Below are 72,089 nucleotides of genomic sequence, written 5' to 3'. Positions count from 1 at the left end.
TGTGTGGAGGTTAACGTTACACTACCATCCTTGCAGTGAGAAGGATCCCTCATTTTTACTTGGCTCCACACTTTGGAATATGCTTTATCATGCTCATATTTTCCTTTAAGAGAATCCAAAAATTCACTACGAAGTTCCGTGAACAAGAGAGAATTGACCTCCGGCATACGACTTAGAGCGTCAGCCACCACATTGTATCAACCTTTACGATACCGGAGCTTGGCGTCATATTCCTGAAGAATCTCGGTCCACCGGGCTTTCCGACCCTTCAAATCCGTTTGTTGTGTAAACCATTTGATGCTTTCATGGTCAAGCACAATCTCAAACTGAACACCATACAAATAATGCCACAATGTTTTTAAGGTAGACACTATTGCATAGAGTTCGCGCTCATAAGCAGAGTAGTTATGCTAAGTTGCATCAAGCTTCTTGCTTTCAAAATGCAATTGACCGTCCGTCTTGTAACAGGACTGCTCCAATAGCACGGTCACTAGCATCCGTTTCCAAAACGAATGGTTTCAAAGGATCTACAATAGCTAGTATGGGAGCTGTAGCTAATGCATCCTTGAGCGTATCGAAATTGTGCTATTGAGCGGGTCCCCACTGAAAAGCTTTGCCTTTGCCTTTCAGTTGATCCGTCATGTGAACATCAATATTAGCGTAGTTCTTAACAAACCTTCGGTAAAAACCTGCAAATCCTAAAAAAATCTATAACTCTTCCAGATTTTTAGGAGAAGGCCATTGCCGGATTGTATCCACTTTGGATTGATCCATATATAGCCCATTAGCTGAAATAACATGCCCCAGATAGTGAATTTCTTCTTTCAGAAAATCACACTTAGATTCCTTGGCAAATAATTTATTTGTTCGTAACAATTCGAACACCTGCCTTAGATGCTGTAAGTGTTCTTCTTCAGAAGCACTGTAGAGTAGAATGTCATCGAGAAAAACAATGATAAATTTACCCAAGTATGACTTCAAGACACTATCCATAAGTGTCATGAATGTTGCGAGCGCATTGATTAACTCAAAGGGCATCACCAAGAGCTCGTAGTGTCCAAACCTTGTTTGGAATGCAGTTTTGGGTATATCAGCAAGTCGAATACGGACTTGGTGATAACCTGACCGCAAGTCTAATTTTGTAAAAATGCAAGCATGAGTGAGTTTGTTGAACAACTCATCCACTCGTGGCAATGGGTACTTGTTCTTAACCGTAACCGCATTTAAGCCACGGTAGTTTATGCACATACGCATACTGCCGTCTTTTTTCTTCACTAATAGGATAGAAGAAGCCCATGGTGAAGAATTGGGTTGTATAAACCCTCTGCTAAGGTAGTCAGCAATCTTACGTTCCACCTCAGCAACTTTAGAGTAACTCATACGATAGGGCGGTTTACTAACAGGTTTACTGCCTGCAACCACATCGATGCTATGTTGCATCGATCGTGTCGGTGGTAATCCTGGTAGCAAATCATTAGGAAAAACATCTTGAAATTTCTTTAATAATTTTTATAACTCACTAGCAACGTTTGCTCGTTTGGAAGTAGCCATTGGTGGAAGAGATGAGAGAGAAGCATGCGGCGTTGAGGAATGTTCAACAAATTCAATGTTAGAGAGAAAATGAGACAATGAGTAACACAAGAAAACTTGATCTATTTCATTATTAGAAACGAGTTGCATAAGCTCAGTTGTACATATCAATGGTGAAGAAGGTACATCCTTCTCTCCTAACAACAACACATGTGTGCCATGGGACTCGAACATCAAGCTGTTGTGCTCATAGCTACACTTCAGTGATGGTCCTAGACTATGCAACCATTCCCTACCAAGGACCACGGCTGCCCTCTCCATGTTCATAACCTGAAAATCCAAGGATGTGGAGTAACCTTGTACTTCCAATGGAACAGCTCAGACTTGAGTATCCCAGATTTCGGTATCATGTCCATTCATCATTGCTACCTTGTAGCGGTGGGTACTCGGAGTTTGAGGCAATTTGAGTTTTTTCACCAATCCGTAATTGATGAAATTGTGAGTAGCACCGTCATCTACCAAGATGCGCACCTTGTGCCCTTGCAGAGATCCGTGCATACGTACTGACTCATGTGGCCTGAAGGTCTGTTGCCACATACAAGGTGTGAGACAGCATTCATGCACCACCTCGGTGTGTGTTACTTCCACTCTAGAGAATCGTGAGGAAGACTCAAGAGGCAGCAATTGCACCGTGTGCACTGTTTTGTCCTTGCCATTGTTGGCGTATAAAGCCCAATGTGGTCGCCCAAGTAAGTGGGAGGGCCGCCAGGTATGTACACATATTCTTTTGTAAAAATCTAATAAGAACTCACTATGCTCTACACATTACAGTAGAGCGAGTTCACCATATCGTCGTGCTCTTCTTCTCGCACTCTCTCCCGTGTCACACTTCCACTCGTACTCCTTCAATTGGTATCAGAGCTCAGATCGAGGCTCGGGGTAGCATTTGCAGGTAGCCAGAGTCACCTACTCATATTGGAGTGAGATTCGACAAGCGAAGACACGGCCCCAAATCTTGTGGGTTAGCCTGAAGGGCTAGGTGTTCTCAGAATTTCATTCTGAGGTCATCTCGGCCACCGTTCGGCTTCGACAAAGTTCTACGCAGGCCATTTTTGACTACGTGGTCTCAGCGGGTGCATATCTGACTCTACAAATTTGGGGTTTCGGCCTACGACTGCAGGTGCTGAGGATATCGGCACTCCCAGAGTGTTGATTTGTGGCTGTCTACACATCGAAGGACTGCTCACAGTTCTTGGAGGCATGTCACATACGACACGGGCGCATCTACACATAGACTGTTGGCGACATTCACTAGTTCATCAGGTAGCTTGTGTTTGCTACTTGATATTCCAGATTTCATCCTGACATTTCAGGTACTTCCACATGGGATGTATTGTCAGAGATGATGTATGTCTGTTGAGGGTTTGCTGGCTGTGAGTCACGCAGCAAACAACCGCCGCAGCGGTTACAGCATATAGTGGGAAATTTGTGGATGTATGACTTTGTGGAAATTCTATGTACTGTCAGATTTACTGCAGCCTTTGTTGAGGGTCGAGTGAGGTTTTATTGAGCTAGGGGATTCTTGAATGTTGAGATCCTTTCGATGATACAGGTCTTGGAGCGATCCCTCGAGCACCCTTAGATAGGCAGCTAGGATGTATTGACTGTGAGTTAGAGAGTTGGGATTGTATCTTTGCCTTACTGACGTTGAGGCATTGTCGCAGTCTATGCTTACAGGACAGTGACACGACAGTTAGAGACAGTACAGGTACAGGACAGGTTTACCCACAACTTACAGTGTTAGAGAGACAGTGGTTTTTTGAGCTGTTTTTTGGTCTGTTTTTTAATACACCAGAGCCATTTTACAAAGGAGACTCTGCCAAAATTTATGCAGAATTTGAAGCTTTCTTGGTTCATTTGAAAGGTTGATATTGGTTCAGAGGTCAGTTTACAAGGGAAACTCTGCCGAATTTTTCCCAGGAAAGTAAACTACTGTGAAGCGTAGCTATGGCTGGATCACAGGACACTGCTCTTTACAATATCAAGAAGCTGGATGGAACCAATTTCCCATTGTGGAAGAAGCAGATTTTTCACGTGTTCGTACAAAAGAAGCAGATAAAACCTATAAATCTCAAGGGGATAAAACCAGAAGATATGGACAAAGATGAATGGAGCGAAATGGATGAATTGGCACTTTCTACCATTATGCTAACTTTGGCAAAAAGCGTTTACTTCAATATAGCAGACGAGATGTCGGCTTATCAAGCATGGTTAAAGCTGAGTGATCTTTATGAGAAGCAGAGTGCAGCTTCACAGGTATACTGTCTTAAGAAGCTTGTTGACTTGAAGATGAAAAAGGGACACCTATGTCCAATCATCTGAATGAATTCAACACAATCTACAGTCAATTAGCAGCTCAAGGTGTCAAGTTTGATGAACCTGTTAGAGCTATGTTCCTGTTGATCACATTGCCGGAAAGTTGGGACACTTTTCGCAAAGCTTTGAGTAATTCTGCACCTCCAGATGGTTTGAACATAGCAGGTGTAGAAGGAAGTCTACTTACTGAAGAAACCAATAGAAAGACAATGGACAAAGGCAAAGGAACAGCCTTAGTTGTCAGGAGAAGGACCAAAGAAAAGTACAAAGGTGGAAAGAGGAATCAGTCTCGTAGCAAGTCCCGCAGTGCTAAAGGCAAGAGTGACATAGAATGCTACCATTGTGGCAAGAAGGGTCACATGAAAAGAGACTGCAGAGAATGGAAAGCAGAAAAAGGCAAAGAGAAAGCTAAAGACCATGGTGAGAAGAACAAGTCCTCAGTGAAGATTCAAGAAATAAATGTGACAAACATTGTTGCAGAGGATGACAGTCTAGTGTCAGGAGACATCTACTTCTTGAAGAATACAATGGACTCAGCTCTTCTTACAGCATCTGATGGAAATGCACTGAGTGACTGGATTATAGACTCAGGAGCATCACTTCATGTGTCTCCAAACAAGGAGTGGTTTACCTCTTATGTGACCACTAAAGATCATGTTCGGCTAGGCAATGGGCAGACATGTGAGATCTTAGGTGTTGGAGATGTTCAATTGAAGTTTCAGAATGGCTCTTCTTTCACGATGAAGAATGTGAGACATGTTCCCGCAATTACAAAGAGCTTGATCAGCACAGGTTTACTTGATGATGCTGGCTACGTCACCACTTTTGTACAGAACATGTGGAAGATATCCAAGGGTTCTATGACAGTAGCACATGGAGTAAAGTCTGGAAGACTTTATATGATTTATGTATCAAATGTCTCTAAAAATGTAATCAATGTAACCGAGCAACCGAACGTTTCTTTGGGGCATAGCCAGTTAGGACATATGTCCAAGAAGGGAATGGAAATCTTGTCTCGTTCTGGTTATTTTCCTGGCTTTTCATTTAATGATTTTGAATTCTGTGAACATTGTCTGTATGGTAAGCAAACACAGCATCCACATAAGCATAGAAGCAATAGAAGAGATACACAGTTGGCACTTGTTCATAGTGATTTGTGTGGACCTATGCCTAACCTATCTCTAGGGGGAGCTTCTTACTTTATGACATTTATAGATGATTACTCGAGGAAAGTATGGGTTTACTTTCTCAAGCACAAGGATGAAGAGTTTAGTGTTTTCAAAACGTTTGTGACACTTGTGGAGAATCAGAGTGGCAAGAAGCTTAAATGCTTACACACTGACAATGGTGGAGAGTATGTTTCAAAGGCCTTTTAGGACTTTTGTGAGTCAAAAGGTATAAAACGTGAACTTACTACTCCTTACAATCCTCCTCAAAATGGTGTTGCTGAGAGGATGAATAGGACCATACAAGAGAAGGTCAGAAATATGTTGTCTAATACACAGCTGCGAAATGGGTTTTGGGCTGAAGCTGTATCAACAATTGTTCATCTTGTAAATAGATCTCCTAGCAAGGTTTTGCAGAAGGATTCAGTGCCAGAGATGGTATGGTCAGGCAAAATGCCCTCATACAAGCATCTCAGAGTCTTTGGCTGTGAGGCATATACTCATGTTCCAAAGGAATTTAGGAACAAACTTGAGCCAAAGAGTAGAAAGTGCATCTTTCTAGGCTATGGTAATTCTGGTGAGATGGGGTACAGACTTTGGGATCCCAAATCCAGAAAGGTTATCCGCAGCAATGATGTTCACTTTAATGAAGCCAAATATCATTCTAAACCAGAGAGGGTTGAGGAGATTAGAAGAGTTGTCTTCCAAGAAGATGGACCTGCACGTGCAAGACAAAATGTCAGGGCTCAAGAGGAGCAAGGACAGGATAGATTGGAACTACAGGTTGTGGCTGAGCCTGAGCCACCTATTGTGCGTATATATGGACGTATCACGCGACCTCCTGATAGGTTTGTTCCATCTATGAACTATGTTATGTTGACTGATTGCAATGAGACTTCATGTTACAAGGAAGCAGTGCAAATGAAGGACTCCGGGAATTGGCAATTGGCCATGCAGTCAGAGATGACAGCTATGCATAAAAACCAGACATGGAAGCTAGTTAAATTACCATAGGGCAAAAAGGCTCTACCTTGTAAATGGGTTTACAGGCATAAGATCACCGCTCATGATAGTCAGCCAAAGTACAAAGCAAGGCTTGTTGCCAAGGGCTTTAAGCAAGAACAAGGCATTGACTTTGATGAAGTCTTCTCTCCGGTGGTCAAGATGACTACATTGAGATGCTTTCTTGCATTGGTTGCCATATTAGATTTGGTGTTGCACCAAATGGATGTCAAGACAGCGTTCTTGCATAGTGATTTAGATGTGGAAATTTACATGCAGCAGCCAGAAGGGTTTGTTGAGAAAGGCAAGGAAGATTGGGTATGCCAGTTGTTAAAGAGTCTTTATGGCTTAAAACAATCACCGAGGGCATGGTACCATAAGTTCCACAAGTTTATGCTTTCTCAAGGCTACAAACGTAGTGAGTTCGATCAATGTCTATATACAAAGAAGGCTAAGGATGGCAGTTGGCTGATCCTTATTTTGTATGTGGATGACATGTTGATTGTTGGCAAGCACTTGGAAGAAATTTCAGCTTTGAAGTCAAAGATGGCAAAATCGTTTGACATGAAAGACATGGGTGAGGCAAGTCATATACTTGGTATGCGCATTGAGAGAGACAGATCAAAGAAGTTGATTTGGTTATCTCAAACAGAGTATATTGACAAGGTTTTGCAACGTTTCAATATGGAGAAGGGAAAGGCATTGAGTGTTCCATTGCCACCATATGTGAAACTTAGCAAACAAGATTGTCCTGTGTATGAGGAAGAACGGGCTGAAATGGATAAGATTCCATATGCGTCTGCAGTGGGTAGTTTAATGTATGCAATGATTGCTACTCGCCCAGACATTGCATTTGGAGTGGGAGTAGTAAGTCGATACATGTCAAACCCAGGCAAGAAACATTGGGAGGCAGTGAAAGGAATATTGAGATACCTGAAAGCTACAAAGAGTATGCGTATATGCTATGGGAGTCAGGAGCTAAGTGTAAAGGGTTTTACAGACTCAGATTATGCAGGTGACTTAGACAACCGAAGGTCTACGTCAGGGTATGTCTTTACATTGGCTAGTGGAGCAGTATCATGGCGTTCTAGATTACAAGATTGTGTTACTCAGTCTACTACAGAGGCTGAATATGTTGCAGCATCAAAGGCATGCAAAGAATCAATTTGGCTTAATCGACTAGTAACAGATTTGGGAATCAAAGAAGAGATGCGTGTGTTATATTGTGATAGTCAAAGTGCTACACAATTGGCTCGCAATCCAGTTTATCACTCAAAGACAAAGCATGTGGATGTGAAGTATCATTTCATCAGGGAAATGCTCGAGGATAAGCAACTTCAACTTGTCAAAGTTCACACCACAGAAAATCTTGCTGATCTACTTACAAAAGGACTTCCCTCAGAGAGCTTTGCGCATTTTCGCAAGCAGTTAGGTGTAGGGTAGTACATCACTTCTCTACATCTCTTGTATATTAGCTTGTATAGTAGCTTCTCTCACACTTAAAGTACCACATTGGACTTTAAGTGGGAGGTTGTTGGGGTATAAAGCCCAATGTGGTTGCCCAGGTAAGTGGGCGGGCCGCCAGGTATGTACACATATTCTTTTGTAAAAACCTAATAAGAACTCGCTATGCTCTACACATTACAGTAGAGCAAGTTCACCATATCGTCGTGCTCTTCTTCTCGCACTCTCTCCCGCGTCACACTTCCGCTCGTACTCCTTCAGCCATGAGCAGCAGATTTCCCCTTGGGACAATCCTTTTTGCCATGACCGCTTCCTAAACATTGAAAACATAGTTTCTGTTTCTTAGCTTTATCAAAGTCCTCAGGAGAGAGAGGACCTCTAGACCCCTTGGGTTTTTTAGATACTTCTGAATTGGCTACTATAAATCTCCTTCTATTGTGCCCATACTGTGTGCGTGTATTACCATGTGTATTAGTAGACACGTGAGTATTATGTGTTTTCTTTTCATCTGGATCATCGTGAATATGTGCTTTCACTATGGCTTCCTCAAGTATTTTAGGGTCTTGGGTGTTGACGTGCTTCTTAAGTTCTAGTGTCAGACCACGTATAAATCCCCGTACTTGCTGCAAGTTATCTAAGCCTTCCAACTTGAGGATAACATACCGATAGTGAGATATATATTCAAGTAATGATGGGTATTGGTGCATGGAACACGTGTCCCAAGCCGTACAATTCCGATCTGCCTCATTTGTAGGCAAAAATTCTTTGCGAAACATAGCTTCAAAAGCTGCCCAACTCTGTGGTATGATATTCTTCTCCTTGAGAGACATCCATCATTTGTAGGCCTTGCCTTCCAGAGTTAAGCTCGTTTGCAGTGCTCTGACTGCGTCCGGAGTACGCCGTAAGGCGTAAATTCCATCCCACTTGCTGAGAAAGATATTCACTACATCCTTATTGCGATTGCGGTCTTCTCCCTTAAAAGTCGGTGGTTTGGTGTTTTTCAACAACTCATCCACCTCTTCTGCAATGAGAGCGTGCAAAGTATCAGCAGTTGGACCTTGTCCTTGATTAGAAGGGCCTTGTCCCTTTGTAGCAACGTGCTCATGCACGTGTCAGCAGGACCCTTGGACTGTTGTTGCATTAATTAGATCACTAACGTGGATAATTTAGTGACATTTTCATGTAAAGATTTAAAATTTCCTTCCATGACTGATATGCGTGTCTGAAGTGCACGAAATTCTTGAATGTCAAGCAATTCATAGGTGTCGTCACCTGCCGCAGCATCGCGGGCACTCTCCATGAGAGGATCCAGCCGCGAGCCATCATGGGCAGGATCAAGTATATTTTGCTCGAAATTAAAAGTCATATTGATATCTGAATCCATGGCGACACAGTGCAGTGCAAGGAATAGCAAGAAAAATACCTGATGTACCGCTCTTGTAAATATCGATAAAGAATCCCGTTGATACCGGTAATTAGCCTTGCTAATTTCGTTCGTTCTCCAATTGCCGCTGAGGATGGAATCTTGTTCCGGCTTTCAAGAAAACAATGCAATAGTGTAGGTGTGTTTGCCTTGAGCACCCGTACTGCACTTGGTTGGTGTATGTTGGATACCTTGTCGATGACTTGAATGAAGTTACGAATCAAGAATATGTAGGATACGAAGCAAAAAATAGCAGCTTGCCTTTATTTTTCTCAGCCTTGCCCTTGCTTGGCTCTGGCGGATTTCGTAGCTTCGCCCGAAGCTTCACAAAGAGGGAGGGGGGGTACCCCACTGTGGGTACCGTCCCTTAGTTTGGAAAAAAAATTCGTGGCCACTAACCCCAATTAGGTTGGGCGCCCATCGAGTGTGAAAAAGAACACTGCTCACCGGCTATGGCGACCTATAGACAGCGCGAGGGGGGAGCGTTTGCTCACCCCGCCTCGTATGGTGGTCAAGGGTGCCTGCTACTACACGCACGGGCGATGCCGTCAAGCCCGAGAGGGTGAAATTCGGTGCATGCCGCCTGTCAGCCGCTTCCCCTTGCAAGAGGTGTTGCCCACGCCTTCGTCTTCCTCATCCTCCTCACAGGGGGTGAGCTCCACGGCCTCAGTGACCCCGACATGCAAAAGCATGCAAGGATTGTGTGGCTCCCCTCCTCCATGGCTGTGACTTCCCAAAATTAGAAACCTTGCTCTTGATACCAATGTTAGACAAGGGGAACTAGAACCTAGGAGTCCACCTCCCAACCACCCACTATATAGCATGGCTCCTAGCCCTTTGCCCTAGTTGGACTCCCTTGCCCTTGTCTAGTCCGGCCTTGCCGTTGTCCTAATAGTTCAGCCCATTAAGACTTCCAAAATGCTAAGGTTCCAAAATTCAAAGGTTGTGTCCAATGGTCAAGCTTAGTGAAATTGGATGCTTTGTGAGTGTACAAAAAAGTCTTCAAGACTCCTACATAGGAGGGGGCGAGCCCTTTAAGTAGGGGATGAGAGAGAAACACACACACTCACAGGCTCCCTTTTACACACAGGGAATAGGGACACATGTCAGCTCCCTAGCCCAATTGCCCACAAGGTGCACTCAAATCCTATTGGATGGCCATAGAGGTGGACCAATGAGAATTAGGCTAGAGTAATTCTATTTTAATTCATTTAAAAACACTTGATAAAAGAACCAATAAGAATTAAGCTCTCTAGAAGACTATTGGACAGTCTCGCAAGGGGTCCAATGAGCATTCAATAGCCCAATGACTTGCCTGCTTCCTATTGCCCAGAAGACAAAGGAATCCAATGAGAGTTTAGCTGCATTATTTAATTACCTAAAGCTCTCACAAACGGGGAAAGGGGGACACATGTCACAAGGCTATCACTTATGCTTCTCAATTATGATTGGCTAAGCTTGGCGAGGTCCAATGGGAAGCCAGCAAGAGGGGTCGACCAAGATGAGAGAGGGGGCTGATTTGTGAAGGCATTATCACACACACACACACTCACACAATCTCATGTGTGGAGCAAGAAGACTCTCTCTCTCTCTCCTTCTCAAGCTTTAATGGAAAGCTCATCTACTCCAAGCTTGTGAGAAGGGAGGCCTACACCATCAACTCTTGGCTTTGTGATGCAAATCCAACCAAGAGCCAAGCTTCAATGCATGCTCATCTCTCTACCATGCTAATTACTAAGCTATACTAAGCTTTTATGAGTGATTATGTGAGTGTTGGATGGGAGAGACTCACACACCCATGAAGTGCATGCAAACACTACCTAGATCAACATAATGTCAATCGAGGACGCAGATGACACGATAGGCACACGGAGGAAATCTCTTTAGCTTGTCAGGCTGAGACCATCCTACACATACAGCACTTAGGGAGGCCAACTAAACCACAATCAAGAACCTCACTGCTCTCAACTACACCACCTAGCCACATACACACATACTAAAGGTAACTCGCCTAATCATGCCAGATTCGTACAAAACTTAAGGAACACCATCCCCTCACTAGGATACACCTGTCCCTAAGCTTCTACACTCAAAACCCTCACTCTAAACCCATCTGCGGAAAACGCGTAGGATGACAGAGCCGAATTTTGAAAGTGCCCGAAACTGAAATTTATGAGTACATATGCGTAGCTTATGTCGCCACGATTCTATAGACTACTAGCACGCAGAAAACAGACATCGTTTGATACACTTACGACCACAAATAGCTTGTAGATGTGTCGGCGTGTGCGCTTCGTCTCGCGTGGAATGCTTGGCGTTGTCGCGTAGCTCTCCTCGAGCCTAGTGCAGTCGGATCTCCAATGTGTTGAGCGAGCCGGGCGTAACGAGAGGATGAAGCTCACGCTCACTCTCTTTCTCTCTCACACACAGTAGACGGCAGCGCTAAGTTTTGATTATAATAAAAGTCTTTTTCTTTACAAAATGACCTAGGTACCTTATATACTAAGGCTACCTTAGGTTTAACCAAAAATGGGGTTGAATGGGTCAAATGGCTTTGTATTTACAATCTGGAAGTGCCATTGCACCTCGGCTTCTGAAACTAGAATAACTACTCATTACAAATGACGTTTATAGCCATAATGCGCAGCATTTCATAACTCGCAAAAGATAAGACTTTGGTACGAAACTTGAGTTATGTTGTGTTGTTGACCCGACGGTCAACACACCCCCTTTCCGCGTTCATGTCGTCCCCGACATGACCTGATTGTCGATGGCGATGTGGTATTTGCTGTCGTTTTGGCTTCATCTGTTGCACTTCTTGTAACTTTGTCGAACCACAACAAGAACTATGATCCATTAGAGCGTACATCGATCATCATAACCATTCATCTTTTGAGATCCTCTGATTACTTTTATGTCTGCCCGTCTTCATTGGGGACTTCTTTGTTCCTGTGCAATCATGTTGTTAGTGTTGTCTGCAGCTTTGTTATTGTAGTCCATTCTTCGACTCACCATTGAGGAGAAGTATGCTATGATCTGAAATTGGTGCTCCAATTCATTTGTCAATTGATTTGAGTAGCATTTCCTTATTGTTGATGTAGAAGGAATATGTACAAGAGGATGGTGATAGGTGTCTTTAGATTAGGGTCTAAAACCTGGATGACCAAAGGGAAAAACCCGGTGGGAAAAAAATGCCTTTGGTATACGCTCTTATTGGAGTTGAGCAGTTGAACGTGAAGTACATGTTCATGAAAGGTGAGTGCTTGGGCGAAACACGAAAAGAGTGCCTGATGCAAGTACCAATTATGGGACACTCTATATGCATGTGAGAATTTTGTCACCAAAAGCATGCAATGTGAAAGAAGGAGATGATGGGTGTTTCGAGGAATAAATGTAGCACATGTGACATCAAAAGATGTCTCAATAGCTTCCACCTTTCCAAGAAGGGTTTTCGATGTAGAAGTTTCTCCACTCGTATCTCACTGTGCTCAGTACGTGAGTGTCTTTTGGACCTTCTCCTTCACTTCACCAGACTTAAGTACTTAGACTTCGACTCTTTTGCTCACCTATACCAGCATGAGCGACACAACGTAAATATGCTCAACTCTTCCATCTTGAGCAGTACCTAGAATAGCTAAGACGCTTAGACCACAAAGAATATTACTTGAAGCTTTGGGACTAACACCTCACTCATTTTGTGGTGTAGCTACTCGACTCTGACTTATATGACTTGTCGGTTGCATGATGACACTGCTTTGTGACAAGTTCTTCCACTGTTATAGTGGCTGTTGAGACATACTTCGTGAAGTTTCATCGTTTTTCTGTACCTTCATTTCTTTGTAGTGCTCATGCCTCTCATCAGTATTTTCTTCATGTGGATTATGGATTTTTTTATTTTTTTCTTAATAATAAACAAAGAAAATCTTAGAACAACTCAACAAAAGAAAAATCATTCAAATAGAAATCTAAATGCTATGTACACTATACACATGTCCCTAGGGGCTCATATATGGATTTCGTCCCCATACTCCTCTGTAACATTACTATGAGGGCATATACTCTAAATTTCGTCAAAAAATTATCACAATAAAACGCAAAAATTCAATGCATCTCACAAAACATTGCCCTCTATTAGTCATAATGTTAGGTCCGCATTCAGAATGCCTCCCCCCTTCCTATTTGGAGTCATCCTTTACGACAGGGTATCGCAAAAGGGTATATGTTGTGCTTGGGCAATTAAAAGTTGTGCCTATGCAGGCCTTGTAATGTAGCCCTATTATGCATACACATCAATGCATGGAAAAGATTTATGTTGTGTAAGATGTGGGTATAAGCAATTTGCTTATTGGCATTTGTTGGCGAGGCTTCCTATTCTAAGCAATGTAATGGTCTTTGAAGCTCCTGTATCGTTGCTTGATTGAAGCGACTTGCTCTCTTCTAATTGTACTGTAATCGTAGGAAGAATTGTAAGAATTCAAGCGGCGATGCATTGACAGCAATTTTGTTGTTCTTCTTTGGGACCCATTTCTTTGCAATTATTGGTTGTTTTGTTGTTGACTCTCGTTTAGGAACCCATACTTATCCGTGCTTTGTTTGTGTTTGAAGAGACTTCTTTGGGATCCACCTTTTTGTTGTGTGAGTCGACAGTGGTCTTTGCTTGAGCCCTTGTATGCTTGGTTGGGGACGGGATTTAGGCTTTGAAAGTTGATATTGTGGTTGTTTTGGAATCCAAATGAATTCCTGACTTTTTTGTGCTTGAATCAACTTCTTTGGAGCCCAAACCTGAGTTGTGAAAGCTTGCGACTTTGTGATATTCTTACCCGTTCGTGCACGCTTTCCTTGTTTTTGTTTTGGTGTTGGATCTTGTGATTTGTCATTAGAGATCTTTGTCTTCTTGATCCATATCTGTTTTTGGCCGATCTGGCTTTTTGGTATCCATATTTGTCGAGCTTTTTGGCTTTGACTTGTTGTCCTGTTCTTTTGACCTATCATGGTTGTTGTTGAAGGGGTTGGTGATAGTGATGGCTTGAGTTGATGATAGGGGATGTCGTAAGATTCATCACTATTGCTACTATCCTCATCAAGGTTGACTTCTTGTACTTTCCCTTGATTTTTTGGCTGGTAGTGGAAAGTTACTGTCTGTTTGCTCGTGGGTGGTAGTTTCTTGGAGGACTTTTCTAGCCCATTGATTAGAGCATTGTTAGCTCTTTGCTCTGGTCGTATTCCTCCTAGCTGAGTCTTTGCATCCTTATTAGGAGCCATGTATGAGGATGCTTCTGGTGGCTGTGTCTTCACCAAGGACTTTGGAATACACTTTTGATGCACTTTATTCGTGTAGCGATGACATTGATTCTCGGGTCGTTGATCTTCTTGAAGGTCGAAGTGTTCTACAGAGTCATAGAACTCATCGTCTTCTTCATCTTTTGATTCTCCACATTTCTTTGTTTGCTCCTTATGTCGAGAGCTTGTTGACGTCTGGTTCTCTTCGTTTTCTTGGATTACACTTACTGCAAAATAAGGAACAACGTCATAGCCATTTTCATCACAAAACTTTGTTGTGGGAGCATCCTCCACGGCGCACACGTCCAGAGTAGCCAAGATGTGTTCCCATCCAAAAGACTCTAACTCTTCTTCAGGAAATGGTTCTGGGATATAGTCCCTGTCCTCTATAACCCGCTCTAGGATACATTCCTCACGTTTCAAGCTACCACATTGTGAAGCTCCACACATCCACAGTTCTTTAGGCTTACCTAACCAAGTTGTAAGTTCTGATCCTGCTACTGTGGTGGAATCAAATTCCTCAACCGGTGTTCTCGTCACATCCCTATAGCTATGGTCCCTCAAGTTTATCTTTGTTATGGTTTCCATATGTCTCAGGTATATATGGTCATAACCCCAATCTTGGACCATTTTCAATTGTCGCATGAATGGTCTTCCCAGAATGATGTCATAGTTGTTCTTCTTGCCAAAGTCAACAACAGCAAAAGTGTGTTCATATTCAATGCCACAAGAAGTAACAAGTACTTTTTCTAGCAGTCCTAGGGGCTTTTCTTTGTGTCCGTCTGCAAGCTGCAGGGTCATTCGTGTGGATCTCAAGGCAAGTTTTCCCCACTTTTTCCAAACCCCTTTGGTTGCAATGGCCACACCAGCTCCACTGTCAAGGATTGCCATGGTTTTTACACCATTGAATTCCATAGGAAGGGTGGTGTTTCCATCTTCTCCCTCGTAATACTCGCCTACCTTGTTTAATGGAACTGGCCTAGTATTTAGTTGAGGCATTTCAAGCTCTTTGATGCCTTCCTCGATTTGAGTCATTGGGGTTTTTACACCAAATTTCTCTAGACATTTACCCACATTAGCCCACATGTTTGGTCTTATTCTGAGCAACTCGGCTAACATTATTGTACAGGTGACTGGGGTAGATAGAATATCTACTAGCCCCTTTGAATCGATGGCCTTGTTGGGAGACAGTCTCTGTGATGGGACTGCAACCACATCTGACTTGGTCTCGTACTCTCCCATGTAGGACGGTAGTGTTCTTAGCGAATGGGGTTGACTATCCATAGATTGTACAGATCCTTTTTCGCCCCAATACGATCGCACGTCTAGATTCATTTGAGATCCAGTCTCAAATTCCTCTATTGGTGGTAGAAACACTCATCGTTCATCACTAGTCTTGTATACTCGTCTTCTTAGGTCATCGGCTTCATTGGCCTCTCTGACTTGTTTCCACAATTCGTCAAGACCATCTATCTCTTTACAATCCTCAGGTATAGCTTGGTGAAATCCCTCGAAAGAGTTATCCATGGTATTCAGTACTATCCTTGGTTCTAATGCTGGGTCTTTGAGGTTTGGTATGTGCTCATGACTAGAATCTGGCTCTTTTAGTTCCTGGTTTGGTGGGATTACTTGTGTAGGCATGACACGGATCACATCCTCAGGTTTTGCAACTGGTGGTTCTAGTAAAGCTTGGGCTGTTTGAATCATTTTCTGGCACATTTCAAAATTTTGCTTTTCTAGTTCCGCATAGGGATATGTCATCCACTTGTGTTCTTGGGTTTGGTTGTTTTTGAGCCTTCCATCATAGGCTTTCAAGAGGGCATCTAATGTCTCATTAACCTTCTCCGCCAACACAGATCCTCCTGAACCAGCACTTCTCAGTTTCTCATCCGTGGATGGTTCTTCTAAAGGTTTAACCATCTGTGTAAGAGAAGGTGCCTCCTTTTCCTCGTGTTGTTTTATCTTCTCCTCAGCTTTGGTAAGCTTCTCAGCTAGGGAGTTTTGCTCTCGTTCCCTGCGTGCTTTCATCCTAGTCTTTTTAGCTTTCCAACTATTTCGTTTGCTCTTGGTTTTCTGACTAGGTGCGTCTGTCTTTGGACTCGTGTTACTTTTCGTGTTCTTTGTCTCTAGATTCTCATCTGCTTTCTTTTGAGCTTGTGCTCTCGTAACCACTTGAACTGGTACGACATTTTCATTTTCTGAGCTACTAGGGAGCCGAACAATCCCTAATACATTTGTCGTGATTTTCCTGATTTGGTTTGGTTTTTTCGGGCAATCGGGGATCAAGTGAGTGATGCCATACTCAAGACAATAGGCATTTACTTCAGTGATCTCCATATGAGGACATTGTTTGACCAAGTGGTTGTCATGACTTTTGTGACAATCTGTCTCTGGTTGAGGAGATTCTTTTAGCATTTCCTCTTGGCTATAAGCAAGCTTGACCTAGATAAGCCGTTATTTGCAATGAATCGCAATGTCCTTTCGTCCATTTCATACCTTCTTTCTTTCGACTGAAACCCAAGAGGTGGAGGTTATACCGGCCTCACCACTCCATGTGTTTCTCTCACATTTTGTTGCTCCGAAGGGTAGTACTCACTTTGGTTGCTATACCACATTGAGCTGGTACTGGCGTTGGTTTATTTGATGCTTCCATCATTGGCATGTATCTCATGTCTACCTGCATTCTAGCACCTCGCAGCGGAGGTTGTTGTCCTAAGACAAGCTGTGGCCTTAAAACTCCTACTGGTCCTGGCGCATTCCCCGTAATGTATCTAGGTGGAGTAGGTGCTTCTGGAACAGGTTGTACATACCTCTCCCTAGCATTTTCCATGCTATAATAGCACTCTTCCTCCATACGGTTCGTCCATTTTCTCTCAATTTCACACCACTTCGGCTCTCCCAAATCAGACCTTACAAGAGGAATCAACCTCTCGACCAAGTCGTCGATAAGCTTTTCTTGATCAATAGGTGTCGTTGGCTTGGCAATGGACTCACTTATCTGTGAAACACTGTGCTGAGAGGATGTGTCATCTCCTTGACTCTTTAAGTCCTTTTCTTTGTATACCTCACAGTTATCCACTAGATAAAGAGCTTCTTCGATCAACTCGTTTAGCGTCATCCTCCTTATCATATGCAGATCCTTCTGAAGACCCGTATTTCTCATTCCCTAGATAAAGATTAGCATCAGTCGTGCTTGCGTAGGTAATTCCGCTCTTGGACAGAGCTTAACATATCTCTTGAGCCGTAATGATGCTTTGCGTACTGATTCATTCTCTTTCTGTTTGAAACTATGGATTTGCGAGACCGTGTTGTGAGCAATGCCTTTTGGCGAGAATTCTTCAATAAACTCCTCAAACAGCTCATCTAGGGTCTCAAAATCCCATTTTTCCACCGAGTCGAACCATGTAGCTACATCATCTTCCTGAGTCAATCCAAATCCCGCAAACTGTGTCGCAAAATCTCAAACTTCCTCTCCTCTAATCACTCTTCTAAAAGCCGTTACGTGATCTCTCGGATCTTTATCTCCGGAGTATTTTCTGTTTACCCATTTTTGGACTTGGGATGGTCTAACTGGTCGATTGTCTACAAGGCTAACCATAGACTCTCCCAATCCTTCTATCGTTATCGCTCTTGAAGGGAATCCTGGTGGCTCTCTTCTTGGAACTCCTATCGGAATTCTCGTGTTTGGTGGAAGCATTTGTGGTCCTTCATTGACCAAATATCCACCTCTTTCTAGTACAGTCTATGGATTTGTGCTTTCTACAACTCTGTATTCTCGTCCATACTTGTCGACAACTATAGATCTCCATTGATAGTCGACTCCGTATGTGTAGACATATAAGAGCTTGTAATCCGTTATCTCTTCAAGGTATGGATCTGAGCACCTATAAAGATTGACCTCATTGTCGTCAATGTATCTATAAAGTCCTTCACTCTCATGACCAATCATCCAAACTCTCTCAACAAGATGGGTCTTTATCAATTGCAAGTTTGGAAGATCCATTGTGGGAGGATATTCCTCTATCGTCGGGATCTCCAAGCTTGTGTAAGCTGCGTTTGAATCTAGGGTAGACATGATTTCTGGGTTTAAGAGCTTTTGCTTGGTTCAAGTAGACTTAGTCCATTGTGTTCAAGTGCTTTGGTTAGGGAAAAGTCGAAACTATGTCCAAAACCACAACCGTTTCGTCACAATTGTCGCAAATTGTCACTTTTAGACACCCCTAACTTGCAGATGAATTTTGAGGCCTCAAACGACCTTTTTTTTCAAAGTTGAAGTAAATGGTTGCTCTCAGGCTACGTTTTGATATAAAAACTTTTTCGATCCGATACTGTTTGTGAAAGTTATGGCCAAAACAGTGAAATGCAGTTTAGACTGGTCAAAATGAGTCCAAATTCAAATTTAAAAGAAGATTTGGGATCTCTGTGAGACTGTGAACACTTCTGTATGGTCAAAAGTACAGTTGGACCCTAAAACTGGCCTAGAGACATCCTACGCGTAGTATGTCTATATGCTCAGAATTTAACAAAATTTGGTCTAGAGACTCCCCTTAAGTTTAGCAACACAATGGTATGCTCAGAATTTCATTTGGATTTAAAATTGGCCTTGAGACATCCTATGTGTAGGATGTCTTTTTGCTCAGAATGACTTGAAATTTTCACCCCAGCTTCTCCTTGATGTGTTGATCACAGTGGTGTGCTCATAGGTTGGTTTGGAGTCCTAAATCAAGCTAGAGACATCCTACGCGTAGGATGTCTAACCGCTCAGATTTTGTCCAAACTTGATCCCAAGATTCTCCTAGTTCTCACAACCCAATGGTATGCTCAAAATTGAATTTGGATGCCAATAGGTCAAGATTTGGGCTACATAAGCTTCTAGTGCACTCCAAGAGTAGGATGTCTGACAATTCTTGTCTTTGCTCGGTAAATAGTCCAAACAAGGTCCAAATTCACTTTTGAAAAAAGATATGGAATCCTTGAGACACTTAGAACCTCCCTATATGGCCAAAGTAGAATTTTGACCACTTTATGCCCCTGGATGTCTTTTTGCTCTGTTTCAGCTCAAACTTGCATTGTAGCTTCCCCTTGATGTGCTTAACTCACAGCTATTTTTACTTTTTGATTCTGACACCTATAGGTTGGTCAAATGATCCAGAATCTGCTCCATAAGCCTGATGTCTGTTCTGATGAATTCCTAAGTCAAATCAACTCCAAATTGGACCAAATTTGACTAGGAGGCTTGCCTAAGGCTATACAACACCCTGCTATGTCCACAGTTTGAATTTGGCCTCTAAATCATGCCTTAGACATCCTACGTGTAGGATGTCTAACTGCTCAGAATTGCCCTAAATTTGAACCACAGACTCTCCTTAAGGTGCTGATCACTGTGGTATGCTCAGAATTGTGTTTAGAGTCCAAAATCACACAGAAGACATCCTACGCGTAGGATGTCTTTTTGGCCTATTTGACCCCAGACTTGTCCCACAGCTTCCCCTTGATGTCAATAACCCAGTGGTATGCTTAAATTTTGGTTTGGATTTCAAAAGTCCCAAATTTTAGCTGTTCTCGTCTTTTTCTATCAAAAGTGCTAAAGTCCGCTTTGAACCCAATTTTCTCACCCAAATGAGATGAAATTTATCACATGCACTCAATACAACATTTAGAACATGCCTATGGAATCATCCTATGGTTTGGTCTCAAAATTAGGCCTTGGACACAATTTGGGTAGGATGTCTGGCAATTCTCGTCTTTTGGCTTTGATCTGTCAAAATTTGGTCAAATTTCCACTTTCCAGGTGAAAATAGGGTAAAACCTACCTTCTAAACACACTGGTAACCTCAGATTTTCAAAATTTCCACCAGATCATCACCCTGTAGACATCCTATGCGTAGGACGTCTCCTGCTGATTTTTTTCATACTAAAGTGTCCCTTATGCTTCCTTATGCTCTCAGCAAGTGCAAGTATGCTTCACAATTGCAAAAACATGCAAAAATCACTCAATTTAAGCCTTTTCTGAAATTTTATGTTTTCTGACTTCGCCTTTTGGCTTTTGGTCAACAAAAATAGGAAAAAACACCCAAGTCAATATGTTACTAGGGTAAAACCTACCCTCTGAACCCACTGGTGCAGTCAGAATTTTCAAATTTGGTCTCTAGAGCCCCCTTAAGACATCCTACGCGTAGGATGTCTATGTTTACATAATTGCAGGTTTTCTTCACAGAACCTTTGCAAATGCTCTTTTATATGCACAACATCAGTCAGTCATACAAAAATATCCACAAAAGCTTGTTTAATGCATTTTTACCCTCAAAAGCACACTTTTCCGTGATTTCAAATGCAAACAAGCACTTTAGCAAATAATATGCTAAATAGCTCTAGATCAGAATCGGATCACTTACCTAAAGCTACTCCTACAAATCATATGGGGTTTTGCCTCTATGAGTAGAAAAACGCTTCACTGCCACACACGGACTAGTAAACGCTTTTATCACCTCACAAATCACTCGACCACCAACAACTACTCTAATCCACAGATCCTAACTAAACCTATCTAGTCGGAGACCCTCGGCAAGACACACGCTTCCTGGCTATCCACTTGATCGCGGAAGATCCTCTTCCGGATCCACTTGAGAAAAACGCTTTCTTTAGCCGAAACTAAATCAAGCAACCATCACACGAGTGTTAGTAGGAAACCTACTTAGGTCCTTGTGTCCCCGACAGCGGCGCCAATGTTGGACGGGAGAGACTCACACACCCATGAAGTGCATGCAAACACTACCTAGATCAACATAATGTCAATCGAGGACACAGATGACACGATAGGCACACGGAGGAAATCTCTTTAGCTTGTCAGGCTGAGACCATCCTACACATACAACACTCAGGGAGGCCAACTAAACCACAATCAAGAATCTCATTGCTCTCAACTACACCACCTAGCCACATACACACATACTAAAGGTAACTCGCCTAATCATGCCAGATTCGTACGAAACTTAAGGAACACCATCCCCTCACTAGGATACACCTGTCCCTAAGCTTCTACACTCAAAACCCTCACTCTAAACCCATCTGCGGAAAACGCGTAGGATGACAAAGCCAAATTTTGAATGTGCCCGAAACTGAAATTTATGAGTACCTATGCGTAGCTTATGTCGCCACGATTCTATAGACTACTAGCACGTAGAAAACAGACATCGTTTGATACACTTACGGCCACATATAGCTCGTAGATGCGTCGGCGTGTGCGCTTCGTCTCGCGTGGAATGTTTGGCGTTGTCGCGTAGCTCTCCTCGAGCCTACAACAATGGTGCATTCGGATCTCCAATGTGTTAAGCGAGCCGGGCGTAGCGAGAGGATGAAGCTCATGCTCACTCTCTTTCTCTCTCACACACAGTAGACGGCAACGCTAAGTTTTGATTATGATAAAAGTCTTTTTCTTTACAAAATGACATAGGTACCTTATATATTAAGGCTACCTTAGGTTTAACCAAAAATGGGGTTGAATGGGTCAAATGGCTTTGTATTTACAATCTGGAAGTGCCATTGCACCCCGGCTTCTGAAACTAGAATAACTACTCATTACAAATGACGTTTATAGCCATAATGCGCAGCATTTCATAACTCGCAAAAGATAAGACTTGGTACGAAACTTGAGTTATGTTGTGTTGTTGACCCGGCGGTCAACAGTGAGGAGATATACTTCTTTCTCGTAAGACTACTCCTTCTTCCTCTCAATCTACTCTCATACCCTGCTAGCTCTCACCATCTTCAAAGGTGTGTGAGGTCTTGGGTCCGAGACTGTGAGGGAATTGATGTTGTGTTTTATAAATGTTTGCTTACTGCTTGAAGCTTCCATCTTCATTGCACTAGCTAGTTATTGAAGGAACACAGAGAATTGTACTGTAAGAACAAAGTTTTTGTCTTATAAGACTCTCTTTTTCTTTATTGTGCACAAATGTTAAGTAGTATGCATGCTTAGAATCAAGTTTGTGAAGATGACGTTTCCCTAACACCAAGTAGAGCTTGTCACTCTGCTATTATGGAAGATTGATAGGACTAATGTGCGACATGCTTGCGGCAGCTTAGGCTCTCAAGCGTCAAATGGATTAGTCATCCATTCTGGAACAATGTCGTAGCATAAGATAGGGATCCTCTACCGGCTAGAAAAAGGACTAATGAATAGGCTTTATCTTCTCTACCCCATAGTCGAGGACAACTGTGATTTCAAGAGAGAGGTAATGTGATAATAACTAATATCTAGTTCTCCTAAATGATTTTCTCATGTTAAACTGATCATTTAATACGGGAAGTACCAGGTGAGAAAAAGCTAGAATATTGGTTAAGCTGGCAGATCGGCCACAGTAGGGATCCAAAGGAGAGAAAATAGGGTTCCGAAGGGGGGGCCATCTGCAAAAGAGCAATGTGCAACAATGGGCTTGAAAGACCCTAAGGTTCAGCCCATTAAGACTTCCAAAATGCTAAGGTTCCAAAATTCAAAGGTTGTGTCCAATGGTCAAGCTTAGTGAAATTGGATGCTTTGTGAGTGTACACAAAAGTCTTCAAAACTCCTAGATTGGAGGGGGCGAGCCCTGTAAGTAGGGGATGAGAGAGAAACACACACACACACACACACTCACAGGCTCCCTTTACACAAAGGGAACAGGGGACACATGTCAGCTCCCTAGCCCAATTGCTCACAAGGTGCACTCAAATCCTATTGGATGGCCATAGAGGTGGACCAATAAGAATTAGGCTAGAGTAATTCTAGTTTAATTCATTTAAAAACACTTGAGAAAAGAACCAATAAGAATTAAGCTCTCTAGAAGACTATTGGAGAGTCTCGCAAGGGGTCCGATGAGCATTCAACAGCCCAATGGCTTGCCTGCTTCCTATTGGCTAGAAGAAAAAGGGATCCAATGAGAGTGTAGTTTTAATTACCTAAAGCTCTCACAAAAGGGGAAAGGGGGACACATGTCACAAGTCTATCTCTTATGCTGCTCAATTATGATTGGCTGAGCTTGGAGAGGTCTAATGGGAAGCCAGTAAGAGGATTTAGCAAGAGGGGTCGACCAAGATGAGAGAGGGTGCTGATTTGTGAAGGCATTATCACACACACACTCACACAATCTCATGTGTGGAGCAAGAAGACTCTCTCTCGCCTTCTCAAGCTTTAATGGAAAGCTCATCATCTACTCCAAGCTTGTGAGAAGGGAGCCCTACACCAACAACTCTTGGCTCTGTGATGCAAATCCAACCAAGAGCCAAGCTTCAATGCATGCTCATCTCCTCTACCATGCTAATTACTAAGCTATGCTAATCTTTTATGAGTGATTATGTGAGGAGATATACGTCTTTCTCGTAAGACTACTCCTTCTTCTTCTCTATCTACTCTCATATCCCGCTAGCTCTCACCATCTTCGAAGGTGTGTGAGGTATATGGTCCGAGATCGTGAGGGAATTGATGCTGTGTTTTATACGTGTTTGCTTAGTGCTTGAAGCTTCCATCTTCATTGCACTAGCTAGTTATTGAAGGAACACAAAGAATTGTATTGTAAGGACAAAGGTTTTGTCTTATAAGACTCTCTTTTTCTTTATTGTGCACAAATGTTAAGTAGTATGCATGCTTAGAATCAAGTTTGTGGAGACGACATCTCCCAAACACCAAGTAGAGCTTGTCACTCTGCTATTATGGAAGATTGATAGGACTAATGTGCAGACATGCTTGCGGCAGCTTAGGCTCTCAAGCGCCAAATGGATTAGTCATCCATTTTGGAACGATGTCGTAGCATAAGATAGGGATCCTCTACCGGCTAGAAAAAGGACTAATGAATAGGCTTTATCTTCTCTACCCCATAGTCGAGGACGACTATGATTTCAAGAGAGAGGTAATGTGACTAATATCTAATTCTCCTAAATGACATTCTCATGTTAAACTGATCATTTAATATGGGGAAGTATTAGGGGAGAAAAAGCTAGAATATTGGTTAAGCTGTCAGACCGGCCATAGTAGGGATCCAAAGGGGGGGCCATCTGCAAAAGAGCAATGTGCAACAATGGGCTTAAAAGACCCTAAGGTTCAGCCCATGAAGACTTCCAAAATTCAAAGGTTGTGTCCAATGGTCAAGCTTAGTGAAATTGGATGCTTTGTGAGTGTACACAAAAGTCTTCATGTCAGGACAAGGGTCATGTACCCTAAGAACTAGGATGTCATGGACTACGGCCAAGGGTCGGGCTAGATAGTGTGGACAAGGGATCCGTCTAGGGCAAGGGGCTAGGAGCCCGCCTATATAAAGGGAGGTTGGGAGGAGGATCTTCGGTCTAGTTTCCCTAGTTCTTACACTGGTATCAGAGCTTAGGAGTCTCTCTCCCACTCTCTCTCGCTCTAGGCGTGGTCACTTTTTGCTCCTAAAAATAGGAACTTTAGGTGAGAACCGTGGCCTTTGTAAGGTTTTTTTCATTTTTAGCAAGGCATTGCCTAAATCGGGTAGTATTTCTTGTTTTGGACGAGGTGCTATGGTGCATGAATTTTCGCATGCTTGGGCTTGACAGTAGCGCCCTGGGAAGAAGGGAGGAAATCCAACATCTCGTGGCCGCTACTTGCCTGAGCAAGCCACACACATCATCTCCGTCCTCGTCGTTGAGTCTACGCACTGCCTGTGTTTTGCTTCTTAAAAAAAATGCGTTAATTTCACATTGCAAGGCCAATTGGCAATTGGTTTTGAGCCTTGGCCATAGTTGGTGGCCCTTCCCACAAGCAAGCCAACACAAGGACGAGCCTTCGTGTGCGGGCAAGCTACAAGCCGTCTCGGCTTTTCCCTCGAGCTTCACGGCTTAAAAGTTCAATTCAGTTATTGTTGCAGGAAATTCCAGAACCTGCATATTTTTATGATTGCGACGACTTCAAGTGGCGTTCAAGCAACATAATAGCCGAAGCTTTCAATAATTAAGCTTCTTCACAACGGTGACGCTTCAACCATCTACACTGCACGATTTCAGTCATCTTTTGAACCACGGGCGATTGTGCGGAGTTCGATTTGTACGCCGCTAGTGCAAATTCTTCTTTATTCGACGGTTAGGTGCTACGACGCACAAGGGGAGTTAGCTATACTTGGTAAGTGCTACCAAAATTAGGTTTTTTTTTTAGTACTTCTTTCACTGCACTGTGTAGCCTTGGATTCGGATATCGACATGACATTCGATTTTGAGCAAAGTACTCCTGATCCTGCCAATGACGGCTTGCGGCCGGATCCTCTCAAGGAGAGTACCCGCGATGCTACGCCAGGAGAAGATACTTATGAATTGCTTGATATTCAAGAATTTTGTGCACTTCAGAGACGCATGACAGTCATGGATGAAAATTTTAAGGCTTTAAATGAAAATGTTACTAAACTTTCCACATTAGTCATTCAATCAATGCAACAGCAGACTACGAGTACTGCTGACATCCACATGCATGAGCACATTGGAACACAGGGGCAAGGCCCAATTAATGAAACACTTCATACTCACTGCCAAAGAGGTGGATGACTTGTTAAAAAACTTTAAACACCAGTTCTCAAGGGCAAAGACCGGGACCGCAATAAGGATGCAGTGAACATCTTCCTCAATAAATTGGATGGAATTCGCGCCTTACGGCGTACTTAGAGCTCTGCAAACGAGCTTAACTCTGGAAGGCAAGGCCTACAAATGGTGGATGTCTCTCAAGGAGAAGAACATCATACCACAGAGTTGGGCAGCCTTTGAATCAATGTTTAGCAAGGAATTTTTGCCTACAAACGAGGCCAATCAGAATTGGACCGCTTGGGACACGTGTTCCATGCGCCAATATCCATCACTCCTTGAATATCTCTCACTATCAGGACGTCATCCTCAAGTTGGAATGATTGGATACCTTTCAACAAGTACGAGGGTTCATACGAGGTCTGGCTCCAGAACTTAAGAAGTATGTCAAGTCTCAGGACCCTAAAACACTTGAGGAAGCCATAGTGAAAGCACATATTCATGATGACCTTGATGATAAGAAAACACATAATAGTAACGTGCCTGCTAGTATACATGGTAATACACGCACTCAGTACGGGCACAATAAAAGAAAATTTATAGTTGCTAATTCAGATGCGTCTAAAAAACCCAAGGGGTCCAGGGGTCCTCTCTCTTGAGGATTTTGATAAAGCCATGAAAGAGAAGCTATTTTTCAATGCTTAGGAAGAGGCCATGGCAAAAAGGATTGTCCCAAGGGGAAATTTGCTGCTCAGGGGAAGGAGAAAGCAATGCACACGGTGCAACTACTGCCCTCGAGTCTTCCTCAAAATTCTCCACAGTGGAAGTAACACACATTGAGGTGGTGCATGAATGCTGTTTCACAACTTCCATGTGGCAACAAACCTTTGGACCACACGAGTTAGTACGTATGCACGGATATCTGCAAGGGCACAAGGTGCGCATCTTGGTAGATGACGGTGCTACTCATAATTTCATCAATTATGGATTGGTGAAAAAGCTCAAACTGCCTCAAATTTCGAGTACCCACCGCTACAAGGTAGCAATGATGAATGGACATGATACTGAAATATGGGATACTCAATGCCAAGTTGTTCCATTGGAAGTACAAGGGTACTCTACTTGTTTGGATTTTCAAGTTATGAACATGGAAAGGGCTGATGTGGTTCTTGGTAGGGAGTGGTTGCATAGCCTAGGATCATCACTGAAGCGTAGCTATGAGCACAACATTTTGATGTTTGGTTCCCATGGCACACATGTGTTGTTGTTAAGAGAAAAGGATATACCTTCATCACCATTGATTTGTAGTGCCGAGCTTATGCAGCTCGTTTCTGATAATGAAATAGAACAGGTTTTCTTGTGTTACTCACTGTCTCATTTTCTTTCTAACATTGAGTCTGTTGAACATTCCTCAATGCCGCATGCTTCTCTCTCCTCTATTACACCAATGGCTAATTCTACACAAGCAAACGTTGCTAATCAATTACAAAAATTATTAAAGGAATTTCAAGATGTCTTTCCTAATGATTTTCCATCAGGTTTACCGTCGACACGCTCAGTACAACATGGTATTGACGTGACTGCAGGCTGTAAACCTGTTAGTAAACCACCTTACTGTATGAGTTACTCAGAGGCTGCTGAGGTGGAACGTTAGCTTGCTGACTACCTTAGCAGAGGGTTTATACAACCCAGTTCTTCACCATAGGCTTCACCTATCCTTTTGGTGAAGAAAAAGAACGGCAATTTAAATGCGGTTATAGTTAAGAACAAATACCCATTGCCAAGGGTAGATGAGTTATTTGATAAGCTAACACATGCTCGAATTTTTACGAAAATCGACTTGCGGTCAGCATGATATCACCAAGTCCGTATTCGGCTTGCCGATATACCTAAGACTGCATTCCGAACACGGTTTGGACATTACGAGTTTTTGGTGATGCTCTTTGGGTTAACCAATGCGCCCACGACATTCATGACACTTATGGATAGTGTCTTGAAGCCGTTTTTGGGCAAATTTATCATTGTGTTCCTCGATGACATTCTAGTTTATAGTGCTTCTGAAGAAGAGCACTTACAACATCTCAGGCAGGTGTTTGAGTTGTTACACACAAACAAGTTATATGCCAAGGAATCTAAATGTGATTTTCTCAAGGAGGAAATTCATTATTTAGGGCATGTTATTCAGCTAATGGCCTATACATGGATCAATCCAAAGTGGATACTATCCGGAAATGGCCACCTCCTAAAAATCTGAAAGAATTACAGATCTTTTTAGGCTTTGCAGGTTTTTACCGAAGGTTTGTTAAAAACTATGCTCACATTGTTGGTCCTATGACGGATCAACTCAAAGGCAAAGGTAAAGCTTTTCAGTGGGATTCCACTCAGCAGCACAATTTCGAAACACTCAAAGATGCATTAGCTACAGCTCCTATACTGGCTATTGTAGATCCTTTGAAACCATTCATTTTGGAAACGGATGCCAGTGATCGTGCTATTGGAGCAGTCCTGTTATAAGACGGACGATCAATTGCATTTGAAAGTAAGAAGCTGGATGCAGCTCAACATAATTATTCTACTTACGAATGCGAACTCTATGCAATAGTGTATGCCTTAAAGACATGGTGGCACTATCTGTATGGTGCTCAGTTCGAGATTGTGTTTTACCATGAAAGCATCAAATGGTTTACACAACAAACGGATTTAAAGGGTCGGAAAGCCAGGTGGGCCGAGATCCTTCAGGAATATGACGCCAAGTTAAGGTATGGCAAAGGCCGATACAATGTAGTGGTAGACGCTCTCAAGCAGAATGCCAGAGATCAATTCGCTCTTGTTCACGGAACTTTGTAGTGAATATTTAGACTCTCTCAAGGGCAAATATGAGCAAGATGAAACATATTCCAAAGTGTGGAGCCATGTTCAAAAGAGGGATCCTTCTCACTCCAATGCAGGTAGTGTACAATTAAACCTCCACACCTAGTTCTCCTTTATCAAGTGATGAACTATAGCGATGGAAGCATTTTACCATCGACAATGGGTACCTACTCCACAAGGGGAGAGTTTGTGTACCGACGGACACAGACGGTCGGTGCCAAATTCTTTATGAATGTCATGATAGTCCAAGTGTAGGGCACCCGGGGATTAGAAAAACTTATTCTCTCGTACGACGACAATTTTACTGGCCAGGTCTACATGGCTTTGTTCAAGCTTATGTCTTGCATTGCCAAAAATATCAAGTTAACAAAGCAGAGTGCCTGAAAGCAGGAGGACTCTTACATCCTTTGGAAATTCCCAATGGAAAATGGGAAAGTATCTCCATGGATATCATTGTAGGTTTACCAACCACTATACGAGGTCATGACTCAGTATGGGTGGTCGTAGACAGGTTGACTAAACTATGCAAGTTTATCCCAACCAAATCCACGGTTAAGACACCGAAACTAGCAAAGTTATTTGTGGACAATCTATACAAATTGTATGGGTTTCCAAGTAACATTGTTAGTGATTGTGATCCAAGTTTAACAGCCACTTCTGGAGAGCTGTATTTAAACGATTGGGTACACAACTCAACCTCAGTACAGGTGATCATCCAGAAACGGATGGTCAAACGGAACGGGTTAATCAGGTGCTAGAGGATATGCTAAGAGCATACGTCAGCAAAAAACAGACAGACTGGGAAGAATACTTACCTATTCTCGAGTTTGCCTACAACAGTTCTAAGCATGTCACAACACGTTTTAGTCCTTTCATGCTCATGTACGGTTTTCAACCTAGGTCACCAGTTATGGTGGGGTTGACAACCAAAAAACTCCAATAGGTTAAGGATTTTCTCCAAGACCACATGGATATGCTGAAACTTGCTCGTCAGAATGTCCGGCAAGCACAGGATCGGTATAAGAAATACGCTGATGAGAAACGTCGGCAAGTTACCTTTGAAGAAGGGGAGGAAGTATTTTTATGTGTGCCAGAACATTCAGGCAATCTAAAAACTAGACCGACACCTAAATTATCTCCCCGATATTGTGGCCCTTTCAAAATACTCAAGCGAGTCGGTGATCGTGCCTACAAACTATTACTACCATCACATTCTCGCATTCATCCGGTGTTTCATGTAAGCCGTCTACGAAAGCGGTTACATGGGGACGACAACGTCATTGACCAATAGGTTTTGGTTCATTACATTGAACCTCCTACCTTACCGCATGAATGTGAAGGTGTTATGGATTATCATGAGTTGCATACACGACATCACGTACGACAACAAGCCTTTATCAAGTGGAAAGACCGACCTGAAGAAGGTGCCACTTGGGAAAACATTAGTGCTCTTAAGAAGAAGTTTCCCACTTTTGTTTTCAAGGACGAAAACTCTTCTTTAAGGGGGGATTAATGTCAGGAGAAGGGTCCTGTACCCTAAGAACTAGGATGATCATGGACTACGGCCAAGGGTCAGGTTAGACAGTGTGGACAGGGGATCCGTCTAGGGCAAGGGGCTAGGGGCCTGCCTATATAAAGGGAGGTTGGGAGGAGGATCTTTGGTCTAGTTTCCCTAGTTCTTACACTTCAAGACTCCTACATAGGAGGGGGCGAGCCTTGTAAATAGGGGATGAGAGATAAACACACACACTCACACAGGCTCCCTTTACACAAAGGGAATAGGGGACACATGTCAGTTCCCTAGCCCAATTCCCCACAAGGTGCACTCAAATCCTATTGGATGGCCATAGAGGTGGACCAATAAGAATTAGGCTAGAGTAATTCTAGTTTAATTCATTTAAAAACACTTGAGAAAAGAACCAATAAGAATTAAGCTCTCTAGAAGACTATTGGAGAGTCTCGCAAGGGGTCCGATGAGCATTCAATAGCCCAATGGCTTGCCTGCTTCCTATTGGCCAGAAGACAAAGGGATCCAATGAGAGTGTAGTTTTAATTACCTAAAGCTCTCACAAAAGGGGAAAGGGGGACACATGTCACAAGGCTATCATTTATGCTCCTCAATTATGATTGACTAAGCTTGGAGAGGTCCAATGGGAAGCCAGTAAGAGGATTTAGCAAGAGGGGTTGACCAAGATGAGAGAGGGGGCTGATTTGTGAAGGCATTATCACACACACACTCACACAATCTCATGTGTGGAGCAAGAAGACTCTCTCTCGCCTTCTCAAGCTTTAATGGAAAGCTCATCGTCTACTCCAAGCTTGTGAGAAGGGAGGCCTACACCAACAACTCTTGGCTCTGTGATGCAAATCCAACAAAGAGCCAAGCTTCAATGCATGCTCATCTCCTCTACCATGCTAATTACTAAGCTATGCTAAGCTTTTATGAGTGATTATGTGAGGAGATATACTTCTTTCTCGTAAGATCACTCCTTCTTTTTCTCAATCTACTCTCATACCCTGCTAACTCTCACCATATTCGAAGGTGTGTGAGGTCTTGGGTCCGAGACCGTGAGGGAATTGATGTTGTGTTTTTTAAGTGTTTGCTTAGTGCTTGATGTTACCATATACATGTGGTAGTGATGTGTGTGAACACACTAGGACTGCCGGGGCATTTTTTCCCTCTTTAGGAGTTTTTTTCCCTCGTGCATTGTATATACGCCCATTCATTATAGGGCTATCTATCTTTCCATTGCACACTAAGTAACACACTCTCAGTTGTGTGCCTTGAGCTTTCTTCATCTTCTCTAAGCTGTGTGCTTTTCTCCGCTACCCTAATTCCAATAATTGGTACCAGAGCAGGTTGCGTCCTCCCTGGCTTAGTCTCCAGCAACTCCAGCACATGCCTTCTCACTTTCTCCAATTTTTGTGAGCTTTGGCGAGCATTCGCAGGTCGATTTTTTTTTTGGATGAGCTCGTATAGCTCAGTCTACTCAGATTTTTGATTCGGGCTCATTTTGGCCTTCATTTCCACTACAACTAGGTCTACGCAGGCAATTTTGTCATTTTGTGCAGAATTTTTGTCGGCACCAAATACTTCATAACAGGTCCCATACAGTCTATCGCGGGTTGTGCTATATAGCACGTGCTAGTCTCACTCAGTTTCTCCACATTTCGGGCAATTTTCACATCAGTTTTTCTAGGCATTTTCCATGGCTGACAACAACACAGATGTGTTCAAGATGTTTGCTGCTGAGGACAGATTGGATGGGGACAATTACCTTATGTGGGCCTATATGATGCAACATGTTCTTGTGTCAAAGGGCATCTGGAATATTGTGCAGGGCATTGATGTACGTCCTGGTTCTGAGGATGTAGGCGATGTTGAGGATGCTGCAAGGACTGCTATTGTTAGAGTTGTTTTGCCTACAGGGCAGATAAAGCTCGTTGGGATGTAAAGGATACACAAGCTCATCTGCTGATTGCTTTATATGTGAAGCGCACGATTACTCCTCACATTCGTTTAGCGAAATCTACAAAACAAGCTTGGGATATTATAGCAAGTCTTTATGCAAGACGCGATGAGGCTAAAATTGCTTTGCTGCGTAAAGAGCTAGAATCGAGGATTATGCATGAGGAAGATGATATGAACACTTTCCTTGCTGGTGTCAAGGATATCAATGAGAAACTTATCTCTGCAGGTGAAGTCATTTCAGACAGTTCCCTTGTGCAGACTGTTCTTGATGCCTTGCCAGATTCTTACCAAACTTTTGCTAGTACTTGGAGACTTATGACCCAAGGAAATCTTTAAGTTGTCAAGTTTGATGCATTATGCACATTGCTGTTGCAAGAGTCACTTTCAAGAAAGAATAGGACTAGACAGCGTACAATTGAATAGGCTTTATTGCTTCTCAAAGAAAGGATGGTAACAGTAATGCAGCCACTTCTTATGCTTCTGTTGTGAGTGGCAAAACTTCTATTCCTAATGCTTCTGCTGGCAGCAATTCGTCTGGAAATTCTGGTGATAAAGGCAAAAAGAAGATGCGTTGCCATTATTGTAAAGCTAATGATCACTTGATCAAGCAGTGTCCTAAGTTGAAGGTCAAAGAGGCTAAGAAGAAAGAGGGCGGGTTCATTGCAAATGTTGGTTCCACAACAAATGCAGCCATTGTTGAGTCTTCTAAGAAAGGAGACCATGATGCTGATGTTGATGCAGAATGGGCTTTTAGTGCAGAGTGCACTTACAATCTTCTTGTCCATGATGCATGCATGTCGGTTGCTACAGATTCACATGTATGGTATTTCGACAGTGGTGCTATAAAGCACATTACCTCATATCGTGAATTGTTGACCTCTCTCGAGTCTGTCCCTCATGGGAATATTCAGTCAGTTGTGCCACCGATGCCTCTTATCATGTTCAGGGAGTTGGAAAGATTGTGCTTACTGCTGCAAGTGGCAGTTCTTCACACTTGTTGATGCACTTTATGTACCTGGGATCAAGAAGAATCTTTTGTTTGTATCTACACTTGCTAGACTTAGACTTATAGTCAAATTTGTGGAGGACATATATACGGTTTATGATCTTAGTTTTGGTGATGAAATTGTTGCATCTGGCCTTTTGTGCCATGGGTTGTATAAGCTCACTTTGTATGACAAAGTGTGGATAAAATTTTGCAAATGTAGTTGCAGATTCAAGGGTTGTTTCAGATGCAAAACTGTGGCATGCACGTTTTGGGCATCTGAATTTTGCCAATTTGCTGCGTTTGTAGAAATCTGATATGGTTGCTTCTTTGCCGCCTCTTGAAGCACCTGTCAAACATGTTTGTGAAGGCTGTATTTTGGGTAAGATGCAGCGTTCAAAGTTTCCAAAGGATGGTTCGGTTTGGGTCACATGCAGGTTGCAGCTTGTGCATAGTGATGTTTGTGGGCCCATGCAAACTCCATCCTTGGGCAATTACCTTTACTTCGTGACTTTCATTGATGATTACTCCGGGCATGCATGGGTATTTCCGCTTAAAGCGAAGTCCGAAGTTTTTATATGCTTCAAACAATTTCTGGCTATGGCTGAAAATGTCTCCAAATGTACTATAGACACCCTCCGTTCCGATCGAGGGGGGGAGTATATGTCTCATGAATTTAATGCATTTCTGGCTAGTCGTGGGATAAAACACCAATGTACAGTGCCTTATACGCCTCAACAAAATGGTGTAGTTGAGAGGAAAAACAAGTCACTTATGGAAATGGCACGATGTATGGTCAAAAGTCAAGCTTTGCCGCATTCTTTTTGGCTTGATGCCATCATGTGTGCCACTTATGTACTTAACAGGTGTCCTACGAAAGCTTTGCAGTCTATTACTCCATATGAAGCATGACATGATAGAAAGCCTTCTATTGAGCACATGCGTGTTTTTGGCTTTTTGCATATGCTTTGGTGCCACAAACAGAGCGCAAACAATTGGATGATAAGGTTGTCAAATGTATTTTTGTTGGTTATAGTGTTGAAAGCAAAGGTTACAGGTTGTATCATCCGCAAACAAAGCGTATTCTAGTTTCATGGGATGTAGTGCTTGTGGAAGATTCTGTTCAGCCCTTACCGTCATGTACTAGAGACAGTAATGTAAGCTCACATGACATTTATGACACTTTGTTGCCTCTTTTCAGTGGTGGAAGTTCGAATGTAAATTCCAATGAGGCAAATGTACAGCCTATGGGGGTTTTCAAAAATGTTACAGATCAGCCTATTATTGATGCAGATGTACATGATGTACTTGATGAGGAAAGGGCTGAAAATGAGCAGGCTAGAGGTATGCCAAAAATGGCTGGTGCATACATTGCATGATAGTAAATTGGATGCACCTTTGTCTAGTCGTACTCGTTCAGGATCTCGCCATGCATCTTATGCATCAGATTGTTATGCTTTGGCTAGCTTACATGATGTTGAGGAGCCTCTCTCTTAAGATGAAGCACAGAATTTAGAAAATTGGATGGCTGCCATGCAATCAGAATATGATGCACTTATAGAAAATGACACATGGACTTTATGTTGCCTCCTGGCAAAAAGTCCATTGGTACAAAGTGGGTTTACAAGTTGAAATGCAAGCCAGATGGTGAGGTTGATCGCCATAAGGCTCGACTTGTTGCAAAAGGCTATGCACAACAAAAAGGCATAGATTATGAAGAAACTTTTTCTCCCAGATGTTGTATGACTATTGTACGTTTTCCATGTGCATCCCTTCGTGAGAAAGTTATGTATGAATCTCATGCTCCTCCCTACGCGGGGCATAGAGGCATTCAACCTGTAGAGACATATTTCTATTGGCCTACCATGAAAAGTGGACATACAAGAGTATGTTTCAAAATGTGTAGTATGCCAAAAGACCAAGTATGATAGAGGGAAGCAATTTGGATTACTCCAGCCATTACCCATCCCAAATTCACCATGGAAGAGTATATCCATGCATTTGATCTTTGGATTACCCAAGTCTATCCATGGGAATACAGGAATATAGACAATAATCTACAGGTTTAGCAAGCAAACACACTTTATTCCTGTCAAAAAGACTATGAAGGCACACCAAATGGAAACTCTCTTCATATTACAAATTTTCAAACACCATGGATTACCAACATCCATCGTGTTAGATAGAGATCCTAGAATGACCATTAATTTTTGGAAAGGTCTCTTTGAAAATCTAGGAACAAGATTGAATTTCTCTTCGGCCTATCACCCACAAACGGATGGCCAAAGTGAGATAGCCAATCTACTAAAGACCTATGTTACATAAATAGATCAACGCTCACAATGGGAAAAGTACTTACCTCTTGTAGAGTATGCCTACAATAAATACCGTACATTCTTCTATGGAAAAATCACCTTTTGAGATCATTGAGGGAAGACCTAAAAGTCCCTTGTTACTCTAAGTACATGGGAAGATCTTCGTTGCCGATGAGTATAGCCATGACCTACAAGAATCTTTTCAAAAGATTAAGGAGGCTACATCCATATCTCAACAAAGGCAAAAAGCTGATGCTAACAAGCACAGAAGGGCCTTAACGTTCAAAGAAAATGATTGGGTCTTAATTAAGTTTCCTAAGGCTCGATTAAGGCAAACGACGGGCAAAAATGCTACGGGCCATCAAAAGTATTATGCTAAGCTAGCAAAAAGATACTATGGTCCTTTCCAAATTTTGAAGCCTATCAATGAGACGGCTTACCAACTCGAGTTGCCCAACCATTGGCTCATACACAATGCTTTTCATGTGAGCCTACTTAAGCCCTACAAAGGAGAGCCACCAAGTGAACCAATTATTGAAGACATTCCCAAAGTCGGAGACCAAGAAGAGGTGCTACAACCCGAAGCTATCCTTCCGCATGAAGACAAGGTACTACGACATGGTAAGATTATCCGATGGTATCTTATTAAATTAAAAAATTATCCTTTTGAAGATGCTAGGTGGATGCAAGGAATACAACTTAAGGATAGTATGAACCGTACCAATGCTTACAATGCTACATTAGAGTAAGAAAATGTACAAATTTCTTTTAAATGACCAATGTTTTTGTCTTATAAGACTAGATCTCTTTATATTGTGCACAAATTTAAATACTTTGCATGCTTAGAATCATTCTTGTGATGACAACGTCTCTCAAACACCAAGTAGAATTTGTCACTCTACTTGGGAGAATGAAATGGACTAAAGAGCAGACATGCTTGCGGCAGCTATGTCTCCCAAGCACCAAATGGATTAGTCATCCATCTTGGAAAGATGATGTAGGGTAAAAAGGGATCCTCTACCCGCTAAGTAAGATTGACTAATGAGTAAGGCTTTATCTCTTCTACCTCATAGTCGAGGACGACTATGATTTCAAGAGAGAGGTAATGCCATAAAATCTAATATCTAACCAACCCAAATGATTTTCTCATATTAAACTGATCATTTAATGTGGGAGAATAAATGGGAACAAGGGTTAGGATAGGGTTAGGATATAGACATGTGCTTATAGATCAACCTCAACACGGGGCCAATGGTAAAGGGGCCCAAATGAGAGATGGTATGTCAAAGAGCAAGGCTAACCAATGGAGCATAAAGACCTTAGGGTTAGCTTCATTGAAGACCTCCAATAGTTAGTGTTAAAAGTCCTTTGACCTTAGGCAAGCTAGGGTTGTGCTTGAGGTGGGAACCCGGCCCAAGCTTGAGGTGCTTGTCATGCTTGAGATGTTAGGGCTATACTTAAGGTGAGAACCCAGCTCAAGATTGAGGGGCTTAAGGGCCAAGCTTGCGATGAGAACTAGGCCCAAGGTTGAGGGGCTTGAGGTGGCACAAAAGTCAAAGCAAATCCCTACAAGGAGGGGGCGAGCCATGCAAGAAGGGGGGTTGGTTGCTTGACCACTCTCTCCCCCAAAAGGGCACCCCTTGCCCAAGAGGCAAGTAGGACACGTGTCAAGCCCCTAGCTAGGCTACCCTCATGGTGTGCCTAAAGCCTATTGGTTGGCCACCCAAGGGGTCCAATGATAAATTAGTTAATTTAATTAATTGTTTTAGCATTTATCAAGCCCTCTCTCTCAAAGGGGAAAGGGGGACACTTGTCCCAAGGCTACCCTTGTTGCTTGGTATGACTCTTGCTTGTCATTGGCTAGGCTTGGAGGGGTCCAATGAGCTTCAAGCATGAGCTACAAGGGGGGGTCGACCAAAGCAAGTAGGGGGCCTACTTGAAGGGTATACTCTCCCACACACACACACACACACACACACACACACTCATTGTGTGGTGTGCAAAGTGCAAGAGATCCCTCTCCTTTTCCAAGCAAGTAGAGAGGTTGAGAGCGTACACCAACACTCTTGGCTAGGGAATGCAAATCCAACCAAGAGCCATGCTTCAATGCTTAAGCTTGCCATCTTCTCCATCTTCATTACTATGCTATTATGCATGCTAGCAAGAAGAGTGATGATAGGTGAGGAACTAATTTTTTCTCCTCTTCCTCTTCCCTACCCTCATTCCCTGCTAGCTCTCTCCACCTTCGAAGGTGTTTGAGGTCTTGGGATAGTTATGCTTATGATGCATAAAGTCTTCCATCTTCATTGCATCACCTAGGTCACAAGGAACACAAAGATGTATTGTAACAAGTCTCTCTTGATGGGAGAAACTATAATACAAATGCCTATTGGAGGGGGGACCGGCTCCACATAAATCGGGTCCTCAACTGTTGTCATGTTCTCTAAACTCTCTCTCTTGCAAAAGTATTGTGCATGCCAAGTTAACTAAATACCGTGTTTATGTTGCTACCATCAATTACGCTCACCCGCTATGCTCACAAAGTAATTTTATAAAAGCACTTCTCTAATTTCCGCTACTTTCAAAGTTAATAGGCCAATTCCATTACATGTAAAGTGTTGAGAGTGTCCAAAGCCATATAGTTTGGAGGTAAGACCTACACTATTTTCCTTCCATTCGTTTCGATCTTTATGAGCCCTATGTAGTTACCCAATGCAACCCATATTAGACTCCATGATCAAAATCCATGCTTCATCATCATGTAAGCTTCAGCTTACGGGGGTATCTGTTGGGGTAAGCCTTAGAGTATAGTGACACTGAGAACAAACCCTTAATCCCAACATGCACCATTTATGCATATAGTCACACTTTTTCCACGGAATGCATATGCCTTACACATGCTACTCATTCCTTAAACACATGCTACTTGTGACAGCTCATATGGCCCCTGCCATTACCATTTGTGATGCATACCCATCCAATCATTGATTCCAATATCCCACCTCGAGCCTAAATAAGGCCACTTATCTGAAGCTTGTACACTCTATCATTCTAATCAATCAAGGGAATACATTTCGTTGCATTGAGTACAATATCTCTAATCTACTCACTCCTAATTGTTATGAAGCTCTCATTAGGATGAATGCCTCATTGGTCTGTCCACCATATGCAATACATAAAATGACCAAGAGACATCAATATTGAATCGACAACCATAGCCATAACTATAACCACAATCAAACTGATAATCATAACCATAGTTGATATCTCAATTGTAATCATAACCATAACCATAGCTAAAACAAAACCATAACCATAACAAAGAGCCAACATGCTAACCATAAACAAAACCATATGCAAATTCATTGAAAATCATGCCAATAGCCATAGGTACGAATAGTTTTCTCAGAATTTTCTATCAAAGCTGATCATTTTCTCTAAAGCTTGTGCCACTAATTTACTATTGATTGCAAATTTACCCAAGTACTCTTTTTGCGTGTGATTCCACATCATTTTGAACTCAAAATTACAAGGATATAATTTTTTAGGGATACTGTGATTAACATATTCATAGTTCTTGAAAGCATTTCTTGAGAAGACTTTTCTTTTGGACATAAACATTTTATTGAAAATGGTAAAAGGACACATATGTGTCCTATTTTGGTAACAAGCTATTGTTAAGGACTGTGGCAACAGATTGAAAACAACATTTTTGGCCTTTTTATGGTGGTAATTTAAACTCGGTTTTGTACACACATGCATATCTACGTTAGGCATCTCTTTGGCATTATTGGCTTCAAATCTCTAAAGCTCCTCAGATTTTGAGGAGAGTTTTAACCAAATGATCAATGATCAATGGTTTGCTTCTAACATCAGGCTCGAAGGAGGTGGGTAATCAAGAACATGGTCCTCTAGGTGAAACAAACTGTAAAGCGGGCTTGTCTTCCATTTTTCTTTTAGCCTATTGAATTTAGGAAAAGCGTGTCTTAGGTCATAATCGTGTCACTTTCAAAAGGGAAAATTTTGGTTGAGAGATAGAGTAAAAGAAAAAATCCCATCTAGATTTTGAGAAAGTTTGTGTTAAACCAGTACAAAAATAGCTGGAATTTTCAAATTTTATTTTGGAGAATTGGTAAATGGGAAGTATGCATGGTTTGCCCCCGTCCGGAATACTCCTTTCAAAACCCTTGGTCTCGTAGAATGAGAATTGAGACTCCCCTTTAACACTAGCCTAGGGCAAGTGGATCATCAAGAGCAAAGGTTTAAGAAGGTGGAAGCAGAAAGCTTATGGAGGTGCTGGTTGTGGGTGCTCGCAAACGCAGGAGGTGCTACTCGTGCCGCTACCTTCTTCATTTAGGTTGTGCTCATACCGCGCTCTGCTGAGATGCTGGAGCTGCACAGGTACAAACATGTAGACTGGAAGCCTTCCCCAGTTGTGGCCCTGGCTGCAAGTATTGATGGAACTGCAATAGCTGCCGGTCGTGGCAATGGGTCCATTGAAATTTGGAGTGTTTCGCCAGGATCAGTTGGATGGCATTGTGTGGTGGTTAGCTCAACTTAACCCATGGCTTTGCTTTTCTTTTGCTTTTTGTTTTCCAGTTTCGTGTTGTTGGGCCGAAGTACGATCAAGTAATTGGATTGCGTCAGCTCTGAGTTGGGAATGGTTTGAGGGAGTCCTCTGGGTAGATATGTTTCCATTACATCCTATCGATGGATATAAGGGTCCATTTTGAGATCCTGCAAATCTTATGTTGAGCACGCATTGCCAACAGTTGGCATGATTTATTTGATGGATTGGTCACAGAGCCCCATCTTGCATTTCATATCAAACAAATAGACCACGCAATTCTTGTCTCAGCATTGCTGATTATGCTGGCTCTGAGTCTTTCAAGTCGGTTAAATTCATGTAACCCATCACCTTTGCTGCAACACAATAAATTCCTTAAGGAAGCTTCTTAGAAGCGGTGGCAGAGCTTGATCGGAAATGGAGGCTGCACTTCAAAGTCCGGTTGGCCCATTTATGCCCTTACAGTCAACGCCCTTACAGTCAACAGGCCATGCGACAGAAAATTATTGTTCTAAAAATTTAAAGTGGAAGGCTTGGGGTTTGAATGCCTCATAGTGTAGATGGGGAAGCAGGTATTGGAAGGCTTTATGAGTGGTCAGTAGATCATGTTGCGCAGGTCTGCAATGGATTTGGCATTACTTACTGTGAATAAATGCAATGTATTGGGCTGTTGATGTGAACATAGTCTGCATGTATTGTCTTTTTGATTGTTAGTCTGGCTGCAGACAATTCCAGGAAAGAAGGGTGCATCTCTGTCATGTCTCTTGTGGTGTCCCTCGAGAGGCACAAGAAGGGGTCGCCTGTTTTCTGCAGGTCTTGATGGGTTCATCACAGAATGGGATTTGTCGACACTGCAGACAAAGGTATTGAAGTGACGATCTTAAGCATGTGATCTTGTTTGTTATCTAATGCAAGATGAAAACGCTGCTATCTGATGGAAGTGGTAGCTGTGTTTTATTTTGAACTGTGGCACGTGCCTTCTTTAACCGAGCCCCATTTAAACTATTTTTTCTTTACGGTATGTAGGAAGTTCTAAAGTCCTATGGAGGATCGGTCTGGCAAATGGCTCTTGAACCTTCTCCTACATTTACTGGGCCTGAAGGTGTGTCTGGATCACATAGCCCTGAACAGAGTAGCTCTCTCAGTACAGATAGTAATAGCGATAGTGATGACGGCGAAAATGTTAGTGGCAGCAACGATGAGCAGGGAGAACTGAAGGTCGCTGTTGGTTGTGATGACGGCTGTGTGCGGCTATTCACAGCTAATGACGGGGAAAGCTTTGTTTTCAAGAAATCTTTTCCACGAGTTCAAGGTAGTCAATGCCGTTCATATGAGACTTCCCTCTCTACTAGCAACTTCTACACATCTCTGTGTGTAATTCATCAGATTTGCAAGTCTGATATGACAGGTCGAATATTGAGCGTAGCTTGGAGCCGCGATGCTGGGCGAATCGTTTCAGGTGGATCTGATGGGTAGGGATTTAATATTTGAGTCTTGAGCCAACTTAGGTCCTAATGTTGTGTTGTGTCAATATGGCAGCCTGCTTTAACGTTCCAGAAAGCTTACAAAGGTTGTAACATATTTACAGGTGCATAAGATGCTGGGATGTAAGACAGTTGCGAGAGCTTTATAGAATAACTGCAGGGCAAGGAGGTGCCAGCAATGGGGCAAGTCTCTGCATATGGTCCATCCTAACTCTTTGGTAATTTGAAGGAGGTTCTTGAAACTTTCAAGTCATTATTATTTTTTAACAGTGCTTGAAGGAGTTTTGTCAGAAAGGGGTATAGGCTGTTAGGCTGCAGGCTTAGGCGTATAACTATTATGAGTCATCAAGATTATCTCGTTGTCCATTATTGCTAGATTGATTTAGAAACCCCTCGTTTTACCTGTGTAGAAACTTTTTGTATTTAAACCTACAAGGGGCTTCTTAAGCTATGTTTTTGCTGCACTTAAATTTTAAAGGGAGTTTAAAGTTTCAGTACTCAGTCCTTTACATTGAGAGGGGTAGGACTGTTGATTCAATCTTGGAATGTCTCAGCATACCCATATTTTTTGTGTTTGCAGGGATGGGACTATCGTGAGTGGAGACAGTTCTGGAAGTACTCAATTTTGGGATGGAAAACAGGGGACACTCTTGCAAGCACATAGGGGGCATACAGCAGATGTTCTTGCTTTAGCTGCGGCTCCTAGCCATCGGTCTGTGTTTGCGGCAGGAGCTGATGGGCTGGTGAGAGATTGGACTTGCTCAAATGGCCCTACATTCCTCTGTGAAGCTTGTAGGATGGTCGTCAGCCTGAACTACTTTGTAATAGCTATCATTGTTGCTTGCAGGTTGTGCAATACCAACTTGTCTCTGAAAGCAGAGTATTAGCTGATGCCACTAGGGAAGGTGATCTAGATGTTGGAATTGGGCTTGGTGCAAGGTGGGTTTTTGTGGGTAGTAAACGGACTCACACACACGATGTGAACGCTTTGGTAGTGGCTTCCCCTCCAGTCTCAGGTGGATGTCGAACACTTTTGTTTTCATGCTGATCTTGGTTTACAACTCTCTGAGGATTTATTCTGATTTAGCAGAGCATTCAGTTGATCTGGACAACAAGTCAAAGCTGGTGAAGGAAAGGAAGAAGCTGAAGAGATCTTGGGTTGAGCAAGACCAGGCAAAATCAGGTCAATCAGGAGTAATCTCCATGCTCGTGTCTGGTGGGAATGATGCAAAGCTTTTCACGTATCCAGCTAATGCTTTTCTTGCTTTTCATCCTCACGACGTTTGCTTTGCGCCCCAACGTACACCCATAACACTTGCTTTGGGTTCAAAGTCTCAAAGCGGACTTATAATGATGGCACAACATGAACATCAAGTGGAGCTTTGGAAAATCACCATAAATAGTGTCAGCAGGCAGCCATCTTCCCCCCCATCTGTTGCTACACAGAATGCTTTAAGCCCTCCTCTTTCCAAGAGGAAATTGCATGAATCCACAGGACAAGAGAGTAGGAAGAGGATGGCAAATGGACATGTGAAGAAGGACAAGGCAGGAATGGGGAGGCTATCAAATGGACCAAGTAATGAGTCTCCTGTTCCCAATCCTTTGAGTCACACAGGCAAGGTGAAGGGTTCTCCGCCAGAGTTGCTTGCAAGGATCAAGTGCAAGTCAGTAGAAAACATAACCTGCAGTGCCATATCTGATACAGGCCAATTTGTGGCAATTTCTGATCAAATGCAGCCTAGACTCTATGAGTTGGAACAGCGGTGTACAGCAGGTACAAATGGAGCTGGAACATGGATTATAAAGAAAAGAAGGCTTCCACAAGATATCCCACCTGCTCACAGCATGGTTTTTTGTGGATCCAGTCGTCTTCTGCTAGCTACCCGGGGCAATGCTGTTTGGGTAAGCTTGTGGTGCTTGGAATGCTTACAATTAAGATGTAAAATTCGTCTAAACACCCTTCTCTTACTATTTTTAAGAGTAGTTTTTGAGGGTGATGCTTTGTTTCAGGTTGTAGATATTGTGAATGCTACCACCCTGCACCAGTTTGTGGTGGAAAGGGATAGTCTGCAGCAACATGTGGATCGGCTCTCTCCCTTGACAAGCATGTGCGCTAGCGCAGACCAACAGTGGTTAGCCACAGCAGACAGCAGAGGGAATGTTTCTGTATTCAATCTTGAAACATTTAGGTAAGTCTGCACGCCAGTAATGCTTATTAAGTATCTGTTCAAGCTGGATGTAATGGCATACTATCAGAGACATGGGCCTTTAGTTTTGGGATAATTTGGTGTTTTTGGCTGGTTAACATTAAAGGTCTGTGCTGTGATGGACATGTGAGGTTATTGTAGAATGGCACAGGGACTGTCAATTGTAGGTGATGAAATCCGTGCTTGCTAAATGCTGACAATGGGTTCAAGGTCTCTACTATTATCCATATTCAGGGGCAGCTCGCCCCAAGTCTTAAGTCTTCTCCCCACTCTTTATTATTCTCCCTCCCTCTTTTGCTTAAAATCACAGTAGGCAGTTTGGATGGTCCAACCAGGAGCATCTTGCTCCAGCCTCCAAGTATCTTCCCTCTCTCTTCATTCTGTAAGTGTAGTGTGAATTGCTGCTTCTCGGGGCAGCTGTTGCCACCTTCACTGAGTACTGGTCCCTCTTCACTGTTGCCCTTGGAGATAAATTGGTGCTGCTGTTTGAGGTGTGCACGTTGCTGGGGACCCTGACCATTGTTGATGGCCAGGGGTTTTTTTACTCTTAATAGGGGAAGTTTTTTCCTTGCCCTTTTTCAGTTCTTTAGTTGCCCTTGTGGCTGGTTTGTATTAGTTTTTACGGTTCTTTTTCTACGAGCCAGCTTTGTATAGCTGTGTATACTTGCCCCCCTTGGATGGGCACCATTTGGGCGTCCGGAGGGCTCCTCCAAGCAGCGGAGGAAGGCCGCCATGCTTTCTTGAGTTGATTGGCATGCACCATTACGCTCCTTACAGTGTCTCAGGGCCGGATTACTTGGCAGTATTTTCCACTTCCGTGGTTAGTATTCTATGTCTGCTACACCACCTTGAGCTTGGAGTCCTTGTACATATGTTTTGATTTGTACGGCTCCTTGAGGATAGGCCCAAGCATTCTCAAGACCCACAGTTGTTAGTAATACAGACTTATCACACACACAGCAGAGAGAGAGAGAGAGAGAGAGAGAGAGAGAGAGAGAGAGAGAGAGAGAGAGAGAGAGAGAGAGAGAGAGACCTTGGACATAGTTGATTGATTTTCCACTATGACGAATGGTTCCCCACCTATAGTAACCATTGTACTTCCGACTACAATGGCTGCTTAAGGGGGAAAAAATTGCAAGTGCTCTACTTAGCCTTCTTCACCGAATGTCTTCCATCTTGGTTGGAGATCTTTACCCGGCATCGCATGCTCCTATTTGAGCATTGGCCGCTCTATGCAGTGTAGAGGAAACCGCTTGGAGAGGCTCCTCGGTCTTGCTTCAGCCAGGCTTGTAGCGAACCCTACAAGCACAAGGCCTTCGAGTTGTGGTGGTGGTTGGTATTTGTGGAGGAGTGGAAGTTTCTCGCCCTGGTGGAACTATGGTAAAAATTGCTAGGCAAGTCTACTTTGTTTGTTTGCTTTTTGTTTTGCTTCCTTTCAGCTTGCAAATTCCTATTCCTCTGTATATGTGCATGTGTGAGCTGGGTTTGTGTAGAGTTGGTTTTGCATGCTTTGTTTTCTTCATACTTTATCAACCAACTTTGGGGTGAGTGTGTGCATGGGGTATGTAGTGTGTTCTTGTGGGTGTAAAGTTGTGAGTGAAGTTCGTTTTTATAGTATCTTTCTTTCATTTGGTTTCCTTAGTTTTTTATTTGCTGTTATCTTACCTTGTGTTCTTGCCTTCTTTGATTCCTTGTGTTCTTCATATTGGTTTCGTTTATTGGCTTGCCGCTCTGCTTTTGACTTGCTCTACTAGTTTCTACATGAAGTTTCCAAAACTGTTGTTCCCCGAGGCTCCGTCACTGTCTTCCTAGAGTTCCCTCCCAGCTCTGGTCTGCAGGAGCTACTTTCAACAAGTGGAGGTACTACCCTCGTTAATAGCTCCCTGTCAACTTGAGTGCAGGCCTATGGTATGCATCCTGTGACATCCTCTTGCAATTTCTTGGTGATGTCGGTTGTCTCTTCTCCCTCGTCTTCATCATTGACTATTGTCTTCCTTCTCGCTATCCATTGCCTATTGCTGTCAGGTTCTACGAGTTGGCGGGCAATGCGTGACGTTCATACTCTTGCCATTACATATTTTCCTTGTCTTTTCATGGCTGGAGGCTTCTGATAGTTCCGTTTTTTGATTCGCATTAGAATCTTGGTGGAAGTGCTTATTGTTCAGAGGTTGATGTCATCCTCTCTCCACTTAGCTTGCTAAGGTCCCTTTTACTCTCGCTAGGAAATGTTTTACTTGGCTTTCAATTCTTATAGTTACCATGTGGCTAGTTATTTTTGGGTTTTACACTTTCCAGAGTATTGCCTTCATGCTTGCTTTGTAATCAATGATGGACTTGCCCTTAGAATCGACACCGTTTAGGGGCCGTGAGTGACTTTTCAAGTAATAGAAATCAATCTCCCACACACACACACACACACACACACACACACACACACAGAGAGAGAAATGAAATGAAATGTTATATTAACGTCTTCAAAAGGCCAAAATGACCTATGAGACCAATCAATTACAAAATAGAGAGAGAGAGAGAGAGAGAGAGAGAGAGAGAGAGAGAGAGAGAGAGAGAGAGAGAGAGAGAGAGAGAGAGAGAGAGAGAGAGAGAGAGAGAGTGTGTTAGTTTTTGCTTGTGTTTCTTATGTTTGATTTGAGTTTATGTATGTGTGCTTGGATGTGAGTTTTGTTTGCATTGTTTTTTGTTTGCCGTTTCTTTTTTCTCTTGGGATGACTTTGATATCCTCTCTATGGAGGCAACTTGATGGGTTTGGGTGGATGAGAGCCTCTACTCATAATTTTGGACCTGTGGATTCCTCACATTGATACTCTCCTTTTGAGTCATCCTCGCCTTGTTGGTTTTCTACGTTGACCTTGTTGGACCCTCTTTTTGTGGTGCTTTTAGAGGCTACCTGGGGGTTGACCCGAGGTCTCCTCGCGTCTTCTGTTGCATTTATCGGTGGTGCTTTCTTCCTTGGTTGGTGATTGCTTTTGTCACAAACGGGAGCGCATAACAATATAAAATATACTTGGATAAAGAGAACTTGCCTCTGATTACTGAAGCCAGAGAATATAGAGAGAAATAGAGAGAGGGAAAGAGAGACAGAGAGCGAGAATCTTGACACAATATTGGGTCCAGAAGATGGGTTGGTCTCCCCCTTTAAAGTATCTTTATTACTGGGGAGAAGTCTATACAAGCACTTGAACCGAACGTACTACCTCGTTTGTTCTAGAATCAGACTTGATGGTTCTCGAAAGCCTCGGCTTCCTATTCCTAGGGCAAAACCCTATTCCAAGGACCTCCGTTCCTTATTTTGAATCCTCGATAATCAAGGTTCTTGCCTCTCGATCTCACCTTCCAGACTCGGGGCACGGCATTCCTGCAACTCTTCTCCGACTAAGCTCCCAGAGTTCTTTTCTTGTAGAACAACTCTGCTTTCTTGGACGCAAAGTCCTACCTTGCAAGGTGGAAAGGTACGGAGTGTACGGTACGTAATCAGTACGTAAGGTACGTACTTCTGTACGGATTGGCCTTTAAGGTACGTGACTAGTACGTAACATTTGTAACAACAAAAAGAATAGTGACTTTAGCCTTTTTCAGCCTATACATACTAGGAACTACATAGAGTCTAGACATAGATACTATTTCAAACATCCATTAGATACAGCTTCAATGTCCATTAGATACTGCTTCAAATGTTATCCGTACTTAACTCTTAGAATACATCACTTAGTCAAATTTCAATAGCACTAAACATGAGTCACGATTGCGAAAAGTTAAAACTTAAAACTTCAACATACCATGATACTGGAATCAAAATACATAAAACATCAAGAGTCAAGATTGAGGGTTGATTATCAATCCTCATACAAAAATGGATACATCATACTATAGTGACCAGTCTAGACTACCATAAAAAAGATAGAAAAATGGGAATACACTATATAATACAATAAACTTTTAGTCCATTGCCCAATGGCAAGATGTCCCTTTAAAAAAATAAAATAAAAAAAGTGAAAGGAAAAAAAACCGAACAGTACCTATCCGTACGTACGGAACCGTACCGTACAGTTGTACCGTACTATACGGATCCGTACGTACGTACGGATGCAACCTTGCTACCTTGGGAATCCTCAAGAGTCTACCACTCTCAGATCCGTGAATCTACCACTCTCAGATCCCAACTCGAGAGTCTACCACTCTCAGATCCGTGAATCTACTCCCAAACTTAGGGTGCGAAATCCTTCGGTTGATCTGGCTCTAGTTCCTCAGAGCGCTTTTTCTCCTACAGAGGCTCATGGCTTCCTTTGCTCGAGTAGCTCTGCTCCTACTGCCTCGCGAAGAGCAAGTACACCTGCAAGCAAATAATTAGAGATCACAACATGAAAACAATACCTTTGAAGTTTCGACGCTAAAACACAACTTGATTCTCGAAAAGCGATTCCCCGGAAGAGTTCTCGTTGCAGAGAATCCTCTCTTCCAATTATAGACACAGAAGAGGTGTGCTTTCAAGTTCCTCCTCATAAATCAGCCCCGTCTATGATGTTCATGGGCTGAAAACAGAGAAAAACAGCAACTTGTTGCAATGGAAACTCTCTCCGTAAGCACTTCTTTGGAATGGAACTTGTCTACTGGCTTTTGGCGACATTTGGTACACTTGGGGCAACCCTGGGCATCACTGGCAACGTCTTCTTCGTGGCTGAAATTCTGCAGCAGCCTCCTTTGTCCACTAGCGTTGGCCTTTCTGTGTTTCTGTGAGAGAGAGGGTGGCCACCAACATGAATAGGGAGGCAACCTGACAAAAATAGGGCCAAGGGAGAGAGCGCCTAGAGTAGAGAGAGATTGCTTTTGTTTCTGCCAGAGAGTGGGGGCGCCTTGATTTGTAGCTTTATTTTTGCAGATTCTGCCCACTTCCCAAGTGGGCGGCCGACCAATCTTGGCCGACCAATCTTAAAAAAAAAAGTCTGAACCTGTCCAATAACTCAATAAAAACTTATAAGCTGAAATCTATGCTTGCACAATCACAACCCAGGCGTCCCTGGATGCAACTCCATGCATAGATGCAATGCAGACATAGACTTCCTTGCGTGAAAGCATCTGCTTTTCCAGAAAGCAATCCGCTTTCTTAGAAAGCATCTGTTTCTCCTCAAAGTTTCCTCTAAACCCATCTTCATTCAAGTGCTTGCTCATCCTTGTGCACAATTCTAACACAGTTCGGAATTTCCTCCTGACTATGGAATATTCCCTTTTCGATGCCTCCGTCACCCACCTTGTGATGCATCACGAATACCCATCATCTAGTGCCTTCCTATTGAACTTATGGTACAATATGCTTCGCGATGTTGTATGTCACCTAGCCTATGACGCATTAGAGATGTCCGCTCTCGGATGGTCGAATACTTCTTCCGGACGCTCCCTGTCACCCATCCAATGTGATGCATTAGAAGCACCTGTTCTTGGTGGTCCATATTCTTGTTCACAGTGCTCTCGTCATTACTCTGAATGACGCACTATAAATATTTGTACTCGGATGTCTCTAGTGAGAAAAACTCTCACATAAAATTCCAATAATTCATTTAGATATTATTTTTCCTAGTCCCAAGTGAGAAAACCCTCACTCATAAATCCAATAATTTATCTAGAAGTACCTAATCTAGCAACATCCCTCACACTTATAAAGAGTCTACCTCAACTGTAGAGGTGCAATTGAATTGCCCGAGGAAATCGAAAAAGTTCCAAATCTTGCTCAATGGTGAGCTGAGTTGGTCTTTTCTCGAAAGAGAACTTGAAAATTCAATTAAATAAAAATTCAATAATTCAATAATTAACCTTACCGGTTTGAAAGTAGATAGGGTAGTGACCTCCATTAGGAGAAATTTATGTCCTTCCTCTAGTGCCTCGAGGATATCTTTTCACCAACCATCAATCTTACAAGTTACGCAGGCAACTCGTCATTCTCGTCTTTTCAACAGATCTGAAGTTTTCTTATTTGAGAATATGTTAACTTAATTCTGTCTTCTCAATCTCGAGAAGAATAATCTCTCTAGAAATCAATCTAGGTATCTATCCTTATGCGTAATCTTGCGTTGTTAGTCTTGAGGATTTCAAACCTCTTGGTTCCTCCCGCATAGGGCATGTTCAAATCATAGAGCATGCATCTCGTGTGAGCATTGCTTCCTTCGGCAAATAGAGTCTACCATCTCATTAGAGAGAGAGAGAGAGAGAGAGAGAGAGAGAGAGAGAGAAGATCCACATAGTACTGGGTCCAAAAGTTGGGTTGGTTTCCTTTGTAAAAGTATCTTTATTATTGGGGAGACGTCTATACAAGCACTTGAATCGAACGTATTATCACGTTCGTTTTAGAATAAGACTTGATGGTTCTCACAAGCCTCGGCTTCCTATTCTTAGGGCAAAAGCCCCTTCCATGGAACCTCCGTTCCTTATTCTGAATCCTCTATAATCAAGGTTCTCGCCTCTCGATCTCACCTTCCAGACTCAGGGCATGTCATCCTTGCAACTCTTCTCTGACTCTGTTCCCAGCGTCCTATTCCTGCAGAACAACTCTACTTTCTTGGATGTGAAGTCCTTGGGAATCTTCAACTTTCGGATCCCAACTCGAGAGTCTACCACACTCAGATCTGTGAATCTACTCCAAAATTCGGGGTGCAAAACCCTTCGGTTGATCTGGCTCTAGCTCCTCAGAGCGCTTTCTCTCCTATAGGGACTTGTGACTGCGTCTGCTCCTACTCCCTCGCGAAGAGGAAGTACACCTGCAAGCAATCAAATAATCCTCAAAGTTTCCTCTGAAATTTTCATTCAAGTGCTTGCTCATCCTTATGCACAATTCTAACACAATTCAAAATTTCCTCCCGACTATGGAATATTCCCTTTTCGATGCCTCCGTCACCCACCTTGTGACGCATTAGGAATACCAATTCTTTCCTACCTAACTTACGGTACAATCTCCTTCGCGATGCTCTGTCACCCATTCTATGACGCATCAGAGATGTTCGCTCTGGGATGGTCGAATACTTCTTCCTGATGCTCCTTGTCACCCATCCAATGTGATGCATCAGAAGTACCCGTTCTTGTTGCCTTACAAATATACCCGTTCATTATGCTTCCGCCTTACCTTGAATGATGCACTAGAAATATTTGTACTCAGATGTCTCTAGTGAGAAAAACCTCACTTAAAATTCCAATAATTCATTTAGAATAATTTTGCCTAGTGTCTTAAGCAAGAAAACCCTCACTTTAAATCCAATAATTCATTTACAACTATTTTTCTGTCAGATAAAGCTAATTTAGCAACAGCTTTACTGGCTTTGGTGCCGACTCCATTGGCCGCCTCTTTTTGTGGTGCTTTTGTGGTTGCCCCCATTGAGTCTTGACTTAGCACTTCCCTGATGTTTACCTTCTTCTCCTGTATGGGCACCTTCTTGTTTTGTTGTTTGGTTTTCTTGGTTTTTGGTGTTTGCATGCAATTCCCTTACTGCAAACCTTGCAAGTAATAGGCCCTACATCGATTCACGATTGTTGGTCTTCATTGAGGTGCAGAAGTTTCTCAACTTGGCGAGTATTTGATATAGGTTGATGCGCGTGTTTGCTTTTGCCTTCTTGTTTACTTGCTTTGTTTTGGTTTTTCAGCTTGTATTCCTTGCTTTGGTTTATTGCATGTGTGAATATGTGTGTGGCGAGTGTGTGTAGTGTTTGGTTTTTGCATGCTTTGTTTTCCTCACGCTCTGAAATCTGATTTTTGGGTGGGGGAGTGTCTGTGCGTGCGCATATTGGTGGGCGTGTGGGTGTGGGCAATGCTTTTAATGCATGTTTTTGTTTGATTGCACTATTGGTTCTTTATTTTCTGTTTTCCTCGGTGTGTTCCTTTTCTTTGATTTTTTGTATTTGTATTGGTTGAGTTTGTTGTTGTTGGCTTTCTGCTCTGCTCTCTACTCGCTCTACCATGTTTTTATATCAGGTCCCGTACGGTCCCCCCCCCCCCCCCCCCCCCCCCCACAAACACACACACACACACACCAAAAAAAAAACACCCCCACATCAATCTTCCCTCCCTCCTCCATTTGCCTGCTGTTGGTGTCTGTGCAACTTGCACTGTGTTCCTGATTTTGTCTTCTTTCCTTTTATCGCAGGTCTTGCTGATTGAACGCTTGTTATATCTGCCTGTGCTTATTTCCTTTGTGTGCTTGCTTGTGTTTGCATGTCCTGCATGTGTCTGTGTGTTGTTTGTTGCTGCATGTGTGCGTGTATGTTTGCATGATCGCTTGCTTGTGCATGTTTTTGCTGTTTCTTTCGTTGACACTGATGGGCGGCTGGGCATTGGTGGTAGCCATAGGGCAGTTTGGGGGTGGGAGGTCTCAGCCTCGTATTCAGCTTGTCTGTGCAGGTTGAAGAGCGTCACAGCCTTGTTGATTGCTACCGGGAAGGCTGCTGTCTCTCCTCTGGAGTTTGGTGCAGAGTCTTTTTGTAGCGGTGATGTTCCTTTGGCCTTCTCACCAGAGTTTGGGTGGCCTGCTTTTATTTCAGCTCTCTACTACCTTCTTCCCTTACTTCCCTGCTCCCAGCTTTTGAGTAGTATCGGCCGTCTTTGTTAACTCTGTTTCACTGGCAGTTTTTCCCCTAAAGTTTGTGGTTGTTGAATAGCTCAGGGGTTTTTTTACTATCAGATCCGTTATATTATGTGTGCCTATGGGCTAATGTAATTGGATCATGTAATACAAAGGGGTACCAAGCCCCCTCTTTTTTTATTTAAATTTTATTAGAGAGAGAGAGAGAGAGAGAGAGAGAGAGAGAGAGAGAGAGAGAGAGAGAGAGAGAGATTCATTATCATCCTCGGAGGTCAGACATGACCCATGGGACCGAAAAAATGGGCATACAAAAGCACTCCTCTAACAAAGAGGGTGTCAAATTTACAACGGCCAAGGCAAGTGTTGCAAGAAAGAAAAGCGAGGGGGAGGAAAAGTTGTTAGGGGTGTTTACAGAAAAAATGCAACACATGTTGCTTATGTGATAAAGGTGACTATGGGAAAAAAGAAGGGGGGGGGGAGTATCCAAGAGAATACTATGGGGCTTTTTGTGCCCGAAACTCCTCAATGATGGCTCTACCACCGCGGTAGATGGCCCATTTACCTGCAGCCCGTGCTTCTCTTACTTTTTGCAACTCTTGTTTCTTCATCTTGAGTTGCATGGGCGTAAGAGCTTCACTAATCCAGATGGTTGTACCCTTTAGAAGGTGAGTTTGTTTTAGGAGTGCCGTGCGGTCCTCTTTGGTTTTGAAGACAAGGCTCCCTTGGTTGGTGCGGTGGTCACGGTGTATGCACTCGATGGTCGAGGTATCGAACTTGACGGGTTGGATGGACTCGTTGAGCTTGACTAGTGTCTCAGGAAAGTTGTCACCCTCTTCCCACCAAGTGGAAGGCAAGCCACCAATGCGAACGGTCAATGCAAGACCTTTGTGACGGCGGCGCTCTTGCAAGCACTCCTCCACTTTGAAGGAGACAGTGGCAGCATTCTCTTGGATTTGAGTGGCTAATGAGGCCACATTTTGGGTAAATGTGTGCTCTACCTCCTTGGCCTTGGCTAAAATGAGATCTGTGTCTGCTTGTTTATGAGATTCGAGAGATTGGAGTCGGGCTTCGAGGGCGGTGAGGCGCATTTTGAGCTCGGCATTCTCTACCTTCAACTCCTTCAGTTCGGCTTGGATGCGGTCCAACGGATCCACCCGAGGGGGGAGCACAAAGGAAGGAATACGTCTTGGTGTCGGGGGTGCTTCTTTGCGTTCTGCCATGGAACGTATAAATGCAGATTTGTTGTACGTCGATTATCCTTTCACTGCGCGGGAAACCTTCCTTGTGGTAAAAACTTGACTGGCGGGATCTTGCCGACTACAGAGCAAGGGATCTGCCGACTGCAGAGCGGTGTAGCAAGGTCGCAGGGTAGCGGGGTCGACGGGGTCTCAGAACAGAGCAGAGTGGGGTACACAGAGGGTCGCAGAGCATAGCGGGTTGCAGGGCTGCGAGGTTGCTTTGGCGAGGTGGGTGGGCGGAGCTATCGAGCAGCCATGGGAAGCCAGGTGCCGCCTTCGCACCCAGCAGCTGCTGCAGGCAGGGTTTGGGTTCGACGAGAGAGAAGAGCTGCTGCAGAGTTAGGGTTCGACGAGAGAGAGAGAGAGAGAGAGAGAGAGAGAGAGAGAGAGAGAGAGAGAGAGAGAGTTCTGAGCTTTTATTTTAGATTGCACTGGAATGTTCCACCATTAGATGGCAATTATGTGACGGCTACATGCTTTCATCCAAGGAATAGCGACATTTTATTGGTAACAACAAACTCCAATATTTTGTACATGCTCCATGTGAGCATGCGAAAACTAGGAGAGTGGTCGAAAGATAATAGCCATAAGCTTCCAAGATCCTTCTTGGAATTTCCTGGCGGAGTACAAGGGCTTTCTGTATGTCCTTCGGAAAAGGGGACGATGGCAGTGGCATACAGCTCAAAGTAAGAACTTTTTTGAAACAAGCCAACGTTAAAGCTTTTTATGTGTGATTTTTGTTTTGATTAGACAGCTGTATTGTGCAGGGCAATGTGCTTGATTGACTTTCAAAAGCCTGTTCCAGAAGATAAGTCGAGTGCAGTGCCAGATTTGAAGAAGGGCCATCTTTCTAATGGGAGGGATTCTGTTTCCAGCAAAAGGGCAGTGTTGCAAAATGGAGGGAATCACCCATCAGATAAAAATTTTGTTTTGGTGCCCTTTAAAGATCCAGTTTTGTTTGCTGGATATGTCAGTGATAACTCTTTTTTGGTGCTTGAAAAGCCATGGCTAGAAGCAGTTGGTCAGTTGCCGCCGCCAGTTTATAGACACTTGTATGGGACATGATGAATGTAATCTGAGACACGCTTTCATTTGTTGGGATGGGAGGGTTGGAGGTTTGAAACCTTGTCGTGTGCAATGCTCACAGCCAACGCACTACAACAGAATTGCTCTACTGAACTGCCTAAAATCAGCAGTTGCAGGTGGCATGAAGAGGAATCCCTAAACCTGTTGTCAACAGCGTTCTCTCATGGTGTTTGGTGCTTCGCTAACGAGTCCTTTGCAAATAAAGGATTGGCTCGGACATCACCTATGTATATCTTGAACAGCTAGGGCTCGTCGCTTTCTCTATGCCAATAGCTCCTCTCGATGTAGAAAGGCTGGGTGCATGAACCCTGTATTTGAAGTGCTTCCTTTATTAACTTCTGGAATTTCAGATGGAGCTTATTTATGTACAAGCTAAGTGGGTATAGCTCAAGTTGAGTTGTGTAAAGAAAGAAATTTTGCGGTGTTAGTGCTATTGCATTGTGATTTGGGAGGAGTAATTGAAGGTGTGTTTTCTCCTTTTTGTAATGCTGGTTGGACTCTGGCTGTTTTGTTGTAATCAAAATGATTTAAGATCGTAGAGTGTTTCAAGAAATTGGTACAACGTTCTGGCACCGGGGTTACTTTTGGTTTGGTGCCTCTTACGTAGGCAGGTTGTTATTCTGTGTACTTGTGTAAAACTTCAATTGGTCACGGTGCAACGGCGTGGTACCACTTTTTCCACATGATAGTGATGTAGGAGGCCATGTGATATGTAAAGAATTGATGCTTCTTATGGCTGCATGATTGTTGGAAATTTGCGCGTGCGAGGGTTGCAGAGACAATATTAACTCAGGTTTTCTATCTTGCAAACATAACGAACTTCAAATGAATTTGAATGTGCAGTAAAGACCTCACAGGACAATGGATTGTAAATTATAGATTTTTAAATTTCTAGTGATCATCACACCGTTTAAAATGTTACTTTTTCAAAGATTTTTGTTTGCACTACTGTACGGTACGAATGCCCCTTATTTACCTAGGCAGCCACTATAGCCTCGTTATGTATTCAAATGAGCATTGGGGGAGGGCTTCCTAGAGGAGTGGGCTTGGCACACCATTGTGCCAATCCACAAGTCGGGACACCTTGGATCCAAGGAACTGTAGGACTATGGCCATATGTGGTAATATTTGAGGCTAAGCTCAGTTCATATGGAGAAAATGAGGGCCTACGAGCTCCCGGCCAGGCAGGATTCAGGTGGATCTTCTCCATCACTGACCACATCTTTGTTTTGCATTGCCTCATTGATGGGGCAAAGGTGCGGAAGAAGAAACTCTATTGTCGCTTTGGGGATTTTCGCAAAGTGTTTGATACAGTCCCACGAGAGGCTCTTTGGGTGGCTTCAAAATTTTGGGATACCATCAAAGACGATATATGCCATCGATGCTCTCAACAAGAAAGTGATTGGGAGAGTTCGTTGTCCAGGTGGCCTGTCAGAGTCTACTGGTAGCACCATTGGTGTTAAACAAGGATGCTCCCTCTTCCCGAACCTCTTTGGATTCTACATCGACGAGATCTTTGATTACATCTTACGAGCGGGAGTAGTAGCAGCTAACCTACACCCACCATCAAATCTTTTTCTCTTGCTTGCATAGAATGGCCGTCTTCGATGCCAACATTTTTACCCTCAGGAGCCTGCGAACAGCTTGCATGGAGCACCATCGGATCTGTCCTCATTGGACCAGCGGTAACTCTCCTTGTCTCAAAGGCGATGTGTTTGAGCACACCTTCCTCCCTCAACTCAAATTTGGCATCAACCTTTCCCCGATTGTCAAAGGGCTGGCCTCCTTATCCTTTGCAGGATCTCATGCTACCATCACCGGCATCGAAGAAACTGTTCTGGTCGGTGTTTTTGCTTCGAAGTTCAGCTCTTCATCATTTTCTTGTGAATTGTATATAGCTATCATTGACTTTTGTCATATCAATTAGTCTGCATCAGACGCTCTTGTATCATCTGGTTCCTCCAAAGTTCATGAGTAGGTAGCTAAGAAAGAATTTGGTTCTCAGACAAGACTTCTGTTTTTGTGCTTCTTAGCAAGGCCACTAATATTATCTTTGAACCTCTACCTCTACAAAAGAAGTAAAGCTTTCTGTGCACCCCCTCTCTCTCTCTCTCTCTCTCTCTCTCTCTCTCTCTCTCTCACGCACACACACACACACACACACACACACACACACACACACACAGCCTTCATTCACTAGTTCGTAAGGTTGCCATGTTGGCACGGTAGATGATCATACCCTAGTTCACCCTTGCTAATTCACCCACCCCTAGCACCCCTAGTTCATTGGACGATTCGGCGGCTGAGATTAAAGCTGCTTTGCCCCTCCAAATCTGGGCCCTAGATCCCCTTTGATCCATACCCCTATGTCATATAGTGATGAGGGTGGCAAACAACTCAAAGTAAGAACTTTTTTGATTACGCACTCTTAACTTGTCAGCTAATCTCACTTACACCCTAAGAGAGTTTCTATTGGTTTCACGAAGGCAATAGCACTTAAAATTTAAGCGGATGATCTCTATTGTGCAGGGCTATGTGCTTGATTGACTTCCAAAAGTGTGTTCTGGAAGATAATTCTAGTGCAGTGCAAGATTTGAAGGAAAAGCCAATCTACCAGTTCTAGCATGGTGGATACACACGACTTCCATATGTCATAAGTTGGCAAGGGTGAGGCTCACTAAAGGCAAGAAGACCCTCTGTGACCTCAACACAAAAACTTGGAATGCTCTCATACCATATGAAGTGGAGATGTTGATAGATCGAAGGGAGCAATTGGAGTAGGAAGCCATTTTCAGACTTATGTAGAAATAAAGGGTTGCTTCCAATGCTTCTCCAAGTCAAGCTCAATCAGGAGTTCTTCAAATGCCACCCCAAGATGTACCGAAGGGCACGTTGACGAAGGCTCCGGTTAAACGAACCAAAGCATAAACCCTGATATTAGAGCAACAATGTCTGGAATTTTGGAAACATGCCAAAATTTAAGAGGGGGAGTAGGACATTGATAGTGAGAATTGGCTTTATGGATGCGCCAGTATACTGTAGACTTACCAATAGCCATAGTAATTACCGATCCAGAATTGTACATTCCAATAGTTCGTCACAACCCAATACAGGAACCTATAAATAGGACCCACTACTTTCATTTTGGGATCTATATATTAGTCTGTCGGTCAGTCTCTTGTCAACTAGCCTTGAGCAGAGCTCTGTTGTACTCATAAGCCTTTGGGAGTTGTCATGTTATTAGTGGGCGCACGACCACACATGATGGAGCAAGTGTATTGTGGCTAGTGGGAACCCCCTCCTGAGGAGATAAGCCATTTGCTAAGTCTTGATAGCTAAAGGATTTTGGCCCATGCAGAATGGTGACGAGCCCACAAGCCAAGAAGGCGGCGACAAGTTTAGCTCTGGTGTGTGTGTGTGTGTGTGTGTGTGTGTGTGTGTGTGTGTGTGTGTGTAGCTTGAGAGCAGAGCTCGATCAAGCATGCCATAGCGCCATAAATACTAGTTTCAGACTTGTGTCGCGTCCCTACTCTCGCTGCCCCATGTGCACCCTTGCCTCTTTTCTCCATTGCACCTGTGCTGCTGCGATTCAGTACTAGTATACAGCCCCAATGACAAACTTGGTGCATAGCACATGGTCAATAGCTAATTAGGGCCACAACATCCTCTCATACTCTTTTGTAGCCCACACCGTGCTCTAGCTTGCACAATCAGTGCTCACTGTAGCCTGCACACAACATATCGAAAGGCTATTAAAATTAAGGAGAGCTTCTCATGCCGCACAAGGAATGAAGTGGGCAATCAAAGCAACACTAATAATATGTCCCCACTTTTGATATTGTGAGCAGCCACCCAAGCAATGGCTTCTGATCGAAAATAACTGAGCAACTGTGGGAGAGTTGAGCTAACTGAGCATCTTGTAGTTGAGCAATACCTCATGTTTGAGGGTGGCTATTTGTAGCATGAACTAGATCATTAGGACCAAAAACGGCTAGAAAAAGGCTGTTTGTCAATCTAAGGATTAAGGAACAGTCCAATAGTCATTTGACACGTATACAAAAGTATGGCACTCTTGTATCCTCTATCTTAGGTTTTGATGGTCCTATTTTGACGGAGAGCGGTTAAATGTTTTGATCACATGGCCGAAACTGCTATATTTAGGTGCTTTCGGTGAGTAAGCTCATTAAATTTGCAGTGAGTAAGCCTTGTTTTTAGAGCTTTCGAATAGAGATTTCGTATCTTTTGACAACGATTTTTGAAATCTCTGTTCAAAGGCTCTAAAAACAAAGCCATTAATGACAAGTCACCTACTTTTTTCAAACATATACCTTTTTCACTTTCCCTCTATTTTGTGAGAGGTTTAGGTCTTTCCGTCATTGTATTTTCTTTTTTCTTCTCTAATCTCTGAGTTTCCATGGCGTCTTTTACACGTCGCCCTTCACATAACATAACTTCTTGCGTTTTTAATAACGTTGATGGGGGCTTTTCACAAGACAAGCTCCCATACCCCTCTTCTCTCGTCCCCACCCCATGAAAACCCCCTCTTAGGGAGGGAGTGATAAAAGACATTGGAAAAAGTAAGAAAAAAATAAAGTATGATTATGTAAATATATGAGAAAGGTAAAATAGGCCACCTCATGCTTGCGGGATAGCCCATCCCCACCTTGCCTCTTTTTTCTTCACTGTTGCCCCGCCGTGTGTCCCTTTTCCTTTCCTCCACTCAAAAGGTCAACCCCCTCTCTCTTCCCCTTGTCCTTTCTCCTTTCTCTCTCCCCTCAAGCTACCCCACCTCTCACCAATAATGCATTCTAATTCACCAATAATGCACCCTAACTCACATGCAACTTACCCTATCTTCCAAAATAGTATACCCCACCCCCCCTTTCTCTCTCCTATCATATCCCATGACCAAAATACCCCCCCTCTCTCTAAAGGGCGCTATGTCTCTTGTCTTGTAGCTAAATAACCTCCCCCACACTCACACACTCAGTTTCACTGAAAAAGGTGCCCACAGACCCATCCCCACCCGGTGGTTACCTGATTTCTCTTGTGTTCACACACATCTGCACACAGATTCACCTCTGAACACACTCCCCTCTCTCCCCTCGTGTAATTACTTTATTCTCCATGTCACCTCTCACTTTTTTTCATAAACCCATCTCTCTCTCTTAGTCTCTCTCTCATGAGACTGCTATTCTGGCACATATACACACAGCCAGACAAGTGGGGCCCACAGTCACATGGCCTATGTAGATAATGATTTCTTCATTTCTAAATTCTAGAATTTCTTCCCTCTCCTCCCCTATATAAAGAGGGGTCACCATCACACTAAACACACACAACATCACCAAAGAACACACTATGCACTGTGTGTGCCTAGTGCATACACACACACCCACACCATCACCATCACCGCAATCACCATGCTTGTCTTGAGCATGACTTCTACACCCTTGGCTATGGAAGATGAAGGGCAACTAAATGAAGGATGATGGCCATAATCCTCGTGCGAGTCTTCGCCATCAACTCCCACCTATCCGCCATGTGCTCTACCACTCTCTCCCTTCTCATTGCCCTACCCTATGCTCCCCATTTCATCGCCTAATTCTCTAAATAAAGCTTGAGGTTTTGTGCGTATGTTTTCTTGCAATGTTTTGCCCATGTGAGGTGTGCGGAATCGCCACCTAGTCTTGTGTTTTGGAGTGAGCTTGTGTATGTGTGAAGGGTGTGCGGATTCGCCATCCTTTTGTGATGCCTAAGTACTAAGCCGCTATACCCCCTCCCTCACTCTCTCTCTCTCTCTCTCTCTCTCTCTCTTTCACTTGATCTCATTCCCTTTCCTTTTCATCATTACTCCCAAGCATCCATCTCTCTTGGATGAAAACTTTGTTATGGTGGTGTGTTGTTTGCATCTTAGCCGCTGAAGCTAGGTGGTGCCCCCTGTTTGCTTTACCATGACAGGTTCGAAGCGCGCCATTCGGTCCCCGGTGTTTTAGAGGCCGTCGGGGTTCGGGGTTCGCTTTGCTCCCGTCATTTGGTGCCCCCACGGAGGATCTTTTCATGAAACCCTTCAGTTTACAAGATTGAAACCCTTAAACTATTGTGAATGGATGAATGGCTAGCAGGATTTGCTAATTGGACGACAGAAGAAGAAGAGCTCCAAGCACAACTAGACGAACTCCGCATCTCCATCGAAGCTCGAGTGCCAGGCGTAACGGTAATCGATTTGCAGTGGGAGAGTCAACCAACACGCCAAACCCAGTGGATATACATAGGCCAAGTGCCAAGAAGAAGAAGGAGAAGGTCGAAACCATGTCCGCAACCTACAACCAACCCACAACAAAAAAATGGAAGGAGCTCTACACAATAGAGAATCAACACTATTCTACTTTGAGAATCGGGTAACTCAAGTCACCGAGGTAATTATCACAGTCAGTTTTCAAGTCGCACCTGATGCTGCAGCACAGATAACGGAAGCATTGGCTCACACTCTCACTAGAGAAACTAGGGATCTACTGAGTTTGTTTCAGGAAAGAACACCACCCTCTCCCACAAGCTTGGACAGTGACTAAGCACCTCTAAGCTTCACATGAATCAGTACAACCTACCTCAAGACAGATCACACATACCAACACGTGTACGCTCAATCAAGGTGATACTGGATTTGAAGGCTCACTACCAGCATGTCATTGACACCATGCCGGGTGGGGAGCGGTTTTTGGAGGTTCTGGCATCAGATCAACCATTTGTCTTACCTTTGGTACAAGGCAATGTACCGTTTGAAGAGTTAATCTATGTCCTAGTATAAGAGGGTGTACATGCCTCCTTGTAAAGAAGAAAAAAACTTTTGCAAGTTAAGTAGTGTGTCTTTCTAACTCTCTCTCAGTAATCATGGCAAGTGTAGCATTTCCAACATTTAAAGGAAAGAAGGGGGAGGATTTGGTAACAGACTTTCTAGATGACTTTGAAGTAGCATGTGTAGTGAGCAACAAAGATACGGATGAATCCCGGGTTAGAATCTTTAAGCATCTCATGAAGCTAGAAGCTAGATCATGGTACAATGCACTTCCACAAGCAACCAAGGATGACTGGGAACCCTTAAAAACCGCTTTTAAGAGGCGCTTTGGGGGAGGTACCACTTTAGAAAAGTTGTGGGACAAGTTGAGAGACTTGAAGCAGGAGGGTCTTTTAGAATATGCCACCTATGAGTCCAAATTTGTGGATTTGTGGGAACGGTGGGTTGAGTCACTGGCTAGGGGAGAAGCTGCACCCGATTTCCTAAAAAAATATCGGTTCACGCATGGCTTATGGCCGCTTCTCAAGGAGAAGATGAAAGGTAGATTCCCGGCTACGTACGAGTTAGGCGTTGAGATTGCTCGCCTTAAAGACAAGAAGCTGCGAATGAAAGCCAAAGAAACCGAGTCAATAGAATCAAGAACATCGGTCGACCAGCAACTACGACAACCACCATTCCACCACCACCACCGGCTCTTGGGGTAAGAGATGACCAACAAGATATGTTGGCGCATATTACTGACCAACTGCAGAATTTGTCTGTCCACTTAATACAACAAGGGAGGAGTCAAGAAAGAGATCAAGACCCTGGAAGAGCACGACGACAAAACAAGGAGTATCATTGCTACAGCTGCGGAGAAGACGGTCACGGTATGTACTACTGTCCCAAACCACGACAAAACTATAATAGAGGAGGTAGGAGGAACCAATTGTCACCCCCTATAGAAAGAACACCCCCACCCCGAGCACCACCCCCACCAACACAAATTCTACGTCCACCCCAGACACCACTACAAGCATCCATCCCACCTCTTCCACCAGCCCCACCACCTGATTGCCCTGTAAACATCATAAGGCTAGAAGAGAAAGGAAAAGCCATAGTAGTGGATCCACCCAGAGCAAAGGAGAGGGACAAGGGTAAGGAGAAGGTAACCTTTTTAGAACCACTTGAAGCCATGACTGTGAAAAGAGTTAGGAGGGAGAAAGCTACACAATCAGATGATGAGAGAAGCATGAGAGGAGAAACTAGCAAGAGGCCATCCAGGCCACGACGAAAATTGGGCATCACCGACTTCCAGCTAGGGGAAAGTTCTAAGCCCTATGATCTAACATTGGATGTGGCAGAGCAAGGACCGAAGATTACATGGCCACAGCTGCTACATCTTGCACCAAAAGTAAGGCGACAATGGTCTAAAATGGTAAGTACAAAACGCTCCAAAACAAAGGTAGCCGGAGCAATTTCGGGATGCAACATGGATGACATCCTTCCAATTATCGACGTAAACATAAAAGGAAAGAGGGTTGGAAACACTTACATTGATGGAGGTTCACAAATCTGTGTAATGAGCGAAGCTATGATGCTTCGATTAGGGCTCGAGGTTGACAGGCCTTCTCCATGCAAGGCAAAGATGGCAAACAACGCAAAAGTAAAGTGTGTGGGTGTGGTAAGTGCCGTGAAAATCAAAGCTTTCAACACTGAGGTAGAGGTAGATGTTTTTGGAATGCCTACTAAGGGGGAGGGCTATCCACTAATTTTGGGAAGGCCATGGTTGATGGCCATGAAGGCAAAACAGGACTGGGGTACTGGCCTTCTACGCATGACCGGTAAGAAAGAGGAGACAATCTACTACGACATGAGGATTGGCAAGCAGAAGCAAATGAATCTGGAAACATCGGCAGATGAAACCACTAGCGAATCTTCCAGTTCTGAGGAGGAGACCACATCCACCGACGAAAGTGACAGTTCCATTGATGTGATGGGTATCATTATGAAGGATCCACAAAGGGTAAGCACAACTGATGATCCATCACCAAAAGGGAAACCCAATGAAGAGGAGAGAAAATCACCTGGCCTAGGAGGAAGTAGGTTGAAGGGTATGTTGTCTACGGAATTAACACCTGAGGAGAAAGATAGTTTTTTGCAAATGTTGATGGGATTTCCTAAGCTGTTCATTGACAACTATGAAAGAATCACAGGCATTACAGTGGTGGAACATCATATTAAGCTGAAGGACGGGGTAAAACCAGTTGTGCAAAAGCTACGACGATTGGGGGTCATACAAGAAATGGCACTCTTGGCCGAGGTAAGGAAACTGCTGGAGGCGGGATTCATCTATCCTGTAGAAAACTCAGAATGGGTGTCACCCGTAGTGGTGACGCCTAAAAAGAATGGTAAGTGGAGGGTCTGTGTTGACTACAAACCACTAAATGCAGCTACAAAGAGAGACCACTTTCCTCTCCCTTTCTTGGATGAAATTCTGAATGAAGTAGAGGGTTTTGAATGCTATACCGTCTGTGATGGTTATTCTGGATACTTTCAAATACGCATAGCCTTGGAAGATCAGCTAAAAACCACTTTTATCACGCCATGGGGTTGTTTTGCATACAGGGTTATGCCATTTGGTCTCACAAATGCACCTGCCACATTCCAAAGATATGTCACATATGTTTTTCAACCGTTCTTTGGAACATCCATAAGAGTGTTCATTGATGATTTTTGTATATATAGCTCCCGTATTTCACATTTAGAAAAGGTAACTGAAGGTTTGGCCAGGTTGCAGAGCCTAGGTGGGCAATTAAATGTGGATAAATGCCACATTGGGGAGAGTAAAGTCATTCTACTAGGCCATGAAATTTCAGCAAAAGGTATCAACGCCGACCCAAGTAAGGTGTCCGCACTCATAGCCCTACCTTCACCAACGACCGCACGTCAACTGGTCTCTTTTCTACAGAAGGTGAGGTACTTAAGTAGATTCATACATCTACTATCACAACTTGTTCTACCACTGCAACAACTCACTCAAAGATCAACTTTCACTTGGGATGAGGAAAGTGAACATCACTACAACAAGGTAAAGGAGGTCTTAGCCACTACGCCAACTATCTCACCACCTAAGTGGGATGAAAAATTCTATGTCACCTCAAGTGTTGGTGATGACTCATTGGGGGCTGTGCTACTCCAAAAGGATACGACGACATCTTTCATGAGGCCAATCTACTTCTCTAGTCGAATGATGACAGCAGGAGAGAAAGGTTTCACCCATGTGGAACACTTAGTCCTAGCTCTTAGATTTTCAACTACAAAGTTTAGGTCATATTTGCTGCCTAAGCAATTTGTGATTCTAACCACGGATGAAATATTTCCCTATGTTGTACAACACATGGATGTGTCTGCTAGAATTACTAAACGGCTAGTTCGTCTGCAAGAGTTTGACTACACGGTACAGGTAGAAAGCACGACAAGGGCAAGTTTGGGGGGACTCATGACCTACCAAGTCTTTGAAAGGAAGGAGAAGCAATCTAAGGAAGGAGAAGTCCGATTACCTCCAGTACCACCGATGGTAGAAGGAGCATACTCTCTCTACTTTGATGGAGCCTACAAGCAAGCGTCCGACAAAGCAGCTGCAGGCATAGTGGTCTTTGACGACAAAGGGACAAAGGTATTTTCGTTGGGCCAATTGTTAGATTCACATTCTAACAATGAAGCTGAGTATGCAGCACTAACCCAGGGTCTACAATGGTGCGTCTCGCAAGGTGTACAACGTCTTAATGTATTTGGGGATGCTCTACTTCTGGTAAGGCAAGTAAATGGAGCATGGAAATGCAAGAATCCTAGTTTAAGGACTCACTTAAGTGGTGTAAAAACCTTGTTGGGTAAGTTTGAAGAAGTTCAAATACACCATATCCCAAGGGCTCAAAACCAAGAAGCAGATGCCCTAGCAAGTGAAAGACTACAGGAAGTGGTGGTTGGAGCAATAAAACTAAAGCTCCCTCTATTTCAAGGCAGTGATGCCTTGCCTGACATCATGCATTTTTTGGAAACAGGGGAATGCCCATCAGATTTAACAAAGGGACAGAAGCAATGGCTGACGCAGAAGGCCACAAGGTATCGACTCATCAATGATGGTTTGTACTGTAAGGGTAAGGACCAAATACTCAGGAAGGTCCCTCTCTCTCACGAAATCATGGGAGTAATTGCTAGCTGTCACGACGGGGTTTGTGGTGGTCACTTTGCCCTAGATATAACAAGTAGGAAAATCTTGCAGGCAGGCTTCATATGGCCTAGCCTCAACCGTGATGTACACCATTGGTGCAAAACGTGTAAGTTGTGTCAAAAGGCCGGCACTAGGTCACTTATGCCTGAACCATAGACACCTATTCTCTCATATGGCCCATTTGAAAAATGGGGTATCGATGCCATTGGGCCATTACCTAGGGCCAACTCAGGAAAATTCTACATTATCATGGGGGTCGACTACATGACTAGATGGGCAGAGGCTACAACCACCACTAGAATCACAGCGGTAGAGGTAGCTAAATTTATCCACGAGCACATATGCTGTAGGTTTGGCACACCTTTAGAGATCATCTCTGATAGAGGGCCAGGTTTCAGAGCAGACTTGGTAGGAGAATTAATGCAGAAACTGGGTATTACAAGGAGGCACTCTTCACCATATTACCCTCAATGTAATGGCCTAGTTGAAAAGGTAAATGGAATGGTTTTTAAAATTATTACCAAGCAGGTAAACAATCATCTTGGAGACTGGGATAAGTATCTACTACCAGCTTTATGGGCCTACAGAACTTCATTTCGTACATCCTTGGGATTCACACCGTATCATCTAGTATTTGGTAAGGAAGCAATCTTGCCCATTGAAGTGCAACTACAAAGTCTCAGAGTAATGGCAAGCCAGCTTCAACAACCCAACATGCATTTGAGAGATCACATCATCAACTTGGAAAGACTGCAGCTGGACAGAGAAGAAGCAATAAATTATTATGCAGCACAAGCAGAGCATAGACGGCTTAGCTTTAACGAGCATCTCCGGAAAAAAGAATTGAAGAAAGGAATGTTGGTGCTCCGCTACGAAATTCGCTTTGACACGCGCAAGCATAAGAAACTCCTGCTCCGATGGGAAGGCCCTTTCATCATCAGGAAAAAGTATGCCAATGGAAGCTACCAGCTTATGGAGGTTGATGGAAAACTTCATAAAACCAGGGTAAATGGTTGGCGACTTAAACCTTATTTTCTTTGATTTGACCAGGCTCCACCTATTGACATTCCAGATGAGGACACACCATCAGCCGCCACCTCCGACGATAATGATCAAACAGATGAGCTAGAGACATGAATGCCTCTAGCCAAAAGGGGAGGGCTAATGATGGGGGCTTTTCACAAGCCAAGCTCCCATACCCCTCTTCTCTCGTTCCCACCCCATGAAAACCCCCTCTTAGAGAGGGAGTGATAAAAGACATTGGAAAAAGTAAGAAAAAAATAAAGTATGATTATGTAAATATATGAGAAAGGTAAAATAGGCCACCTCATGCTTGCGGGATAGCCCATCCCCACCTTGCCTCCTTTTTCTTCACTGTTGCCCCGCCGTGTGTCCCTTTTCCTCTCCTCCACTCAAAAGGTCAACCCCCTCTCTCTTCCCCTTGTCCTTTCTCTTTTCTCTCTCCCCTCAAGCTACCCCACCTCTCACCAATAATGCATTCTAACTCACCAATAATGCACCCTAACTCACATGCAACTTACCCTATCTTCCAAAATAGTATACCCCACCCCCCCTTTCTTTCTCCTATCATATCCCATGACCCAAATATCCCCCTCTCTCTCTAAAGGGCGCCATGTCTCTTGTCTTGTAGCTAAATAACCTCCCCCACACTCACACACACTCAGTTTCACTGAAAAAGGTGCCCACAGACCCATCCCCACCCGGTGGTTACCTGATTTCTCTTGTGTTCACACACATCTGCACACAGATTCACCTCTGAACACACTCCCCTCTCTCCCCTCGTGTAATTACTTTATTCTCCATGTCACCTCTCACTTTTTTTCATCAACCCATCTCTCTCTCTTAGTCTCTCTCTCATGAGACTGCTATTCTGGCACATATACACACAGCCAGACAAGTGGGGCCCACAGTCACATGGCCTATGTAGATAATGATTTCTTCATTTCTAAATTCTAGAATTTCTTCCCTCTCCTCCCCTATATAAAGAGGGGTCACCATCACACTAAACACACACAACATCACCAAAGAACACACTATGCACTGTGTGTGCCTAGTGCATACACACACACCCACACCATCACCATCACCGCAATCACCATGCTTGTCTTGAGCATGACTTCTACACCCTTGGCTATGGAAGATGAAGGGCAACTAAATGAAGGATGATGGCCATAATCCTTGTGCGAGTCTTCGCCATCAACTCCCACCTATCCGCCATGTGCTCTACCACTCTCTCCCTTCTCATTTCCCTACCCTATGCTCCCCATTCATCGCCTAATTCTCGAAATAAAGCTTGAGGTTTTGTGAGTATGTTTTCTTGCAATGTTTTGCCCATGTGAGGTGTGCGGAATCGCCACCTAGACTTGTGTTTTGGAGTGAGCTTGTGTATGTGTGAAGGGTGTGCGGATTCGCCATCCTTTTGTGATGCCTAAGTACTAAGCCGCTATACCCCCTCCCTCACTCTCTCTCTCTCTCTCTCTCTCTCTCACTTGATCTCATTCCCTTTCCTTTTCATCATTACTCCCAAGCATCCATCTCTCTTGGATGAAAACTTTGTTATGGTGGTGTGTTGTTTGCGTCCTAGCCACTGAAGCTAGGTGGTGCCCCTTGTTTGCTTTACCATGACAGGCTCGAGGCGCGCCATTCGGTCCCCGGTGTTTTAGAGGCCTTCGAGGTTCGGGGTTCGCTTTGCTCCCGTCAACGTTAGAGAAGATGGTCTTTGGAAACCCATGTCTTTTCGTGTGAATGACTGGGTAACAATGCTTCCTTCATACGAAGGGTACACAGAGTGAAGAGAACCAAACGAGATAAAGTACAAAACCATTGGAAAGGTCGTGTTCTTGCTTTCAAAGTGACCGACAATGGCTGGCTAGCTAAGGTTCAACATGTGTACATGGCCAAGGATATGGTGTTAGACTTGGATGAACATCCCACACTGCATTCTTACTATAAGTAATAAAAAATATTATCATTTGATACAATGAATTGATCATTCTCCCATTGTTCTTTCTCATTTTTTGATTCCATTTCAGATATCTTTCCTTCAATGACTGTGGAGTGGCAACCTGTGGAGAGCCTAAGTGGGACATTCAAAGCAATGCATAAAGGGATTGCAGATGTTATGTATGTTGAAAAGTCACCTTCTTTTCACAAAACAATGAGTTTGTTTGTCTATTTTGCAGAATACAAGGTTCCATCATGAGAGGGTGCATATGGAGAACTACATCAGTTATCCGTTCCCACCATAAGTTCACTTGATTGGGAAGCCCCTGATGCTTGTACTATATTAAGATTCAAATCCAAGATCGAAGAAGACATCCTTAAAGCTATGTCTCCGGGTAGGATATCAAGAAGGATTAAAGTTCAATGGTTCTTGCCTATATATGTCTTTGTGGCATGTTTCAAAACAAGGGACTTGTAGAGGACAAAGACGATGCCGCTTAATAGAAGAATTTTTATGACTGATAATGTACTTGGAGACGGATGGAATACCAAAGAAACTTTCCATATTGACGATAATATTAGCTGTAGAGTAAGCCCAAATTCTATGTCTATCTCATATCAACTATGTCGCCAGTCATTAGTTCTGGGCTATAACTATAGGAGATGGAGAAGCAATTTAGGTAGTTGGGTTTCTCTTGACTCTGAGGAAAGTTGTCCAGAGTTTGAACTAAAGGTCATAGTCCATTCACATACTGAGCATAGAAGCCTTACAGTAACAACAAAGTGGAGACTAAAGAATGTTAGAGAATCTCTCGAGTTTCTTGTTTGATGAAACATCTCCTGAGTATATATTCAAAGTGGATGGAATTTTTGTAAGCACAACGATGGAGAATTCAACCTCTTCCATCACATGTCTTCCCCCAAAAAGAGTTGTATTTGAGCCACTTGCAAGGACTTGAAAAAACCAGTTCAATGTTGTAATTTTGCAAATATACATGTCTTTTCTACCTTGTTGTGATCATTATTTATGTTGTTTTAAATTTATATGACACCATGATACACAGTTAAGAGTCGAATAGTTGTATTAAATTTTGAAGTACAAAATTATGAACCACCAAAGGGTGTATATTCATATGGACAAAATGAAAAAGAGTGTACATAACTTTTGTGGAGTAATCAATCATGAAACTCCACTTTTCTTTTTGCACGAGAGGATTCTGCATCCTCAGAGACCCTTTTTATTTTGTGTTTAGGAGGGGGTGAAGTTGGTTCAGTAGGGGGTGGTGGTGACTTAGGCTCCTCAGGGCTTGGTAGTGGGTTCTATGGGGGTTGGTGCTTTGGTCGCCTGAGGAGTGGTTGGCTTGGGTGCTTTGGCAACCTTCTTTGGCAACATGAATGGTAGTTTGAAAGGTGACCCACTTGCCTCCCCCTTACTGTTCTTAGCTGAACGACGCTTTTGAACCTTGACTTTCAATGATGAATGGAATGGATTGCCCTTTGCATCTGCTTTTATTTTTGTAGGGATCTTCTTCTTGGTGGGGCTCTTCCTCTTGGCAAGTTCTTCTTTGCATTGCTCTTCTTTGTAGAGCTCTTCTTTGCAGGAATCTTATTTGTATGGCTTCTCTTTGAAGGGCTCTTCTTTGCAGGGCTCTTATTTGTATGGCTCCTCTTTGAAGGGCTCTTCTTTGCGTGGCTCTTCTTCTTGTGATTCATTTTCTTTGCATCCAAACCCTTGGTGGCTCTACCTTTCTTTGGTGGCAAAGGAGACTCTGGTTCATTATAGTTGGTGCCATAGGAGATTCTGGATCATTTGGGTTCATTGATCTTTCCAAAACCATAGAAACAACCTTCTCTCTCACCCACGTGACTCAACACTCTAGATATTCATGCAACTACAACAAATAGAAAAAGAAAATAAAGAACATGAGTACATACACAAGTTAAGAAGTCAAAACAAATCAATGGCACATGAGATGTATACTTATAGTGAGTGTAGTCATCCTGCACCTTGACTCAAGATATCTCCATGCATTGGCAAGCACCCTCCATCCAAAAAGATGTTGAGTGTATTTGTAAAGACACTTTTTGATTGTAGTACCTGAAAGCTTCTATATTGTAATCCTTATTTGTGGTACTCAGGTGACCAACGATAAGTTGACAACACTGCAAGAAGACATCAATCAAAAAGATACTAATAGAAAACAAGGGGCCATCAAGCATAGATCATACTTCAGACTATAGTTTACTTCTCCCATGGATACTTGACAATGAATTCATAAATATAACATCTTTCTCCAAAAGATTGAAGACAATAAGACTTCAATACCCTCTATAGGAAAATAGCAATTAGCTAGGAATACCACAAAATATAAAAAAATGTTATTAGGAGTTAAGACGTACCCTTAACATAGGGGTATATTATGTAATTGCAAGTCAGCATGTCAAACTCTTCAAAAAAACTTGAAAGGCTTCTTCGCTTGTTGAATAGGCACTGTGTCACTAGAGGATCAAGTATGTATACTTGCATAGCTATAGCCTCTGGAAGATCCCCCATAAGACACCTGAAGTAAAAAAAAAAAACATCCCCCAATGAGGTCCTTGTATAGGCGCATATGCACTAATAATTAGCAAAGGGGCAACACATACCTGAGACAGATAAAGAGCATAGTATCACCAACCTCAATGTTGGGGTTTACAAGCATACTTGTGTCTTGAGGGAATATGTCACAGTACACCTCATCATCCCCATACATGGAGACATCCACAACCATTTGGCCTGTAACTTTTTCATAAAGGAGAGAGTTGGATGCTCTTAAAATTTTTGCTTGCTCTGTAAGGATATCATCTTCTGACATCATGTCTTGCTCCCTCTCAAACTCCTTGCCTGCTTTGATATCCTTGGCCTTTCTTGTGTCATACTGATGTGTAACATCTTCAATGACAACCCCTGACTTCTTCTATTGCCTAGAAGGGGGAATATTTAAAATTTGATAGGCCCTAAGATCCTCACTAGGAATTGGCTCAAGAGCCTTATCAAACTTGTACCTCAGCCTTGACACAAGCAAAAAATCTTTGCTCATCAATGTGACCCTGTGAGAAAATGCAATTGCAATGTAGCTATCATTCATAAAGTCTATTAAGAAATCCTCAATAGCCTCCTGAAGGAACATCAAGGCTTGAGATTGCCACCTTATTGAAACAAAAGTTTTGCTTTTGATCATGCTCACCAATCTATCTGATATCTCTTTGACAACTCTCATGAAGGGTAGCCTAGGAATAAGAAGACAACTTATCTCCCTTAGACATTTGATTTGATAATTCATTCTCTTCCTAGCGGTAGGCCTCTGACGAGGTTGTGTAAGTGGATTCTCCTCCTCTTTCTTCCCAAACTCTGGCTTGAACGATTCCTATTGGTTGTTATCATGTTTCTTTGAATCCTTTGGAACTCGGTAAAATTTTCTTGCAGTTTGCTTTGTCCTTGCCATCTGATAGTAAAAATGAGTAAGCCAGAAAAAATGCCCAAACAACGCGATAGGAGGTGCTTGTAACTTTTCAAAACATGCGGTATCGCGTCG

The 72,089-nt window shown here is 43.2% G+C and overlaps 1 protein-coding gene across 3 annotated transcripts; it reads left to right on the top strand.

The window, feature by feature from the left end:
* The first annotated feature begins 39,566 nt into the window (after positions 1-39,566).
* LOC147420441 (WD repeat-containing protein PCN-like) lies at positions 39,567-54,987 on the top strand. 3 transcript variants are annotated; one of them, XM_086505011.1, is made up of 12 exons: positions 39,568-39,708; positions 39,785-39,926; positions 40,676-40,813; positions 40,977-41,262; positions 41,359-41,422; positions 41,539-41,652; positions 42,015-42,177; positions 42,282-42,450; positions 42,525-43,336; positions 43,445-43,623; positions 53,881-54,141; positions 54,223-54,987. In XM_086505011.1, the coding sequence occupies exons 1-12, from the start codon at positions 39,671-39,673 to the stop codon at positions 54,518-54,520; spliced, it is 2,664 nt and encodes an 887-aa protein (XP_086361137.1). In that variant the 5' UTR covers positions 39,568-39,670; the 3' UTR covers positions 54,521-54,987. The 3 variants fall into 3 exon arrangements, with proteins under 3 accessions (XP_086361138.1, XP_086361137.1, XP_086361136.1); XM_086505010.1 differs by having other exon boundaries at positions 39,785-39,929; XM_086505012.1 differs by lacking the exon at positions 54,223-54,987 and having other exon boundaries at positions 39,567-39,708; positions 39,785-39,929; positions 53,907-54,135.
* The last annotated feature ends 17,102 nt before the right edge of the window (positions 54,988-72,089 follow it).

The sequence above is a fragment of the Adiantum capillus-veneris genome, chromosome 28 (genome assembly GCF_014529385.1).
Source record: "Adiantum capillus-veneris isolate H3 chromosome 28, ASM1452938v2, whole genome shotgun sequence".
In the NCBI taxonomy this organism is placed as follows: Eukaryota; Viridiplantae; Streptophyta; class Polypodiopsida; order Polypodiales; family Pteridaceae; genus Adiantum; species Adiantum capillus-veneris.
The sequence above is the reverse complement of the archived record's forward strand: the minus strand, read 5'-3'. Positions and strand labels throughout refer to the sequence as shown.

Bases quoted from the DNA above. Each gene is read 5' to 3' on its own strand.
- LOC147420441 (XM_086505010.1), top strand. From the start codon at position 39,671: ATGGAGGTGCTGGTTGTGGGTGCTCGCAAACGCAGGAG. The intron at 39,709-39,784 runs GTGCTACTCGTG...GGAGCTGCACAG, and splicing joins GGTGCTCGCAAACGCAGGAG to GTACAAACATGTAGACTGGA. The intron at 40,814-40,976 runs GTATTGAAGTGA...TACGGTATGTAG, and splicing joins TGTCGACACTGCAGACAAAG to GAAGTTCTAAAGTCCTATGG.